We start from the raw sequence: 61,280 nt of genomic DNA on the forward strand, positions 1-61,280 counted from the left end.
TTATCAGTGGCTGCATTATTTTCCTTAATTTGACACTGGTATAGTTTTGTGCAAGTCAGTGTTGAAAAGTTTGCAGTTTCATTGTAAGAATGTCAAGTTTTTGCACGTGGTCAATCATCATGTCATCATACTCACTTAAAATATCAAATACCTTCCTCCATGTGACTGTGGGAATGTGTTTGTGTTACAGAACATGACTGCGTAAGTGACACGTTAATTGATTGTTTTAACTGCAGTGACCTCTCATATCGAGATGACATCACCCAGAACACACACGCACACACACATCCACGGTGAAGTTATTAACTCAGGTTCTCTCTTGGTCGCCGGTGTTTGTACTCACTCTGATTGGCCGAGGGGTCCCCTCAGGATGATCTCTCGTTGAGTCATTGGGAATCCACCACCCAGTGGTGATGAATAGTGCACATGACCTCTGACTCCAGCTGCACATCACACCCTTTCTCTCTTGTATCTGTTCCCCAATCAATATTTAACATCAACAGAAAAGATCACAACAATGGTCTTAACCTTAAAGAAGAGTGCATTTGAGAATCTGATGTATGTGGAGGCTCAATCTTCTAATTATTTCTGTTTAGGTAAAGAGGATTAATATTGTAAAACCTCAGATTTGTCTGTGACAGCAAAATCACTTGACATGTTGTTGAGTATAAGGGCAGGACGACAGCTCATTTTATCATGATTTTGAAAGCTGATTTTATATACTGTGAGATTTTTTTTTTAATCATTCTAATTTGGCTGGGTGATTAATAACATGTTTCTGTGGAGTAGCAGTGCCTTTAAGGGCAAAACCCCTGCAAACAGACAGTCACTGAACTAACAGCTGCAGGGACCATTTATTTTTGGAGCCATGGGCCTTCAGTGCAATGGCTGTTGGACAAAATGGACTTTTGAGCTAATGGGATATTTTTCGGTTGGTGTTTCAAAATAATGGGCCATTGAAACAATGGCATGGCACCACAGCAGGTATAAAACTTCAACGATAGAAAAATATTAGTTAAGCACATTAGCATTTTGCTAATAAGCACTAAACTAAATAAAACTGAGGCTGATGCCATTAGTTTAGCAAGCATTTGGTCATAAACCAAAATGTTAAATAAATTAAGACTTTGATCTACTGCTAGTGGGGGGTTAAGATTATAGATCCATCCTCTGGACACCCTGAATATCTCAGTATCAGGTTTCATGACATTCCATCCAATAGCTGTCTTCACTAGAAAACAAATATGTCAATCTCATGGTGGTTGAAGGGGACAGATCAGGATCACCAGAATCAGTAGACTGGTGGGGCTGAAAACAGGCCAACATTGCCTTCTATAGGGCCACACTGGTAACAAGGCTAAAAAATTCACCTGTATCTCATTTTGGTGGCTGCTGCTAGATTGAGGTCAGATTAAAGCAGTTTGTGGCAGCATCAGGCCTCAAGGCTTTAAGTGAGTCAGGATGTAGCTGTATTGTGCAGCTGTTCTATGAAACATTCCCTCCCTCGCTCACCTTTGTCCAGCTCAGTGTCCTCCTTAAGTCTGCAACTTTTTCCTTTACTTTCCTGACAGTGCTGACACTGTTAATGTACTATATGGGCTTTTAGAAACATCTTGTATGCACCCTCTCTGTGCAGGATGTGATGTAAATGCCTCTATTAAACTTCTTATGATACAATATGATACAACTGCACAGTTTTCCCTCAGTTCTAATGGTTGTAATGTGTTGAGTCACTAAGTATTATTGTCCAAAGTTACAAAGGGTTTGTCCAGCATCTCTGGTTTGGGAATTTGAGTCTAATAATGTCTTAACTCATCTCTTGTTTGGACAGAGCAGCTGTGGAGGAAGTTAAGGAGGTCAGTATCCAACAACACAATGAACACAACCCAGCTTTAGTTGGTTTGACACAGGTGGGTCTTTAAGTGAGTCATGAGTGATGAACCATTAATCCCAAGTCATATCCGGAGTTCTGATATTTGTACTGGACCGACAGTTGGGCAGAGTCCAGCTGATACGTTCACACACTTAATTTACTGATTTATGCCATATTTGAGTGCCAGCAGGGCCAAGTTTTACATGGTATAGCTCATATAAATCATGGCTACTTTTAGATCACTGTATACAACCATTTTTTTCATCTATTTCAATACAATATGGAAACAGTAGAAAATATGACATATCTATAAGAGCTGATATGATTTTCCAACCTCTTTTAAATGGTTGAACATTTTAAATGAAACTGTTATGGGTAGGTTGAAAGACAAGAAGTTTATCAGTATTAAAAATTAAAAGTAAGTCCAAAGATGAAATCAGTCCCTGTGAGATAGAACACAGAGTGCTAAAACCTTAAAAAAAAAAAGAACCTCATGAGTCCATACTATAAATCCAGAAATATTGAAGGCCTTTGCAAGCTATAGACACATTACATTCTGTGCACAACATGAAAGCTTTACAGCAACTGGGCTTCTGCAGGGTTCCAAGTTAAAAGACAAATACCCACCACCAAATAACTCAAATAAGATGAAGAGCCTTCAGTACTTTAAAGAATCACCTAGTACGTGCAGAACCATTCCCTGGTCAGTTACAAACATACATTTAGCCACTCTCGGTTCCAAAACCCAACGCAGAAGAAAATACCATCCTGTCACCGACCTCTGGCTCTGGTGGCTCAAACATGTCTGGATATGTCCAACAAAGCTGCTAGACGTAGTGTCCATGTTTCAGGGCATTTTCAGGTCGTTGTGGTGTTTGACAACGAGGCAGCGGAACAGGCACATCCCCAGAATTTCAGAGCAGAAAAAAAATGCCTATTTTTCATGATTTTGAGACCTAATTTATAAACTTAGCAATTTTTTAAATCATTCAAATTCAGCTGGATGGTTAATAACACCAACAGCATGTTTCAGTGGTGTGACAAACTCAGAACACACATTCGTTGTTGCCTTACAGTATCATTAAGAACCATTATTTTTCTGAGAGAACCCGCCACTAAATAACTCCACTAAGATGAAGAAATTTTAGTAACTTTAAAGAACCACATAAAGTACATGAAGAACCATCCCCTAAATAAAGAGTGTTCTTCAATTGGTGAGAGCCCTTTAAAGAACCATCTGAGAACCATAGTATTTTAAAGGAAGCCTGTCCAAGACCACAGACCACAGTGGTTCAAGCAGTGGCCAACCGTGGCTATTAGAGCTGGAACTTCAGTTCAGCCAAAACTTATCCAGACACCAAAAATGCAGCAAAATGGGAAAAAAGTTTTTGCTGAAATAAGTGCCAGGCAGGCAGGTAGCTAGTGACATGTGTTCGTAACGTGTAGATGCCATATACAAAACAAAAATCAGTAGAGGGCAGCAAATACCACACGATGATAGAAGAATAAGTAATGTTTTTTCTATTTTTTTTTAGTTACATTTATATTTAACAGTAGAAAATTGCAAATTACGCTGTTACTGTTGTTTGGATAAGTTATAATTCAGTTTGTGTTTGATATTAAGAGCTGTAATAATCTTTCTAAATCCACACAACATAGATCTCCAGTGATATTATTTCTATCTGTCAACATACCTCTGTCTGCTGTGCTGCACTGTTGGAAATAGCTTTTAACAAGAAGTTTCAAGTATCTGAAAACTGTTTTCTAACTTGGGGACGAGTGCAATTTGAGTCACCTAAATAACACAGTCCCATTGTCCAATTCTATTTTGCTGTTTTTTTCATATCTGAAGCAAAGCTGATAGAAAATGGGGTTTAAATTAGAATTAGAAGAGAATAGCCTAATAATTAAATGAAACAAATCAAATATAATGTATTAAGATATAACATTATGTTAGGCCTTCTCTGAAAGTCTAGAAGAACCTCAGGGTTCCCGTTTGGATTTAAGCAAAAATCAGTCAAGTACAACAGGAAACTGGTAACATTTATGCAATAAGCACTATGTCCACTTTAATATCCAGTGACATCATTTGGTTTTGACCAGAAATGCATCTGAAGTACATGTGTTTGGTATTGAGCAAAATGCCCAAAAGACATCCAGAGGCTGAACATGATAGGTTTTTTACCAAATACAGATGTGATCCATCACGCATTATGATGCTCAGCCTCTGTTTTAGCATTTAGAATCTGCAGAATCGCCTGTGGACAAGGTTAATTCAGTGTTGAGAAAGCACTTTGGATCAAAGAAACCACCAAATGGCATAAAAATGCTCCCGCATGCAGATGGTGAAGGTACAGCAGTGTGGTTCACCTTCTCAAAGCTGGTACAGATGTCCAGTGGTTTTTATTTCGGGTTAGACTGAGGACAGAGGCTAACCAACTGACAGTTAACAAATGGTCTCCCGGCTTTTATAGAGCTGGGGAAAGGAAACCAGAGTGCCACTCAACTTCCTCCAGCTGCCACACAGGAACACACACACACACACACACACATACACACAGTGGCTCACATACATGCCACTAAAAAGTGATGAGGAGGGGACTGACTGCGGTCAAATTTACAAGAAGACTCGACTCAACAGCAGTCTACAGTTTCAGTTTCCCAGGCAGATTTATGAAGGATTGTATTTCAGTTTTGAGTTCATGAATATCCTACTAAGCACAGATATTCTGATCTTATCAGTTCTTGACACAGATTTGTGATTGTGTTATCTGAGGAAATATAAATGAAACACAAGGAACAGCTTGTGACAGTTATGTGTTTTGGTCAGGGTTGCTCTTGGAGGGAAGGGGGCTTTAATGATTCAAGGGGCCCAGAACTCAACAGGGAGCCTGACACATGTCAAGGATTAGTGACATATATTATGCAATTATGTAAGTGCTGTTGAGATGTTTTCAGGGGTCCAGTATTTCTAAAATCTTCTTGCTTCTTTTCGTGCTTTTGAATTACACAAAGTTTACTCAGTTGAGCAACCGTTTTTCATTATTTTTAGCATTTTTTGTCAGTTCACTTTTGATCTTTGAAACATCAGTGGACAAAACAATCACCAATCAAGGTCCATTTAGGGCAGGTCTACATCAGTCTTGCTCGGTCCGATTGACCTTCGCGCCTTGGTTTGGTTTGATTGTGTTGTGAATGCCGGACACAAACTCTGGTCCGCCTTAAAGGGTAGGTTTCAGATGACTGTCAAGTGAGCTCTGGAGCAGTTCATTTCAGATGTGAACACCATTTGAACTAATCACAGAAGTGTACCACTGTATGTGTCATTTAATTGGTTAGTTTCTCTTCCTGTTTTGATGACTGTAACATGGGAGAAACCTGGACTCATGACAAAGTGAGGAATGCCTGCATTATTAAATTATTTAATACCCGCTGACTCACGAGATACTCATGTGCATGGTTGAGTTTTGCCATTTGAACGCAGCCCAGATCAGTTGGAGGATTGAAACAGTGCATCATCTTTGCACTGGTTCATTTCAAGAACCAGACCTTGTGCCCCATGTGGCCCCCGTGTGCCCCATGTGGACAGGCTACTGCAGGAGGACTTTATGGTATTATAGCATTGTCTCAAGATCAAGCACATTTATTACAGAGCCAACATGATCTAAAGACACTAAGATTTAAAACCTGATGCATCGTGCACAACAAGGTGGCAATGCTTTAATAATACCTATAATAATAGGTGCACAGTACAGAGTATCCACCCCTCTAAGCATTGTGGTGACCTCTTAAATGACCAGCCAAAACTGAACTTGTTACAAAACAACAAGAGGACACAGCATGAAATCAGGTAGCACTCCAGATCCCATACTGGACATCAAACAGTGTTCTACAGAGTTCAAACAATTTTCCCCTTCAGCAAACACACATCTATTCCCGTCCGTTATGCAAGGAAGCTGTTGAACCCGTGTCCGTGACCATGGGTCAGTCATTCAATTAAACCAGTAAATCTGAGTGAATCAAACTGGAACAAATCCTGCTTCCCAGGTGAGTCCGATTCAAGTTGACCGGCTCAGGCTGCAGTCACAGCAGTGCCCCTGTTCACTCGTACACTGGGTTTGGTTCGCTTGGCTGTAAACGGACACCATTAGCTGGTAGAGTTGTTGAGCCACTTTAGGCCAATTAACCTTCCTTTACACGCAACACACCCAGCTGGAAGGCGCATGTTTGGGTTTTTTGCAAAGAGGAAAAGAGAGGAGGACAGACAAGATGTGGATTTTTTTAAAATATGCATCCTTTTATCTTGCATCCAGCACAAAGTTAATTATTGTGTGGAGCTGGTGCACTAATTAAAGACAGATGTGACCATCTTTTGGGGTAGATGTTACCACAGTTAGGTGAGTTATGGTGAGGATGAGAAAGACATAATGAGTGAAAGGAAGGATAGGCACATGAAAAAAACCAGAGAAGCTGACGGGTCAGTTGAGGTGAGACTGAAAAAGTTAGAGAAAGTTAGGGAGGAGTGGGAAAGGAAGAGGAGAGGAAGTGAGGCACTGACACAGAACTGTGGTGTTGTTTTCATTCTGTATCCCACGGTAATTTTCAATATTTTCAGTCTTACTGAAGGATTTTTCAGCATCCTGACATGTCCAAACTAACTAAATGTTCATCACCATTGTTCATTCAATATCTACGAGACAGAAGGGGAATTTGAAAAGCAAAATGAAGCAGGTTTAGAAATAAGAGGCAAAAGAGGGATACATAGATGGTATTTTCCGATAGAATTCCTAGTAACACTGTGGGTGCAGTCAGGGCAGGAATTTCACAGCAGCCAAGACAGACATAGCTGCTGTGCCCCCACAGTTTGGCTTTATGCCCTTCAAAAAATTATACATTTTATCCTCTTCCTCTTTCCTGCCACTACAGCTTTTAGACACCATTGTGACTTTTAAGATTGTGATTGTGCACCATCAAGTGAAACACTGCGCACACAACCAGCGGTGGGTTAGATTTAGAGCCTGGTATGAATCGCTGCAAAACCACAGAGCTATATAAGTGTGACGCAGACTCGCAGCAGAAACAGAGTGAGCAAGAGACAAAGTACGACAAATACGAGGAAAGCAGTGTGCAAATATGGACAGAAGTGTTATGTATCTGATATAAACTTTCTTTCACCATGAATTTGATTTGATTTGTGTGGTTTACAGTGTAGAACTAAATAACTAATTATTTTGAGAAGTCAGATCATCTAAAAAATAGTTTGTATTGTATATAAAAATAAAGTCATCCTTACCCCTTAATTTCAATTCATCATTTCCATGCACTTAAAATCTCTGTTTTATTCATTGCCCTTCCTCCCCTGGCATTTGGCCTTTGTGCCCTCAAAAAAACTGATGACACCATTATGCGTTGTTATTATGGGAGTTGTTATCTTTGCTTTCAAACACCATAGCGGATGAAAATCTAACATGACTCAGACAGAAATCATGTTCATGGACAAGGTCATTTTAAAGGTTTGTTCACGTTAGTCATGTGCAACGACTTCCTTCCTCGCTCTCGATGTGTCAGACGTATATTGTGTTTTCCCGGAAGTTATAGCAACCACCTAGCAACAGTTAGCGTGAAAGACACCGTTACCTTGAATAAATTGCAGCAATGACACTAGTCACTTAACGATGGTGATGTGTTGCAGTTTGTTTATAACCTCTAACAATTTGTGAAGACTACCCTCTGAACAAAACATGCAATAAACATCTTTTTGACACAGATCTTATTTTCTGCATTAATCCAAAATCTAATGGAAAAATCCCATTGCATTTTTGTGAGAGAGCGATGCTAATTTCCGGGTTGGCCTTCAAAAGTACATGATCCCTACAGCACTATAGGAGAAAGTCGAAACTGAGTCGAGATCTGTAATCAGGGCCTGAAATGATAACAAAAAAGGACTAAAAATGATGCAGCCTCCAAATAACAGTGAGGAAAGGATGGCAGACACAGTGACCGAGGGAAACACTTTAATGACTCACTGAGAAATGTATACAAGAACAGGCAGAAACATTCAGACAGAGCAGATGGTGAAATGCTGTGAAGATATAGAGTTCTTTACCAGATTATAGCCTTACTCTAAAGCCTTGCAATAAAAACTTAATCCAAACTATTTACTAAATGTATCCACAGCACTGTTTATAGGCCTGTCTTAATTCTACTGCTGGAAGTACCAGACAAGCAAGAAGAGGCTTTCTGAAATACTATATACACAGAAATGAAAGGGGAAACATACCCCATAATAGCCAACACATTGCTACAGATAACATTCTGTTGGTCTTGTGTACTTTGATTATAGACCAACAGCTCAAGTGCATCATGCATATGTAAACCTGGCAGATATACACTGAAACCAAGGGAAAAGATGCATTTATGCAAGTGCAAATGACTGGAGGCAGGAAACAAAGTATCAGTGACAAAGTGGATAGTTGCACAGCAGAATAATGACCGTTATGATTTGATACAAACGCAGTGCTTTTTTCAGGCATGTTTGTACTGCTGCACTGAATAAGCCACAGAGAGAGCATTGTTACTGCATGTAGGTTGTTTTCTTCCTGCATTTGGAACCAAACTGACGGAAACTTGCAGCCTCTCTTGAACAAATTGTATATAAAAATAACTGAGATCCTGGGAGTCATCTATATGATACATGCAAGAATATTACTGGTCTTATTTCTTGTTGTCTTCTTTCTTTTTTCCCCCTTATTCATAGGGGCTTTCTTATCTTGGACACTGAACCAGTTTTCATCCACTCATTCATAAATTTTCTGCTGCATTTAAGTCTGGTTCATGGTGGCAGCAGGTTTCACTAGTTTCTTCTACTGAGCCATGTCCTCAATTTCTTTATTCTGGGTGATCCTTAGACTTTCCCAGGCCAGAAGAGATATGCATGGCCTAACACAGGGTTTACTTCCAGTTGGACATGCCTGGAATACCTCCTCCACAGGGAGGCGTCCTGGAGACATCCTAATCAGAAGACTGCATCACTTCAACGGGCCTAATCCTATCTTGAAGGGCGAGCACAGGAAACTTATTTTGATCTCTTGTGTCCACAATCTGTCATTTATTACCCGAAGCTTAAGATTATAGGTGAGGGCTGGAACATAGATCAACTGGTTAACCAAGAGCTTCATTTTCAGGATCAGCTTCCTCCTCACCACAACACACTGAACACTGTTGGACTGTTTCCCACAGGCAGGATTTGAACTCTCAGGCTCTTTTTATTCACTCTTCACACAACAACAGATTTTCAAACGCGCAAACAAAAGCAAAACATTGAAGGCTCTGCAGGAAATACTGTTTCTTGAGTGTGGCTATTCTGAACGGTTATAAACATTCCAACATGGTGGGATGACATGTCAAACAAATTTATTTGTTTTGAGCATATCCCACCTGAAGAGTAAGCCCAGCGACCCCATGACAGAAACTAATGTTGATGGGGCGCCCCCATAGTTCAGTTGGTAAAGCATGCGCACTATATACTGAGGCTGTTGGTCCTCTGCAGTGGCTGCTGGTTGGATTCCAGCCTGCAACCCATTTGCTGCGTGTCATCCCCCCTTTCCTGTCACATCTTCAACTGCCACTATCCAAATAAAGGGAAAAGCTCAAACCATCTTAATCTTTAAAAAAAAAAGAAATAAATCTTATAAATCGAGAGCTTCATCTTGAGGCTCAGCTGCCTCTTTACTATGGCAGTCCAGCAAGTACTTGGATTACTTTTTTGTTGTAATAAGGAATGTAAAGCATTACTTTTTCAATTGAAACGCTCCGTTATGTGGTTACATTTTCAAATAGACAGTCTGTTACCATAACCTTTACTGCAATTCCACCACTTTAAGAAATGGCACTGCATGTACCTGTCACTGGAGGAGACTCTAAGAGTGACTTTTTTTTTCATTTGAGACAGAGAACAGACGCAGCCTACAGTCTTGGCAGACAATGACATCACAAAGTATCTCAAGTCGGGTCTCGAGATAGGTGTATAACAAATACCCCATGATCAAAACTTTCTTCAAGTCAATAATTCAACACCATCCAGACTAGCGTGCCTGTGGAGAGGCTTTTTAGCCTTGGATGCCTCATCAGAGGAATGGACTATCCAAAACTTCCCCCTTGTTATAAAAGAGTAAACTACAGAGAACAACAGCTGGGTGAGTCGACATGATTTGAAAAGCCTGTGCACTTTTATAGTTTATATGTAGGCATGTGTTTTGCGAAGCTAACCGATTCATGTTGAAACATGATCCTGGCCTCTGCCCAGTGGGCTGTCAGATTGTCAGGACAATATAATCAACATGTGCAAGAAATCACAAAGTGGTTTTCATTTTCATTTTTTTCATTTTTACTTTCATTTAATCTTTGCTAATGCAAAAGTATTCTAGCAAGTTACTTTTTAATGGCAGTAATCTTGTAATGTATGATTAGTTACTTTTAAAAATAACGTTCCTCAACACTGTAGTCCAGTACAGTGTCAACGCCACCAATCTGCTGGTTACATACCATCTTACCCTCACTTGTGAACAACTTTAACTTGTGATCCCTAAAATGCTCTCCTTCACTCCTTCACTTAGGGCAGTTGTTGGTCATGGTCTCATTAAGGCAATAGAACCACATCATCTGCAAAAATCAGACATGCAATCCTGAGGCCACCATAGCAGTACCCAGGGGGACATTTTTGTTTCTTATAGTCGTATTTTCTTTGTCTTATGAGATCCTTATTTTGAGCTAACTGAAGTCTTAAGGAGCAAAACAAATGAAAAGCAGATCTTTTACTGAGCTCATAGGTGCCTCAGAGGTTTCTCCTCGACCGTATGAAGCAACAAAACTTAATTTTGAGCACTGAGACGAATTTAAGATCTCATTTAAGACAATCAAGTTTGATTTTTGATCTTACTGTTATCTCAAAACCTGATTAATTTAAGACAAATTTAAGATCAGTGTAGCGAAACAAAAAAATGGCATTTTAAGATCATCAATTGGGCTAAAATTTGTCTCAGGCTCAGACGAGACAAAGTCTATTTCTCAGGAGCAGCTTTTAAGAAGTATTAGAAATTGGTATCATATTGGTCTTAAATTGAGCTAATTTTCCTTTCCTCTGGGTATTCTCCATGCTGTATATGGAGATCATTTCCATGAAAATCACAAATGGAATGGGTGATCAGAGGTTTGTATGCATTATTTCTTCATATTGCACGTTGTACAAACTAATTGTGTTTTAAAATTCGACAGTACTGTGGTTCAAATCTGACGATGTTTAGGATCAGGGAAACATCTTGGTTTGGGTAAAAATGGTCACTCCTGTGAGATCATTTGCGAGTTGTGGGTTCCCTTCTATACATTATACACTTCTGCTAAATTTCTGTTGATATGACATCAATGCTGGTATGTATGGAAGACACACTGGACATAGTCTTAATCCTAGCCATATACAAATGTGCACACACACATACCACAAGTGCCTCATAGTTAAACGATGACGAATAAATGGAGAAGGTCTTTACACTTTATTGCCCACACCTGAAAGCAAATAGGGCATTTAAAAGAGAAGCTGCCTGGAAACACTCTTTCGATCTTTGTACCTCTATTTGTTCTGCAGATTCTCCCATCCTTCTTATTTTCATTCTCTGCTTGTCCTCCTTTGCCTTTTCCATTTTATCTTTCCGTCTCAACTCCATCGTCTTTATCTCTACCCCTTCATTTTTCTTTCTTTCCCTTTCTCCCCTCTCATCGTCACCTCCGTCTCTCTTTAACTTCACCTTATTTGTTTTGCCTCCATTATCTCTCTCTCTCCGCTTTCCTTTTTCTCTCTCCTTCCGTTACTTGAAGCCATATGGTGGAATTGTAACCATGTGTGTGTTTGATGATTACAGTGGTAGCTCTGTCAGACTCTGAGAACTTTAGTGTAACACATGGAGGTGGCACCAACAGACACACTTGCATCATGCCAGAAAGCGGATGCAATTTCAAAGAATCTCCTCCCAATTCATGTCATTGTGGTAAATATTTTCATATCATGGTTTTGTGAAGTGACAATATCCGAGACCACAGGGATAAGTGTTTCACAGAAATGGAAATGGGGTGATGAATTGTCTGGTAAATGGCTCTCTTCCTCTTTTCGTGTGCCTTGGGAAAACATTATATTGCCAAGCTTTGTGCATTGTGCTGCTGCCTTGCTCAATTAGAAAGAATGCTGTTTTTGTCTTGCAGAACAAAAGAATTACGCAGATTTGAAATCAAACAAAGCTGAGTTAAACATGGAAGAGATGTACACAGAAATGGAGCAAGTGGAAGAACAGTGATCTGGTTTCTTCCTTAAAATGATTTCTCAGGCTGAACAGCACATTTTTCCTCATCAAGTTAATGGAAGGAGATGGGATCCTTTAAATACGCTATGTAATAGTATATTTGTATATTCTCACATTATATAAAATCATTCAGTCCAAGGAAGTCATCTGAGAACCGCCACTCCTTTGAACAGCGTACAGTAGACAAATGAGCCAAAGAATTGTTGGATTCAACCTGAGAGAAAAAGACAACTTTCTGCATTATTTGAAAGAACAACTCAACACAAGGCTTGGTCCTTTTGTGTAAAACTAGCCTTTGGTTATTCTGTGTATGTATTAAATCGACCAGCCCAGTGAACTTAACTGACCTCCAGAATCTTTAATTAAGACTTAATTAAGCACATCTTTCTTGGGACCGAAAGGTTTGTGCAGCAGAAAAAAATGGATCTATTCCTAATTATTCTATCTTCCCTCAATGCTTCATACTGTTTGGTATCTAGTTCTCACCCCTTGTCTAGAACGAAATGTCATATCAGAATCGTGCTTATGTGACGACCTCATTTACGCCACACTGAGGAATCTGGCTATATAGGATGCATCTTGGACACACAAGCATTTGGAAGCAAATTGACAGCCAAACTTTGTGTGTAGGGTGCAGTTTAATTGTATTGTATGTGACAGTCTGTCTATAGATGGGATATTGGTTGAGCAGGTCACTAAGGCTACATCATACTCTCTTGATCTAAACAAAATTATCACATTGTCTCCATTATGGGAAAGGATAATTTTAGATTTGTTTTGTTTTTTTTAATTTGTTTTATTGGTTCTGTGTGTTTGTGACAGTTTAGTGTTTGTTTCCATTATGGGTTACTGTTATTTCTTGTGTAGAGTCATTTCACTTATTTTATTATCTTATTTTTTTATTTATAATTATTTATTATATTGCTTTAACTATATATCAATACTGTATGATTTTAAATTGTCTTTTTATTGTTTTTTGTATTGACCCCACCATCCATCGATGATAGATAGATGCGTAATGAGTGTAGTTGAATGAGAGAGAAAAGAAAAAAAGAGAGGCTGTGCACACAGTAGACAGGTGTTGGCGATCAGAGCAGAGGGATCAAAGTTTAGCAGTGAAGTTGTCTGGTGGCAGTGAATGTACAGTTTACCCTTTTAATAAACACTGCAGAAGAGGTTCAAGAACTCCCCATGACTCCCCCATAAGTGAACGAGGTTACAAAATGTGGATAAAAATATGTATTCAGTGCTTTTTTACTGGCCACCAACCTCACATACACACATGTATTGTCAAAAAAATAGACTTGAAATCTAAATTCAGGTTGCGTTTATTCCCGTGAGATGCAGCTGGTGCTGACAGCATTAGATTAAAATGAGAGAGTTTTTCCGTATGAGTGAAAAATGTGTGTCACTTGCTTGTGGTCGAGACAGGGATTAGACATTTGTGGGAGCACAGCTGTGGCAGGATGGTCTCTTTAGCCACAAGGTCATCCCTTCCTTTTTCTTGTCCTCTTGTGACACATACAGTACATAAATAGAAATTTCAAAATCAATCTCTTGCTGTTTCCCCCACTCTTTCTCTCCTCCTCTTTTGCCATATCATGGTTGTATCAACAGCTGTGTCATGGCTGAACCTGAACGTGGGAAGGGAAGTCGGTTTGAGGTTACAGTAGTGATAACAGGGTTTATAAACTCCCACTGGATGAGCTGTTTGTGAATGCATCATTACCAAACAGCGTCTTGACTACTTTCCAACTGTCTACTGGTGAATGGGCCAAAAACTGCTAACCGGGGAAGCACACACACAACCTGCAGACACACGCACGCACGCACGCACACACACACACACACACACACACACACACACACACACACACACCAACTTGCCAGAACTTGTTTGAACTACATCTCTGCTACACAGTGCAATCTCAACAGTCATATGAGCAACAGTAAAACACTACAACGGGCCAATTATTCAATCATATATTATTACTGTAACTGTACACATTTCATTCCCCTTGGTCATTTTTGCTACACCTGTAAGCTTTGCTTTGTAGCTTGACACTAATGCAGTTTACAATAACTATGGTAGATTTACCCCAGCTACCCGTTTTCTGTGGACAGTCCCTGTTTTTGGCAGCCTGTCCCTGGTGAGAGCTGTCCCTGGAAATTTTCCCATTTTTAACTGTGTATTCAAAACAGACCTTAAAGTGAAATAATATTTTCTGTGGCAGGAAAATAAAGAGCAAGAGAGCCTACAGGTCAATGTCTCAACCACGTTGCGCTTGTTTTGGCCAACAGAAAGGGCTGCTCACTGTAGCAGCTTCATATCACACTTCTGCTATAACTAACTACTTGCTCACACTAGTTTTTGGGAAACCTGCTGCGAGGAAACTCCAGAAACTTGCAAGTGATAAGACAATCCACAACAAATGGTTTAATACACTGCATACACTGTAAACTATATTTTTCAGATATGGTTAAGTTATTTAGTAGCCAGTTTGATCAGTTGTCTGCACCATAGTTTACTACAGTTACAATTACCATGGCCAAAATATATGAAACCAGACTTATCATAGATAATAACATTGGATATTTTAATTATATATTGAGCACTGAACTGGAAATGTCCACAGTTTTTGTTTCAGCAATCTAGTCACCTTTGATTATGGGTCTTTGCTTTCAGACTTCTCATTTTTAACTTGATGCAGCTGGCAGATTTTTTTATCAGATGTAGCTAGTTAACCAGTTAACATGAATATTTTGAGTTGAGCCAAAAATTCTGTCTTCAGATGACTTTTTACTGTTTCCAACAGAATCATTTGAAAATGATTAGAAATTAGATGTGCAACATGTGCCATCAAGCAATGCAAACATGACTGAGGCTAAAGCTAACAGATCAGACAAAAATCAGTTCCAAGGAAAAAATGAAAATAAATATTTATGTATTGCAGGTTTAAACTAGTCAACTCTCATGTTACAGTTAAGGCTTTTAAGAAAAATGTCAAATCTGACAGTTGTATATTTTAATCTAGCCTGTTTGTTAATGATGGAAAAACATATTTTGACAAGAAATATTGTTTGATTTATTTTGAGGTCAGTACAAATGAAAATTCTTGAAAATGCATCTCTCTAAATTACAATTCAATAGAAAGCACATGTAACTCCACGGAAATAATGTAGTAACAATTTCTTATTCTTTTGCTCTAGAGTTTGGGATTTGAAAAAGTGGATAAAGAACTATCCACATTCCTCCTCGCCTTTAACTTGTTGACAAGCGTGATAGAATGGCTGCGTGAGTTACACTTGCTAAACATTCACAGTTCACATGAGGGGTTTAGCTAACAGTCAGCTGGCAATCAGTCCACATGATGGACAAATAAATAAATCAACAAATGAACAGAAGGCGAGCTCTCCACCGATGTGATCCTGGGGACAGATAAATGGAGACGAGAGGAGAGGTTGTCCAAGTCGGGTATTCCCATTGTGTGTTCAAGTGCACGCCACCCATTATGGGCTACGCCAAAATGCTTCTGACCACACAGAGACACTTTAACTCTTAATAAACTTCTGTGATGAAGCCTTTTATAATTTCTGATCTCTGTTACTCACCGCCTTACATCCAGTCCTTATTCCTAAAGTTGTGTCAACTTCCCGTTTCCCCCAGTGATTCTAATTCTGTCCTAATCTGATAAGTAATGAGTAAAAATTATTTTTTTTACTAAACCAAATATAGTAGTTGAAGATTATTGTAAAGATATGCTATAAATAATATAGATTACTATCAGTGACTGCAGTTCTAAGTGTGTTCAAAGATGGTATATAAATATTAGCAAAGATATCATTAAATGCACTGACCATTGGTCATGCACCTCAAATAACAAACATACAGCCAGTCCAGTTCAGACTCCTAAAGGAGGTTTAGGATTTCTACACAGGAATGATATACAGCTGTTTGGCACCACCTAGTGACCTTTTTGTTTAATCACATCACGTTTATCCTTTAGATTTTGATCCAGAATTTACTATGTGAGAATACAGTGAATAAAACATATTTTTCTGTGCATTTCTCTGCATCACTGCGGGACAGGAGATCATGGCTGGTGCAAAGGAAATGAAACTTTGCGCCAGTGTTCCTCATCCTTTTCAAATTAAAACATTATGGTCCTGTTGAAAAAAAAACCCAAACATAATTGAATTGGTTTTTATACAGACTTTTCATCAAGGAAATTCATTATACTATTTGCATTAGAGTAAGCTTATAATTTGGGCTGCACTTTTGTGTAATTCAGAGCATTTATTCGCATTGCATATTGCATATTATAAATCACAAATTTTAAATATTCTCATTTTACTTAAACAGCAGACAGTTTTTTGTTTTGCCCATGACTTAAGTGTTAGTCATTGTCACAGTTTATTGTAATATTATATGAACAGTGTTCCTCAACATAGAGACAGGTCTGCTGGATGATGTCATGATCAATGTGCGAAATACCTGGTGGTAATAGGAGGTTCCCCCTCACCTAATGTTCCAGTGTTGTGCTTCTATTTTAGATTGCATGAGGTAATATTAGGTTCTCTAAACTACACAGCATTTGGACCGTAGACCATTTGCAACAGCGCCACCCATGGGTGAAGGCCTGACCAGAAACAAGCAGATAGTCAATGGCAATATATGAGGAAACGCTGCAATGTTTCAGAATTTAAAAGTGAACTGATTTATGCTGCTCAGGTCTGTCTGCGCCCTCAGAGTCATTGCTAATTTCCATCCTTGTGTTTTTCACTCACATTGATTTGTATCTTTGTCTTTTATCAAAGGACCGGATATTTCCTAATACAGATGCTGGACAGATGGATGATTTAACCTAGAGAGTTTCATGCCCATCCAAGCCACCAATGTCATGTCACCCAAATGAAGGGGACTTTTACTTCCAAAACACATGAAGAACTTTAATTATTAAAGTCAACCAAAAAGAAACTTAACTGAAACTGCACATCTTGACCTTGTTTTTTTGTTTGTCAAGTGTTCCTTTATCATTTTTTATTATTATTTGTAAAGTAGAAATATTGGTTGCAATGCAATATTTAAAATAATAATAAAAAAAAAAAATACAGAAAAAAGGTCTTGCCCAGACTACTTTGTCTTAAAAATGTTATAATTATCTTTTGAATATAAGACTGGGTCCTGGTATTGTTTGTAATGTAAATTAGAGACCCACTGTTTTCACTATTGCCCACTTAGGTTTAGTTTTAAAGCCAATGTGAGGGGCCAAAACTGGTTGAACGCACAGGTTTTCAATTCCTTGCGTTGATATGAAACCACAAACAAGCTATTTTAAATTATCATTTATTTTTCGTCTATTCTGGACGTGTTTGCAGGTGCAATAACTCTGTCAGCATCCTTTCAGCACACTACTGGACCGTGACTGAAACAGTACAGTGTCGGTATACTGAGCAGACTGCTTTCCCACATTTAAAATGATCAGAACAATGTGCAACACATTTCAAGATATGACTAAATTTGGCTTACACCTACTTGTAAAAGAAAAGTCACAGATGGTAAAACTTAAAGTTTTCAAAGGAGAAGAAGATTGCTCTACATCAAGAAACCTGTGTTGTACAGACCCTGGTTGTGTGATCATCAAAGCAGGAACCTTTGTGGATAAAAACATCTATCACAGTGAGATAAGGTATCAAGAAAAACCAATTGAACCAGTGCAAGGAAGGATTAAGCCAGCAAGAGAAACACCAGTGAACTGACATTTAGATTTAAGAGATACATTGATCACTTGAACTCATTCAGATACCTTGTAAAAGAACTTTGTTGGAAATGATCAGAGCAGACAGTTGGGCAACATCCTAAACTCTTCAGAGAATATTAATAATTCTGATTTTCACAGGAGGTTTCAGAAGAGACGTGAAAACCCAAATCAGCAGCACGGAAAAACACTCTGGAGGTAAAATAGTCCTTCAAAACAAGGCTGGAGAAATACACTGCTCTTGATCTTGATCTTTTCTTTCCTTCATCATATTTTTTGAGACACGCAATTTATCAGCTTTCCTTTTATATTTGTTTTCATCCAGCCAGGGGAATTTGTCTTGATGTTCTGGTCTAAGAGAAAACAACAGCATTAAAAATACCCAAGCAGAATATCAACAACAGTATACTCAGTTTGAATTATGACAACAGGGAGAGGTGCAATTATAAAAGACATGCTGCTCATGGACAAACATGCACAGACACCAAGCTCAATTATTATCTTATCACATTTTTTAGCCATTATGAAACATAATTTCTGACCTGAATTCACCCAATGACCAGTCTGTTTAAGACTTTATGACTATAATGATTTAGGATCCCACTGAATGTAAAGGGACACTGCACACTTTTACACATGAAGATCAGTGAAACCCAGATGATGTGATCATGATCATGGTTTCCAAGGATGACTTCCCAGATGATTTTGCGTAACAAACCATCTACCATGACAGTTTATGTGTTATAAACAGAGGCAAAGATCTAACAAAAGACACTACTAATTTGCATCATGGGAATTGTAGGATCAAGTGTTTCTGTAGGTGCTAAAAGTCAGCATATCTCAGCCTCTGCAGCACTGATTTCAACTATTCTTTTTTAAAAGTTTATGTCACACAAGTTCCCAAATTTTACAGAGGTGTCATACTAAATTATTGAACAACCTCTTCAAGATAAAACAGTCACACTTTGTGCTCTTGAGTCCCTCTATATCCAGAAAAAAATCTCTGAAACTGAGTGAAATCATATCAGTTGATTTTATCTTTCTGTTTGCCTGTTAATACATTTGCTTATTGCTAGAGAAAGACAGTGTTAACCAAAGGCAACAAAGACATGTTCAGGCCACATGTTAGCAAACCCCCATCCTGCTGAAGTGTCACTGAGCAATAGAATAATAAATACCTTCCAAGTCCAGGATCACTGTGCAGTACATGAACCTGCACTCTGACCTCTTTATTAAAGGAACACTTTATTCTGTAATCCTCTGACATTTTTCCACTCATCAATGACACAAGAGTTTTGTGAATAACAGACACATCACTGCAGTACAAATTTTGTAGAAGATTTCCACCATAGCTACTAGGGGTGCTGCAGTATACAGGTATTGTTAATAACTTATATTTTAAAAATTAAATACGCAAAAACGTGAAAGGTCGTACTCTATGGAAAAGGCTCATTTTTTTAGAAAACAAAAACATAATTCTTATTTTCAGATGGTTATACACGAATGAAAACATTTACATGAATACTATATTCAAGTTCTGCCAATAGATCTTCCTAAATGTTATGTACTTCACGTTTAAGTGCAATTGCACTGTAGAAGTCAGGCAGAAATTTAGGGGAATCAACTAATCTGTTCTCATTAACTTGACATAAATATCTTTAGCCTATTAGTCATGTACAAATGAATAAAAAGCAAACTTTATCAACTAGAAAAGTTAATTTGTTTTGAATCATTCCAAAATTACCTCAACTTGTCTTTTCAGATTCAGTCAACTTAAAATTTTAAGACAGCCTGGACACTAACCTTTTAAAATGAAAATCAATAGTTTAATTTTATGGTCTGCACTTTTTGTGGGCTTTTGTATAATTATGGTTACAGATTCTCTGTTCACCTCTCCACACTCATATTTTCAGTGTAATGAATTTGCCAAAAAATAGACAAAATGCACAGTAAACTTAATCAAAGATGAATTTGATAGTATTATATTTTTCCCAAAAGTTTATATAGCTATTGCAATTATATTATTATCATGAATAATTCTGCCCATGAAAATAGTATAGTGAAAAGCTGATATCATGACAGCTGTTAATAGCTGTATGAAGGCTGTGATGCATGGATGGGCCAAGGTCAGAATCATTTCTGAGGTGGATCCAGTGGAGGTCACTGTTGCGTTAGATCTCACTGAGCTGTCTGTGTCATCTCAGGGCATACAGTTTCTCTCACCAGGATAAACTTTGAGTATGAGCTGACCTCAGACTAACCTTTGTGGATCCAGATGTTGGTGTGTTTTGAGTATGTGTGTGTGTGTGTGTGTGTGTGTGTGTGTGTGTGTGTGTGTGTGTGTGTGTGTGTGTGTATGATAAAAGCACATGGGATATATGCAGTGAGGTGTCCTCACTGCAGAGCAGCTTCTTCTCACTCTAGAAAGCACTGCAGCAACCCCACACCTCAACATACACATGGGGGACGAGAGAAAGAGAGGGGTGGGCGGGGTGAAAGAGGGAGGGTGGGACTTTTGGAGGGGTAACAAACGCCCCCCTCTGCTACTTAAATATTCAATTAGCTCAGAGCTAACAGGCAGGCAGGCAGGCATCAGCACAGGGGCAACTTGACGGCAACAAGACGCAGTTCATTCATTTATACAGCAGCAGGCATGCTTCATGGAGGCTCCAGCACCAGAGTTGTTTCACTTTCCTCCGCCTGTTTGTGAACTTTTCCCGGGCCCGCTGTGGACGGACACCGGCGCTCCGGTACGGCATGCAAATACGTACTCTGACGTCGGCGATCATGTGGCTTTTGGCGTAGATCCTCCTTGTGATCGCCAATTTTTTCTTTCCTGTCGCCTGTTGTCTGCTCGGCTATTGGACCGCGGTGAGAGTGTTTAAAGCAGATTGGGGCTCTATTTCTCGGTTCAGCAGTCGCTTTGGGATTGTAGCGCGCTACCTGAGCATCGCGCCAGCACGGTGGGCAGGTAAGAAACGGATAAACTCTCCCTCTGTTTTCAAAAAGGTTCGCCAGCGGCTCCTCCTTCAAAAGTCCCTCAAGTTAAAACTGCATGTAGTTGTGTTTTTCATGCCTCTGTCTCGCCTTCCCGAGCGGCCACACGCCTCTGGATAAATATTTTAACTTGTCTAGCCGCATGAACTTTGCCTGCCCCTGTCGTTTACACCTGCCTGCTCGCACAATGTGTCCGCCAAGTTGTTAATTGGACGTTTTTCTCCGCCGTGTTCAAGTTTCACTTTGATACGTGGTGACTATGGTGGGAGAAGGAGGCAGAGAAGAGAAAACATCGTGTCTACTTTTCCTCCTCCTCCTCCTCCCCGTGTCGACATAACCAGCAAAACATGGCCGTCCGTCCTCTGCCGACATGTTGTTACGTCGATGGCGAGAGGGGGAACATTTGGGGAGAGTGTTTTTCTGCGCCCCTCTGTCACATCTCGGCTCGGCCCGCCGGAAACGGCCGTTAAACTCGCGCACCGCCACCGGTGTATACGCTCACATTCGGCCGTGCTCAGGTTTGAGTGCAACTTTCTGAGTCCTACGTTGTTTATAGACTTTGATTTGCGCGACTCTGTGATGTAGGCGTAACGTTACCCCTGGTGATGCCTCCCTCCTCCCCTCCGAGACCACGGCTCTGACTGCAGACAGACAGACACACACTGCTGTAGCAGAGGAGCTCACTCACACGATTTTCTCGCAGTGACTGCTGTGAAAAGTCAGGCGTGGTTGTTCTTGATCAGAATATTAACTTTGGTTTGTGAACCGAGTGACCCAGACTGTAAGTTAGACAGGCTGTGAGTCAACACACTCTGCTTTGACCAGGGGGGGATGTGTCTCCAGACTGTGCACTCAGTAAAACCTTTAGGAGGGGATAGTGTTTGTTTGGCTCGTGTCAGTGTGTTATATCCTTCATGTTGTCCTGCATAAGATAGCATTAGTGAAGTCATGTAGAAGACACATGACCATAAACGGATACAGCATGAGGATCAGAGGTAGCATGATTATAAACATGTAAACAGTCAGTGCCACAGTTCAAACAGGGACATTCTGTTTCCCTTAAAGGACCAGTGTGCAGGATTTAGTGAGCTTGCAGATTCGCCTCACCCTCCCCTTCCAAACATGTAGGAGAAGCTACAGTGGCCACACAAAATGAGAGAGGCTGTATTTAGAGTGGGGCTACACGATTTCATAGAAAAAAAAAATCATTGTGATTATTTTGACTGGAATCATGATATGCAGTATGATTAGTGAAAATGATCAGTTTTGCATTACAATTTTCATGTTCACTGAAAGAAACCCATTAAAATCAGGATGATGTGATATTACTGACATCTGTACCAAACAAACATGTTTTCTTTTATCTGGAGAACTATAGTACCTTTGAGAATTGCAATTTGGTTCTGGTTATTGTGATTGCAATTAATTTTGCAGCCGTAGTTTAGAAGCCAGTGTTTGGTTGTGCGTTCTGAGCTTCTGTAGAAACAATGGTGAGACATGGCAGCTTCTTCTTCTTCTTCTTCTTCTTCTTCTTCTTCTTCTTCTTTTAAGAGGACCCACACTATCCATAGACCTAATGAAAACATTCTTATTATATTCCATTACTGCCGATAAATTTCCATAAATCCTACACACTGTACCTTTTAAAATGTAAGCCATTGTATACAATTGCATCACTGTGTCACAAATGTCATGTGTCATATAGGTTTTTTACTGGAGGCCATGCCATAAAGTTTCTTAAACATCACTGTAAACTTTTCAAATAAGTTAGGAGTCACATATCGCCACCAGCCCTGAGTTTTTTTCTACTTGTGACATAATTCGGGCAGCGTAGACACCTACAGTAGCACGAAGCACCATCTATCAACAGACAGTTGCTTACTACTCAGCACCACTACGACTGATGATATCGACCTTATTAAAGGATGGGTATCGTCAAGATTTTTAAAAATATTTTATCCATAACATTATTGATCATTAAATACAGTTTTCCTGTTGATGTTGTTATAAAATTAAACATTTCATCTATTTCATTCATTTACTCACAGATAGAGGCCAAAAAGAGAGCACTGGTATCTTGACAAACTGTCATACAGCTGGCATTTGTTTCTGTTCATGCGTTCTGTTCTGTATTGGGCATGTATACTGTAAAATAGTTACTTGATCTGAGTGTTCTAAACAACATACACATGTGTTGGCGGTGATGGTGATGATGATATTAATAATGAAGTAGATAAGAATGGAAAAAGTGAGACCTAACCATGGCATTTCCAAGAACGGAGACACACAGTAACACCATCTGGCTCCCAGTGCCACTACAGTCAGATATCGACTCTGACAGCAGGTTGAGATTAAAGTAGTGGGCTATGTCATGTTTTTCATATATCACTGGTACTGATAAACAGCCCCTGACACAGATTTACTATGCTGTAATTCAGTGCACCTGTTCACCGATATATATACAGTCTCAGACCTCTGTCAAGTCGACACACTCAGTCTCTACAGGTGGGCCAGTTAATTGAAAAACACTTGGTAAAGCTGTCACCCAGTCAAAGTCTGTTTTCACATTTTTATTCTGTGTCTGATGAAATTTCTTGTTCATTAGACGATATTCCCTTCATACTGGCATGACCTGCTATGTTGTATTTCTAAACATTCCTTGATCAACAGTGGAGCCCAATCCGTGAAAGATGTAAGTGAGTTTGATCACTGTGCAGTTAACCCCCCCCCCCCCCCCCCGTCAAACCCGTTACCAGCGATTCCCCTGGGTATAAACTTGGCTTCGCTCACTAAGCCACGCACTCTTGCTCTTTCCATGTGAATAAAAACGTGGCTCATGTTTGTTCTTCTCATGGCTTCCACTTGTGATCTGCCAAATCACAGATAACGTTATATAATTTGGAATGACAACCAGCTCATTTTTATTGGTGGCTGAACAATCAAAGGGCCTCTGTTGATGAAAGTAAACGGTCACATTTCAAATCATACACAGACAGTTGCTTTAGCGTGTTGTGTAGCCAAGCTTTCCTGCAGAACGACGTAGGGAATACAGCCAAAAATAGGTTATTCATGTAAAGGAAATTAATATGCAATTAATAAAAGGAGACATCTTTTACAGAGTCTGTGAATTAGAGAGAAGTGGTGAAATCAAGGACGACAATTTCAAATCCTAACTGCTGTTGAGTGTTAGGGATAGAGGACATTACTGAATTGTTTTTACAGTTTGACAGATGCAAGATTAAGTCTGTGTTTAAATATTTTTTTGGGGGAAATTGTTATTCTCAGTATTGCTCAGTGGATTAGGGAAATGCACAGATGTCACCACCCTACCTTGTTGTCCATAACATCAGTGATTGTCCCGTCATCGCTGTACTGTGACGGCAGCAGGGAGACAGAGAACATCTTAGTGAAGAGAGGGATTTTATGTACAGTCAGAAATCATTTGGTTTATTTACAGTCGGTAGTTTGCCAGCTTTTTTTTGGAGACACGGCATAAAAAATAAATCTACCCTCATTGAATTGCCTATTTTTCCAGTCTTGCTTAACCGTGTGGTGTTTCTCAATGTACTGTGACCTCTTAGAATGTCACAGCCAAAACATCCAGCTGTGAGGTGATCTGCTGTGTTTGTTCCTGGAGGTGTTTATTCATTTACAGTAGTCAGATGATGGAAAATGAAAAAGAATTCGTCTGTCAAATCCCTTTAAATGGAAACCATTGGTATGGTCTGACAGTGAAGAAAGTGCAGTATAGTCAAATATCATTTGTTTAAATGACATGGGGGATCTAATTGTTGACAGTCAGCATGCCACTGCCAGATGTTGCGTGTGTCAGTCATGCTAGCAAGAGCTATTGAAATTTTCTGATGCAGTTTCTGCTTGCAACCTGGAGCTGAAGATTGACTGACAGTAAAACACTGAGATATTATGTTTGTGTTAATCAATTAAAGTTGTGGCAGGTAGTCCTGTTTTAATACTGTGGTAAAGTGTGTGTGTGTGTGTGTGTGTGTGTGTGTGTGTGTGTGTGTGTGTGCGTGTGTGTGTGTGCGTGTGCGCGTGCTGCTAATGTCAAAGCTGTCCTGAGTTTTGAGCCAGGCCCGTCTGAGAGCTAGTCAAATGGGCCAATTAATCCTATTCTTACTCAATTAGTCTTACACTTATTCTCTTTTTATACATAATTCTTATTCAATTCGTCTGATACTACTAATAATAATAGGCTTCTTCCATTCTGTTTTTTTCCCTTTCAGGGGAGGGGGGTTTCCTTACTCTTTCAAAAGTCTACAGGACAGGGGGTGTCACACACCTTACAGCTTTTTTGTTTTTTTCCACCTGTTGTCAAATGCAGAGGTCTGCTGCCAGGGTTTTTTATTGTTCAAAGTACACACTTTGATTTTTTTGTTGCTGCAGTCTTTTAGAACTTGAAACTAGTTCTGTGGGTGACATCCTCGGAACATAACAACCACTACATGCAACTGTCAAAGTTCCATTCCCTTGCACATAATCAGAGTCTGTATGTCATTTAGGTCATTTGTAGTTGTGCAAACACATGTGTGGAATCCACTGGGCTGATTAATATATATTTTTTGTTGGACTTACTGGTTGTACAGCTTCCACAGTATGTTTATTATAAAAAAAGTAAGAGACATGGACATAACATTTCATTTACATAAAAGAAATGAGAATTTCTAAGGCATAATAGAATCATGTAGAAATATCTTTTATTTTATCTGGGTTAATTGCCACCTGTGTTTTATTTAGAGTTAACTTCAAAGTTCATCTGTGTCTAGAAAACCAGACTAATTTGCTACAGTTCACATTTAGTGATTAAAAAATAGTTTCACTGTTACATCCAAAACTGTCATATTAGTGATAGCAGTAGATTAGTGATAACAGCTAGGCAGTTTTCCCTTCATGATGATCATGACAAACTGCTAAAAATCATGATTAGAGTTACAAATATTAATGTTCTGTACAACTGTCCAATTGTATTATTAAATTATTGTTAGCCGTCTTGCTCTGACTAAGTGCTACACAGCTAGAAAACAATGTGCACAAGCAGCTAGTGTTATCGTATTTATGAACTTATACACTCATCACTGTTATTTGTGAATAGAAAAACAAGTACAGGTTGGCTTCTGATCCATGTTTGTCAGATAACAGCCAACGGTTGATTTTGTAGCTTGGCAAACTCAAAAATAATGTGCATATAACATATAAAATCTAAAGCATGCCATCTTAATTTTCTGGACCTTTTTCACAGCAGTCATTTTGACAAATAGTAGGGTGAACTCAATTGTTACCAATGATATAATCAAGGTTCCACTCAGGTCAAACAGAGTCAGGGCTCTGCTGTTGTGCATGTTGGCTTACTGGAAAATCTCTGCTACACTAAATTAATCAGGACCTTGATTATATCATTGGTAACACCTGTGTTTAAACTTTTTTTTTTTTTAATCAATATAGCTGCTGTGAAAAAGGTCTATTGGCTGCAGAGAGATTGTTGTTCTTCAAGAAGTCTTTGTCACAAAGGCATGCTCTTACTAAAACCACGGCTGCTGATAATAGTCTTGTGGTGGATTTTATAAAAATATATGACTGTTAACCATAAGCCTGTGTGCCCTTTTCCCCATCACTACTTGTGTAGGGTTTGTTGAAAAAAAATCTGTATGCTATATGTGAGCTAACAGAAAAATAAAGGACAAATAAATTGATGGTTTTGAGCAGGGCTGAACAATGTAGAAAAAAATATCAAATTGCATTTAATTTGACTGATATTGAAATTGTGATACAATTTGTAGTATTAATGGGATTAATTATTTTTTGCATCATTAAAGCTACTACAGGGAGCTTTTAACTGGTTATGAAATGGTCTCAATTTGACGCTGATGTCACTGTATGACCTACATTAGCAAACAAGACAAGCCAGAGCAGAAAGACTATTTCTTTAGTAGTTCATATTTTCTTTAGCTATACCTATTTAATTGTATCTTCCTTGAAATCAGATGAAACAAGCCCATATTTACATTTGCTCAATCAAAGTTACAGTGAGTTGTACATTAACCAGATTTTTTATTTACTCCATTTTTGATGTTGTTTTTTGTGGTCATGGTGGAAATGCTGCTGCTTTTTCCACAACGACCTCTAAAATCAACAAAATATGAAAAGCAAAAATAGAAATAGAAAAACAAAAATGACAGTGGTGTGTTTTGGGTTTGATTTTTTTTTATTATTATTATTATTATTATTTTTATTTTTTTTTTTTTGTAACCAAACAAATATGTTTTCTTAAGTCTGTAGCATATGATGTGTAGGCCAGGACATCTCTGCAGCACAACGGTATTTAGCCCAATGTGTTTTCACACATTTTTCCGTCCTTAACAAATATTACCCCTCCTGCAGTCTGAAAAACACAGTAGACCATATTGTGATTTCAATAAAATTTCAATTAATTGTTCAGCCCTACTTTTGAGCTCACATCTATTTATTCCATTATATGTGGCTGTTATTTTTAGAGTTGGTCTTGCCTGACCCATAGTAGGGTTCAACAAGTTTTTGTTTTTCACATTCATCAGGAACAGCCAGTATTTCCTGCCTGCACATCACACTTCCACATCCAATCTAGAGCTAGGCTGTATAATGACTGCTCATTCTCTTGGTGAAACACTGGAATGAGTCATCACGGGTTGGAGGACGGAGGTTGTTGTCATCACGGTCTGTCGTGCTGAGCCTGGCTCTGTGATGACATCACCAACGTCTACGCTGTGCTTTTGTTCCAGTGTTTTTTGGTTCAGGTCCTCCCTCCACTGTGCCTCCGCCGGCTTCTCAGACGTGTTGTTATGTGACTAAGGCAACCACAGAGATGAGCTCATCACCTGTAGGTGGGGCTGAGAGAGAGATCGTGATGGAAGGAAGGAGACAATTAAGGCAGGCAGAGCTGTGGAGTTACATGGGGACAGAAGGAGAGGGAGCATGAAATTAACACTGTATGAGAAAGGACGTGTGATGTCTGAGAGAGACAGAGTGATACAGAGGAAGAGACAATTGAGTGACACTGCATGAGAGTGATGATGGAGGAAGAGAGAAGTGATGGAAACTAAAGCCACATGCACCTGGATCCGTAAAAGCAATTGTCCTTGTTGGTTTCATGTCAATTTTGGTGAAAAAAGGCTGCGGTTTGCTAGCACAGGACTTAGCTGGATTCCTGGAAATCTTCAACCACAGCCCTTGTGGAAATCAAAGCAGCAACATTTCCAGGTAAAGCACACAAAAGATAACAGCAGTCTTAATAATGACAGTTTTATGTGACCTAGGGATTACATGATAATCAATGTTATGATAAACAACAATTAGACAAAAAGTATTGCCTCTTCAAATTTTAATTAGCGTAATAATCATATGTGATTACTGTGCTTTTTAAAGACTCACGGTAAATACTGTCCATTATCAACCAAAGTTAGCAACAGCCTCCCAGACGAAGGTGCAGCACATAACGTGGGTTTATTTTGCGTTGTTTTTCTTCTAAGCTGTTTGTATGGCTAACGAAAATGAATATTCTACCAATATTTCTGTCTATGTACAGCTGTGCATTCTCCAATTATGGACTAGTGGAATGGCAGGAGCAGATTGAGTCATTTTGCATCTTTGTGTCAAAATAGTGTTTCTTCCAAGTTTTCCATCAGTTTCTTCATTTTAGTTCACTTATCCAGGTTGAGGAAAGTGCTCAGAGTAAAAGCCATTTCTCCAGCTGCTCCCAGGTCTTTGAACAGCTTCTTTAAAGCGAGTAATTGTACCATATAGTTTAATGTAATTTTCTGTTTGTCAAAATGGATTTCATGAAATTGGTTTAGGAAAAAAAGTATTATTCAGTCAACGGTAGCAAAGCCAAGGTATCAGTAACAATACCGTATCAAATCTTTTTGAATGATATCCAGCTCTTGATAATGAACCACTCACAGTATTGCAGTGAAAATTTCCCTACGGCCCATGAAGCACTTTTTCTGTAATCCACCGTTATTAAAGAGACCGTAAAACTGTTCTGAAAAGACACCCAACTGCAAACAAGGTTAATTATGACTTTTTCTGTATTGAATATTTGATTGATGTAGTTTTTATATTTGTAAAACTTTCCTGGAGCCAGGAAAATGTCCCACAACTGTTCTGAATTGTACTTTCAACTGTCCCACGCCAAACAAGTATTGTTCCAGAGTGAATGTTTTTTCACACTTTACATAAGAAGCGTTGTTCAAGAACTTTGTTTCAGTAACTCTCATCACTTCATTGTACTTCTTGAACATTGCTCATGTTAACAACACCATGATAATACCGATTACAAGATAATTTTGTTCACTATAATCATGATATGAAATTTTCTTATCGTTTTCAGTGTGTCCTCCTCTCTGGTATTCCCCTGTAGATGGTGCCCCCCTTGAAAATCTTAACAGGAAATTGCAGTTTTAGCAAAAGGAATTGAAGATACCACTGTGGCACTTAACATGTCAGGCACCCTGCCGAACTAGAGGTGTCTCAAAGAAAGAACACTGACACTGAGAGAGCCAGAGAGTGACAGAGAAAAGCAAGAAGACATGAGAGACAGAATGTCTAAGCGGTGTGAATGAGAAACAAGAGACAGACTTGGAGTGAGAGACTGCAAGATAAGTGTGTGTCTGTGTGTGCAGATACTAACAGCAGGTCTGGTGTACCCTCGCTTTCTCCCAGTCAGTCTGAGTATTTTATTGAAGACCTAACGGCTTTATTGCTGCATTGATTATTATTTAAGTCTATGGGTGTACAGCACTTTGTCCCTGTACAGGGCTGCATTTCTGCATGTGTAAGCATGTATATAACTATCCCATGTACATCATCCACCAGTCACAGGACTAATTTCTTGTTCCTGTTGCGGTCTCTTAAAAGTTGAAAATACTTCTGCAACTGGCAAATTAAATCCTCCAAACATAACCACTGCATGGGACTCCCGAAAAAGTTTCATGTGCACAATCAGTGTCTGTTTGTGGCGTACGTCATTTCATGCCTGTGTGAGCATGTGTGTGTGGAGTAGCTCCCCTTCTCCCATCCCACTCACTCTGTCCTCCAAATTTCAAGTTTGAGGAAAAAAAGGAAAGGGGGGGAAAGGAGAGAGACAGAGAAAGGGCTTACTAAAAGGCCTTCTGCACTGCACCACGTCAGCTGCTGGCAGGGCTCAGACACACCCCTCCTGCCAGCGTGAGACCAATGAGGAGAGGCTGGAGACGAATCACAAGCCACACCCACTGCAGCGAAGGCAGAGATTGACAGGTTGGAAATCTGGCCACACTGGAGCACTAAATGCTCGGTGAGACTCTTAAGAAACGCAAACTGAAGGGCGCAAAAGTCTCCAGGTTTCTCATGTGGGCTCCACAAGATATAAATCCTTCACTCTACCCACACGTGTACAGGACGTGCCGTTTACAAAAATATGTTTCCCCTAAACATTACTTACATTGTATTATAATATATATCAGATATCATTAGCAGCGATTACAATGTGGGAACTAGTCAACTGACGTATTGCAGAACCCCTCCCATGTCCCCTGTCATTGTTGACCTAATTTGCAGGCGGCTGGTTGGGTGCAGGATGACCCTTGCCCTACTCCACTTGCATTTACTGTAACTAGAAACCCACATTTTTTACCCTGCTCAAACAAAAAAATATTCTAGAGCGTGTTCAATAGTGGTTTAAGCTCTTAAAAGTTGACATTATGGAGTACAGTGTTTCCGTGGGAGAGTAATGCAGCGTTATCAGCGTGGCTGTCTGTGCACAAGGCCATTAGGGAGAGTGAAAGAGAGGAGCACAGAGCGGGACAGGGAGAGCGCAAATAGGACAGCAAAATCAAGTCAAAGGGGGGCCATTATCATGGAAGCTAAATAAAAATGTTAAAGAGGGATAGTTTACCCCTGCGTTACTCTGTTTGCTGTAATGAAATCCTGCCCCGCACCCCATCTGCTTTTCATTCCCACTTGCCGCTCTTGGATCAAGTGAATGCTCGCTGACGTGCCGGCCTTCGTCATTGGGGTCACTTTGTGTGAGTTTATACAGGGTCGCAGCAACAAAATGAATGTAGGCAGCATCAGATGTTCCATGACCATTTGTGCTGGATATACAATATAGTTCCTGATGTTCAGCAAAATCTGAGCCCACTGTAGTTTGACTCATGTGCTACAAATCATGTAAAATGGCTTATTTTGAGTCCATCGCTGGACTAAAGCAGTGACAGTTATATGATAATGCAGTCACTGTTTTACATCACATTTTACATTTAATCACCAACTATTTTGATAATTATTTGTTTATATTATATTGGTAACTGGTTTGTGCAATGAAAAAAATAAAAAAATCTCTGATACCAGCTTCTTAAATGTGAATATTGTCTTTTTTTTTGCATCTTTATAGGGCTCTGATGTTATAGATTTGTTCTTACTGCACTGACAAAGCAGCATATTCCTGTGTGATAGTGGTTTACCACTATTGTCTCAATAGTTGCATTTTATTACACATTATTAAAGCATACTGTCAAAAAGAGAAGCATAGCTCTTTTAGGGAATAGGACAGTGGGTATGAGTGTGCAGTGTGCACAGAATGAGTGGAAGATTGCCGGTGCTCCTCGCCACAGAGCAGAAACCTAAACTTTGCAGGAAGTTATCAGTCTGGTAGCAAACGCACAGTAAAGGTTACAGTGTGTCTGTTAAAGGCTGCAGCTTCTCAGGACCAAATAAACGCCTAATCTGTTGTTTCTCAACTGCAGGAAAACTAAAGGGGGTTAGCCCTAATATAAGATGAGCAGAAAAGGCTAATATTAAGATAGTGCTACTGCTATTGTTGTACCTTTACAATGTCGGGTCCGGTGCACTTGTATCCTTTCAGAAGCTTTGTAACTGCAACATTTTTTCAGTCGTAAAATGAATCCACCATGATAAATCACTCAATAAACAACCAACATCTTCTATAGTTATTTATTAATTTTTCCATCTTGAAAACAGTTGCTGTTAGCATGTTGTTAGCCAAGTGGGAATCCCAAGATGCTTTGGGTTGAGTCTGTTCCAATCAGAGGCTGTTCTTGACTTGTGTCTGATAGTGCTGATCATATATTCGTAGATCAATGTGCTGATCTCACCATGTGATTGGCGCTTCAAATTAAAATAAACAGTGATGATGGTAATGAGCTTAACCCCACGGTAGACATCATGCGACCACAGTATTGTTGTATTGTTCTGGTTATTGTCGCAGGTAGCCTGATATCACACTGAGTTGTCCACTTGTTGCACTTCATTTCCTTATTCCATACCCATATAGAGCCAACTCAGTGGAGTGGGTGGATTTGAAGGGCTAGACCCAGGCCATGTCCCAGGCTGCTGCTGTATATATGAAATTAAACTGAATATTTTAGGCTTGTGGCCAAACAAGACATTTAAGGACATCACTTTGGAAGACAATTTGTTGACATTTTATGGACCAAACAACTGATTGATTATCAAGAAAATAGCTAATGCTGAAAATAATCCTGAATTGCAGCCCTAATGCTGACTTACACAAGGTCAGACAAGGTTTCATAACTAAAATATTTGTTCATGTGTACAGAATTAGTTTTAAAGTGTAAAGCTCACCGCCATGCAGAAAAAGTGAAGTTTAGCTGGATGTTAAACATCGCTGCTGTCGTGAGTGATTGACCTCCGCTGGGTTTCTGCTCCTGGATGCAAGCACAACCTCGCACGCGCTCTCTGTTGGTTACAGTGTTACCATAGTAACACAACCATCAGCCGCAGAGTGGGTGACACTTGGATATTTTTATAGCTTGCCCTTTGTGTGTGTGACGGTGCGCCCGTGTGAGGAGACAGGTCTGACAGTGTGAGACCTGTGTGTGTGTGTGTGTGTGTGTGTGTGTGTGTGTGTGTGTGTGTGTGTGTGTGTGTGTATGTTCAGTGTTACGTGAATAACTGCATTCTTCATTGAGTGCAGTGTAGCCTGCGTGACAGCATTTCCATCATACTGTAGTATATAGGCCACTGTGTCTCTTACAGTGTTTGGAGACTGAATAAGGTCACAGCATTGATAATGACCAGTCTAGCTTTTTGTAACTTCTGTGTGAAAGTTGCAACTTGTCAACAAAAACTGCTGGGTGTGTGATATTGCAGAAGCAGTTTTAGTAGCTTGAATGAAATACTGTGGTGGAAATTAATCTAAAAAGGTGACTATAAAAAACATTCAGCTGCAAAAATTTGCTGATGTGACCGGATCTTGTTCAGATTGAGAGAGTTTACAGACCCTGTTCTAAAGAAAAAGTTGTATGCTCAAAAAACACCTGTTTGGAACATTTCACAACTAAACTGGTTAATGGACAACAGGTGAAAGTATCTATCATGGTTGGGTCATTGTGAAAGGGAAAGGACCATTTAGAAAAATCTGATTGTTTCAAGGATATTACTATTTGGGCTTGAACATGTAAAACCGTTGTCAGTAAATACAGGTCATTTACAGAGATGCAGTCTGTTGTCATTTACATATTGCGCAATGTTGGGGATGCAAATCTTAGCACCTCACATTTTGAGAGAAGAGAAGCTAACTGTCTGTTTGCTTTGAGTACATATTCACCAAACAGACATGATTGGGGTATCAGTTTATCCAACCCTCAAATAAGTGTATTTCCCAAAAGGTCTAACTGTTCCTTTAAAGCTGTAATACAAAACATTTCAGCATAAAAATGTATAAAAATGCCAGACATTTTTTATATATATTTATATTTTGTTTAGTTGGGTACTTAAATTATTCAAAAAGTTCTAACAATCAAATGCAGAGAAAGCCATCATTTATTCAAGGTAACAGTGTGTTTCTTGCTAACCGTTGTTAGTTGGTATAACTTCCGGAAAAACACAGGATGTGTCGGATACACCAGAGTGTGAGGAAGGAGGAGGAACTTTTGAATGTGACTAAACATAACATGAATAACACTTCAATATTACTGCAGGATTAGATATGATTAGATTTTCAATCCAATTCAGGGGTCTGCAGTAGACATAAGATGATATCACATGACCATTTAAGACATAATTATATTTATATCCACTCATGAAAAGCAACCTAATTAGGAATCAACATTTTTATGACTGAACTCTTCCAGACATTTGTGACACAGACATGCCATGATATTTTTAAAATACAGACCTATCCTCAAGATGAGGATATGGATCAGTATTTTCACTTTGCATCAATTATATTGGATCATTGAACGCTGAATCAATATATTGATCAGGATCAATGTATCGTTGCACTTCTAAATATTACCTCGGCCTTAGTCATGTCAAATATCTTGTCATCAGCAGAAGTGGTGTGGTAGTGATGATAACAGCTCCCATGGTCCAACACCACTTCATGATGTATCAAACTACGTCTTTTGTTATTGTTTTAATGAGAAACCCCATAGCGGCAGAATTAACATACGGTGCGTTTAAGTGATCCATACATGTTTGTTAGTTGTGTCTTTATATTTAAAAAAGGAAAGAAAGCTGTCCAGTATGCTCAGTATCAGTATGGGCTTCAAAAATCCAGTGTAGGTTGGACTGAAGTGACAAAACAGCCCTTTTCATCATTTATCCATGTTCAGTCTTTTATTCCAAGCCCAGCAAAAGTAGCGCTGCTCTGTTGCTATGCAGAACATAGCAGGCACTCCAACACAGTGCAGCACTGCTTTGCTCTAGAGGAGCCGCGTGATGAGATTTAAATTAATTCTGCGACGGTCCGAAATTCTGCCTCTACCACCCCTGCTGGGACACGTTGTATTAATGGCGATGGTGCTTCTCCTCACCCACACAATTCAGACACACACATTGTCCTCCTCACTGCAGTGGCTGACTTGGTGGAACAAGCAGTCAGGAGGGAAAACACACTCCAAACAGACAGACTGAGACAAACACACCCCACACAGCAATGCCAACAAGGCCATGTGTGCACTCCCTCTGTGCAATATGTTTTTGCTACTGTGATATAAAATGTGTGCTGGAGGTTTAAAGTTTAGTTAATGTTACTGCGAAGTCATGTCAGTGTTTCTGCAGCCTGTGGTTTCGCGTCGTGTTGTGCTTGTTATTTCAGAGCTCCAGTGTTACTGGCTGGTTTGTACTTCATGCATGGCTTCAAGTGCGGGCGCCGCAGAGGTTGCCATTCATATGCCTTTGTGTTTGTGATGACTGCATGCCTGAAAACTCTGGCACTCTGTCGGCTGTGTCTCTATGTTCATTTCTCTAGCCTCCTCCTTTTTCCTCAGCAACAACAATGAACCCCACCAGAATCTGCCAGTTGTTCAGCTGGATCTTTGTTCAGCCTATTCAGGAGACTGCTGTGGCACAAGACCCGTTGTTTCACGTTTCAGACACTGCATGGCCTTAAATGCACCTGATCTGGCTGCAGTGTAAAATTTAATATTTAATGTATATTATGTCAGCAGTATGCACTTGTTGGCTTGCATTTCTCAGTGAAGAATACAAAAGCCTTTAAAGGGATTCTTTGGATTATTTGAAGGTTGGATGAGAGTCAGTGTATTACCCAAGGTAAATGGCGGTCAGCACGCCCCCAGTTTGGAGATGCAGCAGGAGTACAAGTGTAGGAAGCTAAGCCATGTACTGCTGTGAAACCCAGCACTCGAAAATAGGGATGTCCCATTGTCTTGGGGACAATAAAAATAGCACCTGAGACAGAAAATTCTGGGATAAAAGACAAAAGAGAAATTTATTATTACAATTGAAATTATTACTTTTATGCATCATGGACCCCACAATTTTAATTATCAGGTGTTCAAATTAAAAAAATGTGATGTAGCATAAAACTACATCCAACACATGCTTACACACTGTCATGGTGTTTAAAACAAAAATGTGAGATATAAGATATGTTGAAAGTATATGTATGTAAATTTTCATCGCCGTATGCCGATCAGGAAAAGTTTTACATTTGCACTACAGTTTGCTGTGATGAATTTATTGTTCAATATTTAGAAATGAAAATAAAACAGCTACTCAACCATGACTAAAAGGTATAATGTGGACCAGAGTGAGTCAATGAATTGATGCAAGTTAGTGAAACAAAGTTGTTAAACTATACTCATTACTTAGAATAGGAAAACTATTAAGTCAGGGACAGTTTAAAGCAGAACTTGGGACACTTGCGGGATTCTGAGGGAAATAAAAGCTAATTTCAAGCCCTGGGGAAAATGCCCTTACATAAACCAAATATCACTCTTCCCACCTACCAGACTCCATGGGCAAAATTAGTAATTTTACCTTCCTGAATTGAACTGTTAGTTTGTTTATGTTATTGTGTGTGTTCGAGGTAGGGGCAGACCAGCAACTCTAAGGTTCCCCAGGGTAATTTTTTTTTTGAGTGGCTAAAAAACATTTTGCTGCCAACTCTTTCCGCAGCAGCGCTCCTCTCTGCTTCTTCAAACTGGGGGCGTGCCAACCAGGATCTACTCTGCTCTGACTGACTGTCAACAAGTACCGCATACATACCCATTTGAAATACTCCAAACTATTCTTTTGCCTCACTGTTGTCTCGCTGAAAATAGAGCTGCAACTCTTTACCTTCACCTCTCAGCCACAGGTACTGCTGTTACCATAGTGATCCATAAGAAAAGTTTCCCAATATTTACATTATTGTACAGTTATGACAGCTTTATCCATGGACGTGTATTGACAAGTTGGCAGGGGTAAATTGGCTCAGATGGATGTTTTTAAACAGAAGGACACAATTCTTTTCCAAAATTCTTCTTTCTGAGAGCACAGTCTGAGCTTTCCTCCCTACTACACTTTGAGATTACATTAATGATACACAGAAATAGAAGCTGAGTTGAGCACGCTGCTGTGACTCATCTGTTCAGTGTCGTTCTCTCCTCACTGCTGTTTGGATAGATATCCCTCCTATAGCAGCACCACTATGTTTCTGCTGTATTAGATCATCTGTCTGTCTTCATACATTAGACAGGCTCAGTGATACGGAGGATTTGTATTGATCTCCACCGCATTCTCTCCACTACGTATGCCAGTGTGTAGCCTAAACTGATTACTGCCAGGGCTGATAAATGTATTTGCTGCCTGGCAGCATTAAAGGTAACTCCTTCAGAAAGATGGCTCCACTAATATAATGCACCAATCAGACAGACCGCCAGACAACAGGCAAGTACAGACAGACGGGCTGGCAAGGGGCTGCCAGGCTGAGTATTCATACAAGTTTAATGAGCATCCAGACAGTAGGGAGTTTGTGGCTCCAGCACTGAGCTCACTCTGCACACAGAAGCTAACAGGCTGACTAAGTTAGACACACTAACGAAAAGGTGGGAGTTTGACTGTTTGACCCGGGTTACGAAAGCAGCCACAATTAGTTAGTTAATTAGTTTTTGTACTGGAAATAAAGCGAAAGTCATTATGTGAAAAGCTCAGACGGCCGACTCCCAAGTAGCCAGCTACGGCAGTAGGAGAGCAGTCCTTCCTTTCCTCCTCCACTGTAAATGATGGAGCAGAGAGAGGAAGAGGATGTCGGTGCCAATGTGTCCTCAGTGTTCAGCGCTCTTTACACAGGCTTTTCTTTGTTTGAGACAGTCAGTGCGCACAAGTTTAATCAGCCTGCTACATCTCAAACTGCAGAGCTGTTTGTGTTTATATTGTGTTAGACAATGTTCATTTTTCAGAGTCAGTCTCTGTTCTAGAGCTGCAACGATGTATTGATTAGTTGTCCACTATTGAAGTAATCTTAAACTATTTTGATAACTGATTAAATGTCCAGTGTGTAGGATTTGTAGGATTTAGTGTCAGAGTATGTTGGAAATGGAATATAACAGGAAACAAGTGTGTTTTCACTTGTAGAATCACCTGATAATAAGAATCTTTGTGTTTTCATTACCTTAGAATGATTGATTTATATAGACAGAGGGTGCAGGTCTTCTTCCACAGTAAATGTCACTTAATCCTACACACTGGCCCTTTTAATTGGTTTGCATAAAGGTATATATTCTCAGATTCCAGCTTCTTAAATGTGAATATTTTCTGGTTTCTTTGCTCCTCTATGACAGTGCAGCAGATGAAAGACACATTATTAAAAAATAATCACAATACTTAAGTGAATCGACTTTTTGTCCCACACCTACTAAAAATACAGTTTACTAAATTTCCTTGGCCGACCTCTGCGTCTGCAGTCCTCAACATTGCCCGGTTATTTGTGCTTCTTCGAAAGAGCTTGAACGGCACATCTTGAAACCCCAGTCTGCTTTGAAATCTTTGCCTGGGAGAGACCTTGCTGATGCAGTATAACTACCTTGTGTCTTGTTGCTGTGCTCAGTCTCGTCATGGTGTCTGATCTGTGACATGAAACTGTCGTCCACAACCTCACCTTGGTAGCAGAGTTTGGCTGTTCCTCCACCAGTTGTAAGCCTCCTACACAGCTGTTTCTGTGTCAATGAATGACCGTATTTCAACCTACATATGACATTGATGACCATTAGCAGCTGTTTGGTAGTTGGTTAATCATACACCTGACTATGATCCTAGAAAATCCCTGACTTTGTGCAAGTGTACCTAGAAGAATTTATGCTGTTTTGAAGGCAAAGGGTGGTCACACCAAATATTGATTTGATTTAGATTTTTCTTCGCTCACTTTGCATTTTGTAAATTGATAAAAATAAACAATTACATTTAAAATTTTTGAAAGCTTCACACCTGCTTAAACCTTTTGCACAGTACTGTATATATATGTGTGTGTGTGTGTGTGTGTGTGTGTGTGTATGTATATATATATATATATATATATATATATATATATATATGTATATATATATATATATATATATTATTCCCATTGATGTGGTAATGGAAATTACTGGTAATGTTATCCAACAACAGATCCATTTCACTACATACATGCTTAGACTTTCCGTCATATATTTCCTCTGATCTGAATAAACTAATAAATGCTGATTTTACTTTGTTACCCTCCACATTGACCAGCTACAGCAACCTCAGAGGGTCAAAACTCAAGCCTTTTCACCATTTTTTTTTTATATTTTATGGACCCAACAACTAATCAGTTAATGGAGAAAATAATCAACGGGTTACATAAATGTTACTCTGCTCCAAACCTGCCATGTTGTGGACACTTTTTCAATAAATGACTCAATAGGCACTTCTTTAATTTGCAAACCAGGTCTGATGTCATCCAGGAGCTTGTTTGAGGAGCCACTGGCATTATAAAGCTACATAGCTGTTGTGTTTACAGATTACTAATATAGATGCTGCATAAATGGAACTGCTCATCCTCTCTCCCTCCGCTTGTGTGGGTTCAACACACCAGTGGGAGGTAACACAGTCCAGCTACAGCTCGGTGCTTTCTCTCTTCCGTTCTGCTCACAGTCAGACCCTCATCCAGCCTGAGAATCCAGTAGGAGTTCAGACTGTGTCAGCAGCAGCGAGGCAGCAGAAGTTCAGCAGGTCGTGTAAAGTGGCACTTCAGATGCAGCTGACAGATGCATCTCCAGCTCCGCCTTAACAGATGTTGGCCACATTGCTGGGTTTTGGGCAGACCTTTAGGGACAGAGTGATAGTGAGTGTTAGACTGAGTATGTACACGTGCAGGATTTCCACCACGTGTGGCCTTGGAGGGGTGTCAGACTCATTTTAGTTCATGGGCCATAAACAGCCCAATTTGATCTCAAGTGGGCCGGACCACTAAAACTACTGCATAATAACCTATAAATTAGTTATTATTGTATAAAAAAACCCTCCAGTTTTCTCATTTTTAGTATAAAGAACAAGTACATTCATAAAACATCAGCAATTAATGAACTATCTTAACAAAATAGAACAGCCTGAAATACCTTGTGTCTAATTACATGTGAATTACAGTTTACAGAACGCAGTGGATCTACAAACGCACAAAACATTTATGTACTTTAGAACTGAAAAGCAACATATTACTGAAGCTGCTGAGAATATTTTGCACTAGGGCTGAAACTAACTTATATTTTCAATTTTTATCAATTTGTTGATTATTTTCTCCCTTATTTGATTAGTTGTTTGGTCTACAAAACATCAGAAAAAGATGAATAATGATCATTGTTTCCCAGTGATGCCTGCAGAGTTGGTATATGACACGGTGGAACATCTGGATCGACAATAATATCCTCATCTTGACACCACATATTGGTATCTTAGTTGCGTTTCATAAGAAAATAATTAATGATGTAATGCAATAAACAACAGCAACAGCTTCTTTTTATTTTCTCTCCCACGTGTCAGAACAACTCTATGGCAACTCTGAGGGGACACACAACCTCAAATACCGAAGGATTTAAACCACTAAATTTTAAATGTTAAGATAAGAGAAGGCTGACAAATGTCTTGTTTTGTCCAAAATCAAAAGGATTTTCAGTTTTTCTGTCATGGAGGACTAAAGAAGCCAGAAAATACTAACATTACATACTAACACAAAAAAAATGGACTCAAATCAAGTAATCGATTATCAGAATAGTTGGTGATTACTTAATGACTGCTCTGCAATTTTTTACGTTTTGCATTGTAAGTCATCCAGTTGGCTGGTTTGTATCTGTTGGTGCCCCATTTATGACCTGTGAGTTGTACTGTGACACCCCCCCCCCCTTAGAAGGTATTCATCTATACAGCACCCACAACACAGTTAGTGAGATAATCAGGTACTCTGTAATTGTTTTCTGTCACCTGTGAAATATTTTTTTTTATGTTCTCTTCCTGACTAATTATTCTGGGAAGTCTTTTCTTCTTGCGATTGTTCTTCCTCATCAACTTCCAGTGAGTGGTGCTGAAGAAAGCTCACAAATGCACCGCACCAGTCTGCATCCTGCAGGAGTGGGGTTTTCCAGGCTTTCAACACACACACACACACACACAGCCCTGTCAGTTATTTCTGCAAGATTTCTGTTTTGCTGAGGATTTCTGCCTGTCTAATAACACCAAACACATTCCCACATGCAGTAGGGTCATCCCTGTATATACAGACTCCGTCAGTGACACGGATGTAGCAGCTACTTGACTACAGCTCTACGTCCGCGGTTGCTATAGCGACACCATGGTAATGAGCCTGCATCCTAATGATGCCTCAGTGGGTTGTTTGAGGAGTTGAGATATCTCGGGACAATGAGTCGGCTAGCGAATGACAGCATTCAAGCCTTGAAGGGTGCAGCACTGCCGCCATGTGATTAATGGTAGACGATCAAATTAAGCGTGTGACAAGTACAGCCCTGACCTGCTGAGCTGACAGGAGACCCTACAGTCTCACTTTTCACACATTTATTGTCGCCCCACCCTTCTGCAGTGTAAAATATGATACTGTTAGACAGGATTTTTGTTTGTTGAGGTTAAACCTCTCTTTTCTGTCAATATTTACTCATATTCATGACATATTTGAGTAGCGTTGTATACAGGAGATTTTAATTTAGGCTCTTCCTCTCGTCCTCTGTACCGACTTGGTTTTATGGAACCTCATTATGTCCTGATAGAAGAGCACCGCTGCTGCATCGACTGATTTGATTTGTACTCATGTGAATATGAGTATGAAGCTTCTGCATGAGGCCTCCAGAATATCAATAGACTTTTTCACTCCGATAAGCTTCCCTCTCCCTCCTCTCATTAGAATATTACCCTAGGAAAGTTTCCTCTGCTCACGCTCGCTCAGCTTTTTCCTAACTGCCTCTTCTTGATGGAGGTGTCATTTCACAGAACCCAAATAAAGCTGCTCTCCTCTTTTTAAGATATGTAACCGAAGCTGCTTTTGTCTCTGGTTTCTCAATCTATTCACACTCCACACAGCACGATGTGATTTATGATTAGTCAATGTTTCTCAGGTCTTGCTGACAGCCGTGGACCTGTCAACTGCATATATTTGCATACCAGCTGTGTTATCAAACCACTGTCATACTCCACATAAATAGACAGTAGAGGAATCCTTCAGTGAAACTTGTCAAACAGAAAAGGCTGCTTGTTAAGCTAAGTGTTGTTTCTTTTTCAGTCAAGGCAAAGGTGCAAAAACTTTTGTCTCGAGTAAAGCTGACTAACTCTTATGTCAGGTGTGAGACAGAAGTGTGCAAAGTTCAGATAGTCATATAGTTTGTGCAACTGCTTGTGTTTATTAGAAAGATCTGTGTATGATGAGCTGGTATGAATGTGCCAATATTTTTTACAGCAACATGTTTACTGATCAGTGATTATTTATCCTGATTTATCCAGAATATATGCATAGCTGTTGTTCCATCGACACGAGTCAGGGGTATTAATATACATAGTCTCAGTGGCACACCAGAATATTTTCCAGTGTTGGCAGTTGTGAAAAAATACAAATGTAGCAGAAATCTGACCGCCCAAAAAATACAAGGGCAAATGACTTATGTTCATCATCATCATCAATTAATCAATAATTATTTAGATATGTTGATAGAGTGGCATTATTATAGTCGACATATAATCGTCATTTTTACCTAAAAGGTCAAACATTTGCTGATACCAGCTTCTTAAATGTAAAGGTTTGTTGCTTTGTTATTTATAACAGTAAACGAAGAGTCCTTCTTTTTTGGGTTCTGGACTGTTGGTTGGACAAAAGAAGCAATTTTTCAAATCAATTTAAAGACGTCACTTTGGGCTGGGGGAACATTTTTCACATTTTTCTTGACATTTTATAGATCAAATCAATAATGAAAATAGTCAGTAGTTGTAGCTCTATATATTCATATAGCCTAACTTATTTTCTGACCAACAGTCCAACAACCAAAGATGCTCAATCAACATCAAACAACACTAAGAAACATTTGACAAGCATTAACCAGTGCATTTTCACTTAATAAATGACTTATACAGTTATTGTTAATTTTCTATTGATGAATAAGGCTTATTGTTTGCTTAATTTCAAATTGTCATATATGCTGAGATAAAAAAAACAATAGGGATTGTGGATAATGTTGCTTTTTACTCTTCTTTTTCGCCTCCAGATTTAGGTAAACCCCTCACTGAATTTAGTTTCTCATTCATCTGAAGGGCGTCGGCCACAGAAAATTTTCTTTTCATTTCAGCGTTGCACTTTTCTGGCAGTCGACCACCTGTTGACCGTCTGCTCTGCTGCGCTGTTTGTTTGTTTGTTAGCTCCCCTTGACCTTTTTCAGTTTGAGCCTTTTCAGCCCTTTAGCTTGCTGTTACCTCTTTTGGATGGCGGCTCGATGCAGATCCACATGGGACACTGCTGAGCATAAATAACCCAGCATGTTGCATTTCTTGACACGCTTAAACCAACTTGTGGTGCCCTTGAAAAGGTTATTTGAGGTCTTTCTCTGTGTCTCCTTTTTGTTTATTCTCCCTTTGCGTATAATCCAATGTCTCAGTTGTTCTTATAACCAATTTCTCCACATAAAGTGGAGCTTTTATATTGATTTTTTTGTATTTGCTCTATCTTCATATCCATGGGTTGTGTTGAGTGACTGTGACAGTCCAGGCTTAAATGCACTTAAGTCATAAATAGAAGAAGTAGGGGTGTGGGAGGGTTTTAAGAGTTTTTAAACAAGTGTTGGCTAGAATAAGAATGTAATGTTCAGTGTCTAACATTTATAATAATCAGTTTTCCTCCTCTGGCTCTCGTCGTCTTTTTCCATCCAGGTAGCATCCTGTCATGCAGTTCCAGGAGGTCAGCCAGCAGTGGAGCTGACATTGTCAGCGAGCCCAGCCTTCACTACACTACAGCAGCTCCATCTCTACCAGACCTTCACCTTCCACTGCCCTCTTCTCTCTCCAGCCACTAATCTCACCCCAGGGGAAGACTGCTCTCCAGACCCCTCAGCTGCTCACTTCTGTCCCAGAGACTGTCCTGCCTTTCTGAATATAAGACAGAGCCCCGGACTGCGTCAGGGTCCCAGCACAAGCCAGTCCTCCTGGCTATTAGGACTGTCTATCCAGCCACCAATCTGTGACATTAGTTCACAACTGGCCAACCACAGGCACCACGCGAGGACAGCTGTCCACCCAGAAAGACCCAGGATCTACCATCATCATGTCCAGTCGGCGAAAGGCCTCGACCCCCTGTATGATCCGGCCAGACCAGACCATGGTGGAGCTGGATGATGAGGCAGAGGAATCACATGACATGGAGGTACACTTTCAATACGTCTGGCAGCAGCACCTGGCTCTTCTTTAATAAGCTGAACAAAATAAATCAGGTTTTACAGGGTTCAGCATTAACGTTGAAGGCAGGGTCAGAAGTCTACTTGCCCAAAGTCAATTTTTACTTTGCCCATATGGATTGTTTTTTATTTATTAGTGGTTATCAAGTAACAACAGAGTAACTAGTGGAACTAGTAAGAAGAGCTGTGTACTGGCAACAATCTGGCAATACAATATGTATCACGATACAGGCTAGTGTTGTCACAATTTCAATATTAAATTGCAAATTGGGTGCAGTAAGCTTTTAGTTTCAATAATCAAATTGAAAACGTGAATCACTGATTCTCCCAGTGTTTTTTTTTTTCTAATCGGCCCACTGACTTGAGGAAAAACAACAATTCATAGATGATGTGGCGTAGCTCACCAGCTATTATATCAATCCCATGATTGATATAATGGTCTTTACAAAGACTCAACATGAGTGCAAAAAAATGTTCAAAATCAAATTGTGAACTGTCAAACTGTCATTAGTAAAGACAACAAAACATGACCATATGCCCGTGTGCATAGAATGTGTTAAAAAGTGTTAAAGATTTGTTATGCAGTTAGAAACGTGAAGATAGATAACAACTCTTCTATGTAGTGGTCAGGGCTTAAACACAACACAAACTGAACCACTGCAATCTTTATATGTATCACAATATCACGATAGCTTTTTTGAGAAATCATTCAGTATTACAAAGAAATAATATTGTGATACTCAAGTGCTTCAATATTTTCTTACACTCCACCTGGTAACTAGTGCTTTTTGAAATGTAATGCACTGTGGTGATCAGTTTCGTGACTTGACTCAGTGTTCATGTTTGACACAAGTACCAGCAGGCTCCAGAGGAGGGATTGTCAGCAGATTTCTTAGTTGCCATCCAAGTGAGATTGTGTCGCTCTTGTTATGGTGCACCAGCGTTGTTTTTGGAAACTTGACTTGCCTTTTAAAAACAACACAATTTATTCTGCCTTGTCTTGTTTTGAGGATAATTAAAAGGATCGGCGTGTAGGATGTAGTAGCAGATAAGACACATTGTGACCACAAAACTCCTTCAGTAGATATTAATGTGTAATTTTAATGTAACAAAAACCTGATTCTTATTTAAAGGTGATTATACAGTAATGAAAATATACTTATGAGATTATATTCCATTTCTGCCATCGTCTGCCAATAAACACATTTGAATCTTACACACTTGACCTTTTATTTGTCCCAGTCAGTCATTATTGTTGAACCCTCTTTTATACTTCCTTGTGTGGGAAGTTTTAATATTTGAATTGTTTTACAGCTCATCTTTTTTGTTACAAATGAAGAGCTCCATCTATTGTTAGAGGTTGGATTGATCATAACCATTTTAAAGTCATAAAATAGTTTGTTTTTACTTTCTTTATTTACAGACTTATTTATAATGGATGTGTTTATTATACTGTTATTATACTGTGTATTTCAGTGGATGTGAACTTGACCCAGAAAGATTACATTCCTAAATCTCTGAAATGATTCAAACACAACTAACATACTTATATGTACAGCATTGTGAATGCATTTCCTGCTAATCTGCAAACTTCCTTCCCCCTCTTTCAGACAATAACGGAGAACCACGCTGAGGAGGGATCAATGGAAACAGATCTGTCAGCAGAGGCAGAGCCTTCTGTGGAATTAGACCCTCCCACAGCTCCAGACAAACCAGCTGCCGAGCCTCCGGACCTTTCCAAGCCTCAGCGTAGGCAGCAGGGGGGCTATGAGTGTAAATACTGCCCCTTCTCCACACAGAACCTCAACACTTTCAAAGAGCATGTCGACTCCAACCACCCCAACGTCATCCTCAACCCCCTGTACCTTTGTGCCGTCTGCAACTTCAACACAAAGAAGTTTGACACCCTGACGGAACATAACGAGAGGTGTCACCCAGGGGAGAGCAACTTTAAGTTCAAGCGCATCAAAATGAACAATCAGACAATCTTAGAACAGACGATAGAGGGGTGCAGTAACAGTGCAGTCATCTATAACACCTCCAGTGCCGTTTCTGGCAAAGGGGAAGAAGTCGGCACTCTGCCACTCAGCAAACCCACCACAGTCAAGATTGGTAAACCAAAAATAATGTCATCAGAAAGTAAACGGACAGAGTCTCAGCTGGGTAAACTCATCCCAGATCTGAAGAAACCAATCACAGCGCTCAATGTGAATGGGACGGTCATCATCCCGGAGTCGACGCTACTCAAAGCAGATAGCCTTTCTCACATCATGCCTTCCCTTCAGCGGCCTCTAAACTATACCCAGGTAGGACTCACTGTGGAGGGAGGACACTCGTTTTCCTGCACACTTCATGAAATAGTGTCACATTTTAGAAAATACACTTTTTTGCACAGAGTTAGATGAGAAAATGGATACCACTTTCATGCCTGCACATTAAATATGATGCTACAGCTAGCAGGCAGTTACTTTACACTTAGCTGTAAAAAAGGCCGGAAGCAGGGACAAATACACCACCTGGATTTGTTCAAAGGTAACAAAATTACTCAATAACTCACAAATTAACATTTTATATTGTGTTGTTTAGTTAGCACACATTTCACAAAATGTTTTGACCATTTATGCTAAACTAAAATAACTAATAACTAAACGCAAAGTAAACTAAACTAAACATCAAAGTATTCTTTTTTAAGTCTGGCACAGCATGAAAAGTTTAGCTCTTTTTAAATAGTGCCAAAAGTCGAAAAAAAAAAAAAGTTGGCAATGTGCCAGTTTAACATTTCTAATATCATGCTGGTAATGCTTTATTTTATGGGTCTGTAACTTCCTAATAATTTCTTTGGAAGTTTCCTGAAAAGAACATTGTAATTTAATGGTAATTATAAGGAAGAAAGAGATAGTGTTCACTTTGCACTTTTAAGTTAATTCCAGTTAATTGCTTGTGTTACCTTAAGCAATGGTTCTCAGTGTTTTTAGTGGCAAGGACCCCTAATGGATACCATGGACCTGTATTTGATAAGGTGTAGTCTCAGGGATCCCCGTCTGACAAGTTTCAGTTACTCCATAACTGATCAACAGTGAAACCTGTGAATCCTCATGAGGCTCATTTTCAGTCATTGAAATAATGGTGAAATTCCTGTTTTTTTGATGTTTTGAGAACCACTGAACTGGTTAGTCAGTGCACAGCAACTCAGTGAAACATGCAAAAACATAAAATTTGTCCTCAAGACAAGCATTTCAATTCAACATATAAAGAATGAAGTCACCAGTTATGAATTAAATATGAATTAATATTTACTTGGGTTTAAGTAGAGCTTTTCCCCCCCAAGGATATTCAAATTTTCCCCATAATTTGTACCAAGTTACACATTTCTTTCCAGGAATTTGTGAGGGCATCATTAGGAAATTACAGACCCTTAAAAATAAAGTGCTACCATTTGGTTTTCTGGTGTTTTTAATATCCACAATGCAAAAATCTTCTGTTTTTTTTTTTTGTTTTTTTTTTTGTTTCCACAAGAACTGAAAAGTCATTGATTTGCCATACCTTGCTGCATTATTACAGGTGCCGAAGATCGCAGTGCCCCTCAACACAACCAAATACAACCCCTCGCTGGACGACAACCTGACACTCATTTCCTCTTTCAACAAGTTCCCGTACCCGACACAGGCTGAGCTCTCCTGGCTCACCGCAGCCTCCAAACATCCAGAGGAGCAAATCAAAGTCTGGTTCACCACACAGAGGCTCAAACAGGGCATTAGCTGGTCTCCTGAGGAGGTAGGAATTATAGCAATGAAAACATTTTAAGCACTCTTTCAGTCTCCCCAAGTGTGGTTTACAGATTTTTACCTGTATTTTACCAGGTCATATTTGCCATCAGCTGGTTCCCTGATGACTAAAAGTAATAATGTGATAGAAACTGTATTTCCAGCACCTTTAGTCTGAAATGCTCTTAATTAACTTGCATTCAGATTTCAAATAATGAGAATAATTAGCCTGAGCTCAATATTAAGTATCACTCTGAAGCAAATTATAGCTCAAAGCACAAGTACACTAATTGTCTATTGTTATAACCACTGATCAGATTGTGTGCCTTTGTTTGAATACTGATCCATGTTTTTAAATTACACGTAATTTTCACCTTTTTAACGCTCACTTTACATTAATAAACAACCAACCAGCAGTCTTACAGATTTGTTAGATTACAGTGTAAACTTTTATTTTGTGTGATAAATCAAGTTAATTAAGAAAATTATACCACATTCTACATTTTGAAGCATGCAATTTCAGCCTTTTGATTATCTGGTATAATTGAAAATAGTCAAGATGTTAAGAAGAAGAGGCGTAAGATAATTTTGCTACTCTAATTGCTGCAGATAATAATCATGTAATTTCTTCCCAAACTCTTCAGCTTGGTAGTAATATATACAGAAATGTACAAATATAAAAAAGTTCTTTCCCTCTGTGACAGGTGGAAGAAGCCAGGAAGAAAATGTTCAACGGGACAATCTCCTCGGTGCCTCAGACCTTCGTTGTAGCTCCTCAGCTCAACTCCCAATCATCCAACAACCTGTCTGCCCCCACAGCAGCCTCGAAACCCCTGCAGCCTGGAGCATCTGTCCTGCAGTCCCTCCCCTGTCAGCTCCTGGGACAGACCAGCCTGGTGCTGACTCCCGTAGCTAATGGCTCCACTGTCTCTTGTGCACCGCTGGCACTCACAGTGGCTAACCAGGTATGACACATCTGGGCAGAAATTTTAACTTGTACAGACACAGGGACACAAATATATATGCTGCTGTGGGTCACAGCATTGGAAAGAGCAGAGAGGTGAACATGTGACAACAGTGTTTTTAGCTTGACTCCTGCTACCATCCTAGTATAAACTGATAGAGTCTGAACACGTCTCATATCTCCTCCTGAATGTTGATGTAAAATGTAGAATTTTTTCAGTGAAATATGAACTCACTGAAGTGATAGTTTATGGTAGTTAATTTGAAGTGGGGTAATATGAGGTACTAGAGTTGGGCGATATGTTAAAATTTTCCCAATGATCATCATCATCAATGTACTCTGGCCATTCTTTGTTTAAGCTGAGAGACGTCAGCTTTGACAAATTTTCTGTCATGTTGACCACAGGTGGCACAGTCGCTCAAACGACCCCTGGCCTCCCCCGTAATCGCCACAGAGAGTAAACGACCCTCCATCATTCAGACCATCTCGGCACCCATGGCCACATCCAAGCTGGTGTCGCCCAAGCTGCTGAGTTTCACAGTTGACCCCAATAAAACGGCCGAGCAGTTATCAGTGCTGAGGTCCAGCTACACACAGTGTCCTTTCCCTGAGGAAGATGAGGTAAGAATAAGTGAGTGAAATGACATTTTGAGATTCTTGTAGCTGCTTTTACTTTCTAATTTAGTGCCGCTGCTGTCACTGATAAACAGCCACATTATTGTTTGATTTTATGTTGTGTCTTGTCATGTGATAGATCTACAGGCTGATAGAGACCACCGGACTGTCCAGAGGAGAGATAAAGAAGTGGTTCAGTGAACAGAGGCTCCTTAATCTCAAAGGTATGAGGTGTGATCAGTGCCACACTGATAAAATGATAAAACACCCTGACTATGATCGATCATACATCTTTCTTGTGGGGTTTAAACAAGCTAATTTTTGTTCTCACAGGTGGGTTTTAATTCTTGAAAGAAGGAAAAGCAAATTGTGCTTAATCATAGTCAGTAATCTGTTAATAATGTCCTTTAGAAAAATCAGTTACCTCTCTCTCTGTCTCTGTTGAAGGCGTTCCTCCACCTCCAGTGTTGGTGAAAGCAGAGGTGACACCAGCACCCAAAGACGGTTCTGTAAAGAAGGCGGTGCCCAGCCAGTTCCCCCTGCTGGAGAGGGTGAAGGGGAAAACATCAGAGCAGCTGAAGGCGCTGGAGGAGAGTTTCCAGAGAAGCAGCTCTCCAACAGAGGCAGATCTAGGTAAAGCCTCCTACCAACCCTCTCATGAGAGAGTCAACTTAATCACATCATTTTAGTCACGTCCTTATTTTGGTTCTTAGTGTACAAATAACATAAGAGCTGCAAGAAAGGTGGAAGAGGGGGAAAGTATTGAAGTCCCCCTCTCTTATTCTTACACTGAGCATGAACTTGACACTAAAGAAGAAGGAGACGTCTTGTGTCAATCAGTCAAACTTTTGAAAAGAAAACTTTTTCATACCTGTAGATTCTGGGTTTTCCAATGAGGGACAAGGAAGAGGTGCAATTTTAAGAATTATTAAAAAAAACATGGTAATTAATAAGGTGAACTAATTTTTTTTTTTTTTTTGTAGAATCAAAAACAAGTAATTGTTATTCAAAGCAAAGTATTTATTGCTAAAGAAAATGACACTGGGACATGTTTGATGAATCAGTAAATAAAAGACAACATTAAAAGTGCAATGTGTAATATATGGCCAGAACTTCAATTTAAAAAGTTCAAAAAGTGAACTCACATTATCAACAGATTGTGAAGAAGTCAAGGTTATGACATTATGTTCAAGACATTTAAGTGTTATGGTTTTTATTGAAGTTAGCATGCTAATCAGCTCCCCCTGGCCTGTCTCACTCACAAAATGTCAAGAAAGGAAATATTTTTACTGTCAGTAATAAGCCCAACACAGCCCCCACCAATCTAGACCCCATTGGTGTCAGAGGCTGTGATTGGTCCTGACCTGGTCCTGACAATGGTCTGTTTAAGGTGGATATCACCCACAATGCATTGCTATCATGCATGTAGTGCAGAAAATATATATGTTTTTATTTATTTACCAGGGATGATGCCTATTAATCAACATTTCATGCATGAAAAAAATGCTGTTTTGTAAGATATAAACCTGCAGTATTAATAGTTCTGATAATCATGATACAGATCACAAACTGACATTTCCTAATCAGAAACAGATGCAGCTTATCATCAACTGATACTTTCTATATGCCTCATTGAAATGAGTCTGCATTTCCTGGTGATTTATAAAAAGAAATATAACGGTAAGCGACAACTGATGGTCAATCCGTGATAGAGGGAGTGTGTTTCATTAAAATCCTCTGCTAACCCCCCTCCCTCCCCATGCAAATGAGGGGAAGTGGACCCACTAATGAAACACAGCGATGATAGGGCCTCTAGCTACAGAGCTAGCTGAGCTAATGGCAGCTAGCTGGTTAGCTACAACCAAGGATAGTTACAGCAGAGTATTGTGTGCAGCAGTTGGCAGTTACTGCCCCCTGTGTGTTACCTTAGACAGGTGGCCAAATTTTACATGTTGCTCTATTAAACCATTTGTAATATACATACATATACAGTACATATATACATATATAATTTTTAAAAATGAATGTTATATGAATTAATTTGAACCATCTGAGCAACATCATGGCGCAGTTTTTCTGTTAGTCAGGATCAGTTCAACATTTGAAACTATAGTAGAGGGAAATGCCTTAAAACATTATCCTTTTCAGTAACAGAATTGATAACATTGAAGCAAATTTTATGTCACGGATTTATTTCCTGGTGTCCCAGCTCCAGTCCTGAATTCAGATACTTGATGTGAGCACATTATATTTGCCTACAGAAACACCAGACAGCCCACCTGCAGGTTGGCAGCTAATGAAGCACAAAATCCAACCTTCCAGTCTAATCTATTTTTAGGATCCGTTTATGTTCTGAAGTTCCTGAGAGAAAAAAAATATTAGAACTTTTAAACCACTTATTAAAAACTTTGTCTGAAGTAGGATGCATTTGGTGTGAATTAGCAGGTCAAATTAGCAGTGGATGTTAAAATTACTTAAAGAAAGTCCAGTAGTGTTTTCTTCTATTTATACCAGTTCACAGCATGTGACTTAATTTTCTCTCACCCCAAAGGAGCTGCCGGCCCGTCTCTGGTGGGCGCCTGGCATGACAGGAATAGCAGAAATGTTTTTAATGAGCCCATTTTTAAGTCCCCTGGAGAGAGACTAAATTCCCAGGATTCCAAAAAAAAGTCCACTTCAAGGTAAAATGGCTCATCTGATCCACTGAACTCTGTCCTGCTGCAGACCAGCTGGCCCAGGAGACCAAGCTGTCCAAGACAGAAGTGGACTGCTGGTTCTCAGAGCGCCGGGGGCTGAGGGACAACATGGAGAAGGCTCTACTCACCATGTCTTCAAAGAGCGCCGAGGACAGAGCGGAGCGGCCGGGAGCGCTCCTGAACGGGGCCTCGCACCGGGAGCAGGACACAAAATCTCTCCGCTCCTCCCCTCACCCACCTGTCCTCTCCTCTTCTTCCTCTTCGTCTTCCCCGCCTGTGCTCGCAGCCTCCTCCCCTCATCCGCCGACTCTCTCTTCATCGGCGTCGCCTCCCATCCTCACCTCATCCTCCTCCTCTTCTCCCCACCCTCCCGTCCTGTCAGCCTCCACCAGCCCCGCCCCCATCAGCAGCCGCTCCCTCAGCCTGCTCAGAGAGGTGAGCTATTGAAACCACATCTACACAAACGCTGATTAGACGACAACGTAGTCAAATATGATGCAAGTTAGAACTTAGATGAATACTCTTTTAATTGCGGAAGGTATCGAGATGTTAATGAGTTGTGACTTCAGAGAGATTAGTTGATGAGATTGCACTTTTTGAATACAATCTGAAGTGACAAAGTTGTGTAAATTGATTCATCTTGAGAAAGTACTTGAGGAAAAGCTGTGTGATTGACATAATATGATGAGATTTACTGATACTTTAATATTAGAAGTGAGATGAGACGGCAGGAGATGACAAGGTCAGATCTGACAAACTGAAGGGAAGGAGCTGGAGAACTGTAATGTCTAGAAAACAGCAGCATCCCATAGGATTACAGAGCCTATAAATGGAACATATAGCTGAGACGTCTCTTGTTTCATGCTCTGTGATACTTTGTACAGAAACGGGCTGTCAGTTAATGGTGACCCATATATTTCAGGTACTGATGGCTGATCCTTAAACGTACAATATGTAAGTTCTGCCACTAACGGACTGTCTCACATTACAAACGATAGCAAAACATGTAGTTTGATGACATCATGAAGTAACAACAACCACCATAGCTGGTGAAAATCTATCTGACATGTGACAAGTGGGGACGCATAACTGTGGTAACCCATGCCAAGGGCAAACTAATTAAAAAATATGTTTTGCCAAGCAAAGCGAAACCTTACTTACATTTAAACTGAAGCATTATTGAAGTTAATCCAGAGCTGAATCGGTTGCTGTCCACCCTGTCCGTTATGTTGCTGTTGTTGTTCTTGTTATCATTACTGCATTGCTTTGTGGGATATTTTTTCAGGTGTAGCCTCCAGTGCTTGCATACTGTAATATTTTCCTAGAAACAGTATGCATTTCATGTACTAATTGTTTAATACTTCAGAAGGTCCAGAAGGCAGATTCTTAAGTAAAAGTAACAATACTACAATACTAAAATACTATATTAAGTACTAGTCTTCCATTGAAGTCATTTGAGTGAATGTAAGTATACTAAGCAAAAGGCACTTAAAGTACCAGAAGGAAAAGAAAAATGACCCCTGTGAGCGGCATACTGTTATTTGTTCTATAATTGGATATTATTACTGTATAAGTTGAATTTGGCTGTTGTAATAAGTTGAGAAATAGCTAACTTGAACCACATCACTGCTGGGTAATTTAATCTTCAACAATGCTTCATATTTTGTAAGTTCACTGTATATTTTAAATGAAAAATCTTAATCAATAAAATCACTAGTACCAAAAGCCATCAAATAAACATAGAGAAGTATGCAGTATAATATTTCCCTCTGAACTGTAGCGGAGTACAAGTATAAAGTACAATAAAATATAAATATTTAAGAATTTGTACTTACGCACTGTACACGTCTGAAGAAATGTACTTCGTTACATTCCATCACTTACTGTGTTAGCATGATAATACTTTCTGATTAGTACTAATCATAAAGTACAGCTGAGGCTGATGGGAATGCCATCAGCTCTGCCCATATTTGGTCATAAACCACATTATTGGACAAATGAAAATTCTGACCTTAAGATCAATAAAGTCATTACAATTCACCCACAGGGAAAGATGGATATTTTTAACAGAAGTTATGGCAATCCAACCAATAATTAAGATATTTCAGTCCAGACCAAAATAATGAAGCAACCAAAATTGCTATCCTGAGAGCCATGCTGCTAAAAAAAACAAAAAAAAGACAAGTCCAAGTAATTAAGAAACTATACAAACAAACTATTTTTTACTTTTCCCTTCTGCTGATCTTTGAATTTAGAGCTTTGGGTTTGTTTATACACAGAAACAATGAGTATTTTCTTTTTGCTGTTTAACAGTGAATTAAATATATTTATTATGGTATAAAATGTTCTGTGTTTGATCACATAATCTGTCTTGACAGATGTTCTGCAGGACTCAGTGGCCGTCTCCTGAGGAGTACAGCCAGCTGGAGGTCCAAACAAGCCTGGGACGTACTGACATTGTCCGCTGGTTCAAGGACCACCGCTCTGCACTGAAGAACGGTGAAACTCTGGACTGGATGGAAGGTTTCCAAAACCAAAACACTGTAGAGCAGCAGAAAGCAGGCCAGGAACAGAACGGCCAGAGTTCTGACAAACACCAGAGCGTTTCCTTGGAAGTCAAGCCTGTGAAAGGTGAGTGTTGGAGGAGGCTATTTTGTTTAAAATTGTCTAAAGTATTTTTCTGTCCTCGTTTGACTCCCTTTTGTTGTGCACATTTAATTCGACAGCCGCCGGTGCAGTGGACGAGGCCGGTGAGAGCAAAGCAGCTGCAACAGAACACTCCAAGCTGTCCGACCAAGACAAAGTCCAGTGGTTGACTGACAGATTAGCCCACAGTGTGACGGACCTGAGCCGGACCAGACCGGACCAGACTGCCTCTAACGCTGCTGACAAAGGGAGGTGGGTGCAGAGAGAGGAAACACATCTTTTGTCCTATATTTATTTTCTGGTGTGAGACTCTTGTTATAAAGACAGAAAAAGATCAGCTTGGTGCCAGTATTAGATTTTTTTAAAGGAATATCTGAGGAGTTATTTTAAGTGAAAACAGTCTAAAAATACAGCACCGTATGGGCATTGCAAGTTGTGGATGCTGGATTACTCCATTTCTTACACTTGTTATTTCTTGTATCAACTAGATACTCATATATATATATATATAATTAATGATATTTATCACAGTACCATTAATTGTACAAAGTACAGGTGAAATTCTTCATTTGATTTTTATTTCTGGTTCCTAGAAGAGAGTCAGTATTTAAATGTTGTGTCTGTTTCCTGTTTTGCCAGGTGGGTAAAGGTGACTGTGGCAGTTGGGGAGGAGAGTGAAGAAACAGTGGAAAGACAGAGGCTGGCAACAGACACTGACGTTCTGACCATGGAGCAGCCCGGGAGGGTCACTGGCTGATGGTAGGTTCAACTGCTGGAGTCTCTTCCTAAAGAATAAGTATGGTGAAGTTAAGTATGTGAAGTGCTCAGAAACTTAGAAATAACTTGACACGCCAGATGGTTTGTTACACGGAAACATCTGGGAAGCCGTCCATAGAAACTGTTTGGAAAACGGTGGGTGCCTTTAAGAAAACCCCTTGCAGGAAAACCATGGATGAACCATCTATCATGTCTAACACAAGCTAACTTCAACCAATCACTGGAGTGACGCTGAAGCTGACCATAGGAAGAGCAAAAACATCTCAATAAAAGCCTTCAGCGCCGTTCTTTGCTCCTCTTTCAATGAAGAAATACTCTCCAGTCCTGATATAACTGACACTATCACAGTATGTAAGCTAACCTCTTGAGGAACCGCCGTTGTTTGTTCAAGATAAGTCGTTTCCACTGACACTTCTCGCTGTTGGTGTACCTAAAACCACACTCGAGGATGTGATTGGCTCGCACCATGTGATTGCGGAAACAAATGGATGGCTTGGAGCCTGGCGAGATGGATTTTCGCATGATCTTGTGATCTTGCGAATCCAGCTGCCTCACAAGATAAACTGAGAAAAGCATCAGATATCAGTATCACACTGAAGGTACAAAATATTAGAGACATTTCCTCTTTTTACAGAACACAGAGATGAATCATCATACGAGCTAAAAATCACGTTTGACATGTTATGACCTTTAAAAAGACCAGTGTGTTGGATTTAGTGGCATCTAGCAGTGAACTCGCAGTCTTAAAGCACCTCATGTCATCCTCCCATTCTAAGTGTGTAAGAGAACCTACAGCGACCACAAAACTTGCTAAAAATGTGAAAGGCTGTATCTAAAGTTTGAGCTTGGCTAGTGGGCTGCTGTAGAAACATGGTGGTGTCAGTAGAAAAAGACCTGCACCCTCTGTGCATATAAACACCTCATTCTAAGGTAACGGAGGACACAGTGATGAAAACATACTCATGAATATTAGGGTTGCATCATCATACCAGCTAATACCAGCATTATAACTGATAATAATAATTGTGTATACCATAAACTGTGATATTTTCTGAAATTATCTTAGTGTGAGAATCTCGTACTGTTGCAAGCCTAGTCTGGAGAAACATATCTGGATCTCTAGCTTGCTAGTCGTCTTGTCAGCTGTGTGGTTCTGTTGGTTCAGATCTTTTTGGCTGAATACACCTGCCCTCTGTGGCCGAAAACAGTGTTGATGGAAGTGAATCAAAACAGTTCAGCTGTGGATCATAAAACCAAAATAAAAAAAAAAACAAAGCTGCAAGATGCTAAAATGCCACAAAGTAGAGCGAGAAATCTCTGTGGTTTCATCTCTATGGACAACTTCCACATTCTACACAATCAGTTGACCCATTGTTATCTGAAAATATTTATTTGGCAGGTTTAATGTCTGTAATGTAGATTGTAAAAGGGTTCATCATAGGTGAAGACAAGTAGCTGTGCTGTACAGGCTGTGGTGCCTCCCTGCCTCTCACTCAATGCATGCTGGAATATGCTCCAGCCCTCCACTATCCTGAAAGGGAATAATTTGGCGGTAGAGAATGGATGGATGGAGAGAGCTGGAATTTCAAAGTGTCACTGTGTGACTTGAATAAATAGACAAATAATTGGTGAACTGCTCCTTTAAGATGCCACAGCTGCAGCCTCCAGCTACCCAGGAAGTTATTAGGGTGTAATTACCTCTGATTGGTCCTTCAAAAAGATGGCATACTGGGATGGCAGGATGATATTTGGACCACACCATCATTAGCACAGACGATGTATACACGTACACACACGCACACGTGCACACACATACACACACGCACACACACACACACACGCACACACACACACACACACACACACACGCACGCACCCATTCTGCCTTCCTGTTACAGCAACACTGTGTAAGTGGTGTTAAATTTGTGGTTATTTATATTAATTTGCACTGTAGTAGTAGTTGTTTCCACTTTATGTGCATAAAACCATATGATGTTTTACAAATTTCGGAGTGACCATTACAATCAGACACTTTAAATTGTGACTGGAAACCATGTTCACAACACCTGCAACCAGGTTTTAACGGGTCGAAAGAGATCGCAAAAAAATGTAACATTTAACAGTTTTACAGCAGAGGACCAGACAAAGATGACTTGAGAGATTAAAATAAAGAAAGGATTTTGACAAGATCACTTTAAAAATGCAAACTTTATTATCACAGCAACACTTTTGGCTCAGTGAGTATCACTGCTGGGTGGAATTTGCAATCCACCTGCTAATTTTTGGTGTTCCTATGTTGCTGCACAACTTTTAGCAGAAAAAAATATAAAAAGTATTTTTTTCCAGAGTCATCATACAACCCTTGAACTTAATATGACAGTCTGTGCCAAGCCGTCTTCAAGATAATATTGAAAATATAAACTTGATTGTCAGAGCACCACTTTTAAGTCGGTGATTGTCAAAATACATTTTATTTGAAGTGAGAACTCTGATCTTAACTAAATCTGTAAAGATGAATTGTCCATTGTGTCAATTTCTGTCCGTTTCTGTCTGATTCTGTTCCAGGTCAAGTAAATCATTGACTGCTGAGTCACCGACCATCAGGTGACAACTCAAGACGACCAAACGTGGAACCAGTGATGTAACTGTCTGCCTGTGATGTCATCACAAAGGGCCAGGAGGGGAGTTTGGAGTTCCACAATGAAAGCACTGATGTGTGGTGCAGATACTGACATTAAGAGGAGTGCCAAAGCTGGACTTGATGCATTGTTCTTACTACTACTACACTTCGTTTTTTTAAAGAAGCACCCTTGTAAATATTTCTTCTGTATTACAAAAAAAAGTTTGTACAGTTTTACTGGGAGGGCAAGTTTTGTTACGTTTTTTAAAAAAAAAAGTCTAACTGGTGCCCCAAAACCTGGAATGTTCTTTTTGTTGATGTTGTTGTTTTAAGATCAAAGTGTATAATAGCCTGTTATATGCTGAAAATCAGTCCTATTTTTTTGAAAATCATACCTGCGCACTACTCACTGTGAGTAGTCTCTGATGGCACTTGCATATATCCCCCGTGGTAGTGATAGATAAATACATGCTAGGCCACTTCATCTCAAACTGTTAGGAAACGGTAAATTTTTCCCTTTTTCTCCTGCAGCATCATCTTGACTCGCCCTCATAGAATTACGCTGGTGAAGGTGGAAATCACTAAAAAGTGCTTGCGGGGTCTAGGGAAGAGGAACACAGCTACAGCCTGAGTGCGGAGAGGCCAGAGAACAAATAACCACATGTGCAGACCAAGAAAGACTGAATGCAGTGTACGTCCCAACATCCAGTCTCTTTCTAATCAGCTGGTTCTTGCATCAGTACCCGAGACATGTAAGAGGCTCATACAGCACAGAATGTCCCTTTTTTCCTGCTATAGACATGATTAATCACATAGAGAAGAGAGTGGAGTGTCTGTGTGATCGCACCATGCTGCCTTTTCAGCTCTCTTATCTGACATTTGCGGTCTGCCTCAGAACTGGGTACAGCGCTGACTGCTGATGATGACTTCAGCATTTCACTTCTTCGTTCGAAAAAAAACTTGAAATAGTCTCGACTGAACTTGCCAAGAACGTTCTTTTTTTCTTTTTTTTTGGTGAAAGTGTTTCACGCATGACAAAAAAATAACTGAAGCTCCTTTATTTGAGCCATGTCGGATATCCATTTTGCTCAGCTGTAATCTGTGAACACATCTTTGTCTTCGCACTAGGCTTTCTGGCTTTAAGAAGGTCCTTCTATTCAGCGCCGGATTGGGTTTTTAGTTGACTTCTGTACAGTCGATTCAGAACACCTGCAACGATCAAACCTATGCTGATTTCCTGAAAAAAAAACATTTGGAATATCACAAACAGCCAGTCATGAACTGCTTCTTGCATGTGCTTCAACAAATTTCATTTTGGAACAACTCATTTTCAAAAAATAATTTTAATGGGATGTCTGTGATTTATTGGTCAAATTGTGCTTGCAGTATTTGTGCAAGCAAAAACAGTTGAGTTGAACTGGTTTGAACAGCAGGTGTATGGCTGTTTGCTGGCTGAATGTCTGTTGCTGCTGCTGCTGCTGCTTTAGTTTCATGTTCAGACAAGTATCTGGGATACTGTACACTTGGTTGGCTAGAATGGAAAACCGCTTGCATTTTTCATTTTCTACTTTTAAGTCTGCTGTAACTCAATAAATACACAACCAACTGTTAAACCGTTTCTTTGTGTGCATTCAGAAACCTGACTTTGGACAAGGTACAGGGTACACTGATCAGTTCAACCTCAAGTCCAAGTGGACATTTGAAGAAATTACCTCATTGCATTTTTGAGATATCATGTTCGCAATGCTGAAATGGACTGACAATCAGAAAACACAAGTAGAGGTCTAAGAATCACCTCCTCTACACTGTACCTTGGCTTGTCAGGTCATTTAAACTTGATCGATCTTTATGTCTGACTTTGGTTTGAACTGACAGGGTATTCATTGCATCTCTGAAATAATGCATTTGTTTAAGCAGCTCCAGTTATTCCATCTCATATTTGTTTTAGTCAAGAGTCCCTAATAGAACTTAATTTTGGCCAAATGTACTTGTGCAACATGAAACACTGTTGGGGGTCATTGTACGCCTTTTAGTCTGTGGCTCCTTTTCACATTAAGTGGCAACTCCAGAACTATCAGTGGAACAATTTAACAAAAACCTTCCTGTACTCACTGACTACAAATGATTGTAGGCTGCATACGACATTGACTTTTAACACTGAGGCATAATTATTAACTTTTAACTGCCAGATCCCTTTCAAGCTACTGACATTAATAAACGCTTCAGGTTTAAAAACATGTTCAGTTACAAAAGACCTTTTTCACAGCAGCCATATTATGTAAAATAGCAGGGTAAGCAAAGGTGTGACCAATAATATTAATTAAGGTCCCATTCCTTTTAGCATAGCAGAGTCTTTCCACTGAACCAACAGCAGCACCCTGACTCTGTTTGACCTGAATGGAACAGAACCTTAGTATCGTTGGTATCAATAATATTGAAATATTTTGTATGGTATATCAGTTTTTGTCACAGATTTCACTGTGCTGGTTTTCATACAAGCCTTGTGAACTTCCAGTAGCTTATCTTTCAGATTTCATGTCTGCTCAGCTTCAGCAAGAGTGCTACTTTTTACATTTCTTAAGCTGGGTTGGCAAGCAACAAGGATTAATCTTTAAACCTGATTAAATCATGGTTTAACTTAAAAAATGTTGCACTAAACTTTTAAACTATGATAAAATTAAGCTTTAAGTTAAATCTTAGTTTATTTTTTACTCTAAACCTAGATGAGTTTAATTCTTATGCATCAAAATTTAAACATCAATTTAAAATGTTACCTTCAAACTTATACTTGAGGTTTAACTTTTTAAATGGCTGCCTTTTTGAGCAGGATGGAGAAAAATAATCAAATTCCTCAAAGAAAGTAGTGGGACAACCTTAACCCAGTGGAGTTTTATGATTCATCTCTTTTTTTTCCTGCTATTCTAGTTGATAATTTGGCTGACAAGTTTTTCTCTAAGGCAGAGAAATTAGAGCTTCTCTGCTGAGCCATTGTGAGTAGACTAACTGGAGAATAATTAAACTGGGG

The 61,280-nt window shown here is 39.6% G+C and overlaps 1 protein-coding gene across 1 annotated transcript; it reads left to right on the forward strand.

Annotated features, from left to right (window-relative positions):
• The first annotated feature begins 43,861 nt into the window (after positions 1–43,861).
• On the forward strand, positions 43,862–59,868 carry zhx2a (zinc fingers and homeoboxes 2a). Its single transcript, XM_084726177.1, has 12 exons — positions 43,862–44,142; positions 45,784–46,479; positions 47,735–47,947; positions 48,642–48,902; positions 49,307–49,522; positions 49,656–49,740; positions 49,964–50,149; positions 52,241–52,647; positions 54,591–54,843; positions 54,939–55,110; positions 55,498–55,617; positions 58,201–59,868. The coding sequence occupies exons 1-11, from the start codon at positions 44,044–44,046 to the stop codon at positions 55,613–55,615; spliced, it is 2,706 nt and encodes a 901-aa protein (XP_084582303.1). The 5' UTR covers positions 43,862–44,043; the 3' UTR covers positions 55,616–55,617; positions 58,201–59,868.
• Positions 59,869–61,280: the final 1,412 nt, after the last annotated feature.

Source organism: Lutjanus erythropterus, chromosome 9 (genome assembly GCF_056507025.1).
Source record: "Lutjanus erythropterus isolate fLutEry1 chromosome 9, fLutEry1.hap2, whole genome shotgun sequence".
NCBI lineage: Eukaryota > Metazoa > Chordata > Actinopteri > Lutjaniformes > Lutjanidae > Lutjanus > Lutjanus erythropterus.

Coding starts and splice junctions, on each gene's coding strand:
- zhx2a (XM_084726177.1), top strand. CDS start 44,044: ATGTCCAGTCGGCGAAAGGCCTCGACCCCCTGTATGATCCGGCCAGAC. Junction 46,480..47,734: donor GGCCTCTAAACTATACCCAG/GTAGGACTCACT, acceptor GCATTATTACAG/GTGCCGAAGATCGCAGTGCC. Junction 50,150..52,240: donor TCCAACAGAGGCAGATCTAG/GTAAAGCCTCCT, acceptor GTCCTGCTGCAG/ACCAGCTGGCCCAGGAGACC.